Source organism: Primulina tabacum, chromosome 8, assembly GCF_025594145.1.
Source record: "Primulina tabacum isolate GXHZ01 chromosome 8, ASM2559414v2, whole genome shotgun sequence".
NCBI classification, from domain to species: domain Eukaryota; kingdom Viridiplantae; phylum Streptophyta; class Magnoliopsida; order Lamiales; family Gesneriaceae; genus Primulina; species Primulina tabacum.
Window position 1 is genome coordinate 9,375,316 of NC_134557.1, and position 69,082 is coordinate 9,444,397.

General features: G+C 33.8%; 8 protein-coding genes and 1 pseudogene across 31 annotated transcripts; 5 read left to right on the top strand and 4 right to left on the bottom strand.

Moving 5' to 3' along the window:
• Positions 1-3,832: 3,832 nt before the first annotated feature.
• LOC142553653 (histone-lysine N-methyltransferase ASHH3-like) lies at positions 3,833-11,980 on the top strand. Of its 9 annotated transcripts, XM_075664061.1 has the most exons (16): positions 3,833-4,012; positions 5,254-5,308; positions 5,937-6,063; positions 6,271-6,376; positions 6,913-7,012; positions 8,220-8,298; positions 8,391-8,562; positions 8,631-8,711; positions 8,805-8,955; positions 9,229-9,256; positions 9,373-9,463; positions 9,873-9,920; positions 9,997-10,114; positions 10,395-10,505; positions 10,618-10,706; positions 11,791-11,980. In XM_075664061.1, exons 2-13 carry the CDS (start codon positions 5,291-5,293, stop codon positions 10,067-10,069), a joined length of 1,074 nt encoding a protein of 357 aa, XP_075520176.1. In that variant the 5' UTR covers positions 3,833-4,012; positions 5,254-5,290; the 3' UTR covers positions 10,070-10,114; positions 10,395-10,505; positions 10,618-10,706; positions 11,791-11,980. The 9 variants fall into 9 exon arrangements, with proteins under 9 accessions (XP_075520176.1, XP_075520183.1, XP_075520175.1 ...); XM_075664068.1 differs by lacking the exon at positions 11,791-11,980 and having other exon boundaries at positions 9,873-9,921; positions 10,011-10,114; positions 10,618-10,821; XM_075664060.1 differs by lacking the exon at positions 11,791-11,980 and having other exon boundaries at positions 10,618-10,821.
• Positions 11,981-13,080: 1,100 nt separating this feature from the next.
• On the top strand, positions 13,081-15,865 carry LOC142553656 (uncharacterized; annotated as a pseudogene).
• A 1,231-nt stretch (positions 15,866-17,096) lies between these two features.
• On the top strand, positions 17,097-21,730 carry LOC142553657 (uncharacterized). Of its 3 annotated transcripts, none has more exons than XM_075664073.1 (5): positions 17,097-17,403; positions 17,487-17,590; positions 17,659-17,756; positions 19,441-19,626; positions 21,198-21,730. In XM_075664073.1, exons 1-4 carry the CDS (start codon positions 17,184-17,186, stop codon positions 19,589-19,591), a joined length of 573 nt encoding a protein of 190 aa, XP_075520188.1. In that variant the 5' UTR covers positions 17,097-17,183; the 3' UTR covers positions 19,592-19,626; positions 21,198-21,730. The 3 variants fall into 3 exon arrangements, with proteins under 3 accessions (XP_075520188.1, XP_075520189.1, XP_075520187.1); XM_075664074.1 differs by lacking the exon at positions 21,198-21,730 and adding an exon at positions 20,123-20,421; XM_075664072.1 differs by lacking the exon at positions 21,198-21,730 and adding an exon at positions 20,008-20,421 and having other exon boundaries at positions 17,098-17,403.
• Positions 21,731-21,983: 253 nt separating this feature from the next.
• LOC142553655 (cyclin-dependent kinase inhibitor 4-like) lies at positions 21,984-24,030 on the bottom strand. Of its 2 annotated transcripts, none has more exons than XM_075664070.1 (3): positions 23,588-24,030; positions 22,336-22,533; positions 21,984-22,246 (listed from the first exon to the last, which is right to left on the bottom strand). In XM_075664070.1, exons 1-3 carry the CDS (start codon positions 23,953-23,955, stop codon positions 22,177-22,179), a joined length of 636 nt encoding a protein of 211 aa, XP_075520185.1. In that variant the 5' UTR covers positions 23,956-24,030; the 3' UTR covers positions 21,984-22,176. The 2 variants fall into 2 exon arrangements, with proteins under 2 accessions (XP_075520185.1, XP_075520184.1); XM_075664069.1 differs by having other exon boundaries at positions 22,336-22,536.
• Positions 24,031-27,044: 3,014 nt separating this feature from the next.
• On the bottom strand, positions 27,045-30,526 carry LOC142553658 (E3 ubiquitin-protein ligase PRT1-like). 2 transcript variants are annotated; one of them, XM_075664076.1, is made up of 7 exons: positions 30,356-30,526; positions 29,738-29,766; positions 29,476-29,655; positions 28,989-29,375; positions 28,671-28,871; positions 28,157-28,275; positions 27,045-27,688 (listed from the first exon to the last, which is right to left on the bottom strand). In XM_075664076.1, exons 3-7 carry the CDS (start codon positions 29,612-29,614, stop codon positions 27,314-27,316), a joined length of 1,221 nt encoding a protein of 406 aa, XP_075520191.1. In that variant the 5' UTR covers positions 29,615-29,655; positions 29,738-29,766; positions 30,356-30,526; the 3' UTR covers positions 27,045-27,313. The 2 variants fall into 2 exon arrangements, with proteins under 2 accessions (XP_075520191.1, XP_075520190.1); XM_075664075.1 differs by having other exon boundaries at positions 30,368-30,523.
• Positions 30,527-35,069: 4,543 nt separating this feature from the next.
• LOC142553659 (uncharacterized) lies at positions 35,070-44,745 on the top strand. Of its 10 annotated transcripts, none has more exons than XM_075664080.1 (17): positions 35,087-35,336; positions 35,469-35,567; positions 35,653-35,751; positions 36,711-36,873; positions 36,945-37,089; positions 37,782-37,866; positions 38,664-38,801; positions 39,453-39,553; positions 39,665-39,778; positions 40,465-40,682; positions 41,805-41,863; positions 41,940-42,125; positions 42,215-42,305; positions 42,431-42,486; positions 43,430-43,575; positions 43,686-43,844; positions 44,127-44,745. In XM_075664080.1, exons 1-17 carry the CDS (start codon positions 35,270-35,272, stop codon positions 44,418-44,420), a joined length of 2,220 nt encoding a protein of 739 aa, XP_075520195.1. In that variant the 5' UTR covers positions 35,087-35,269; the 3' UTR covers positions 44,421-44,745. The 10 variants fall into 10 exon arrangements, with proteins under 10 accessions (XP_075520201.1, XP_075520195.1, XP_075520198.1 ...); XM_075664077.1 differs by having other exon boundaries at positions 35,096-35,336; positions 42,215-42,338; XM_075664079.1 differs by having other exon boundaries at positions 35,096-35,336; positions 36,945-37,080; positions 42,215-42,338.
• Positions 44,746-52,138: 7,393 nt separating this feature from the next.
• On the top strand, positions 52,139-54,874 carry LOC142553661 (vesicle-associated membrane protein 721-like). The gene is made up of 5 exons (XM_075664087.1): positions 52,139-52,508; positions 53,828-53,969; positions 54,067-54,187; positions 54,322-54,384; positions 54,460-54,874. Exons 1-5 carry the CDS (start codon positions 52,319-52,321, stop codon positions 54,604-54,606), a joined length of 663 nt encoding a protein of 220 aa, XP_075520202.1. The 5' UTR covers positions 52,139-52,318; the 3' UTR covers positions 54,607-54,874.
• Positions 54,875-60,136: 5,262 nt separating this feature from the next.
• On the bottom strand, positions 60,137-63,207 carry LOC142554511 (protein SULFUR DEFICIENCY-INDUCED 1-like). Of its 2 annotated transcripts, XR_012822204.1 has the most exons (5): positions 62,928-63,207; positions 62,266-62,478; positions 61,933-62,088; positions 61,299-61,838; positions 60,137-61,120 (listed from the first exon to the last, which is right to left on the bottom strand). XR_012822204.1 is itself a non-coding variant. In XM_075665180.1 (4 exons), exons 1-4 carry the CDS (start codon positions 63,042-63,044, stop codon positions 61,446-61,448), a joined length of 879 nt encoding a protein of 292 aa, XP_075521295.1. In that variant the 5' UTR covers positions 63,045-63,207; the 3' UTR covers positions 61,214-61,445. The 2 variants fall into 2 exon arrangements, 1 of the variants encoding a protein (XP_075521295.1); XM_075665180.1 differs by lacking the exon at positions 60,137-61,120 and having other exon boundaries at positions 61,214-61,838.
• Positions 63,208-64,656: 1,449 nt separating this feature from the next.
• Positions 64,657-67,252, bottom strand: LOC142553662 (uncharacterized). Of its 2 annotated transcripts, none has more exons than XM_075664088.1 (8): positions 66,978-67,252; positions 66,263-66,343; positions 66,081-66,169; positions 65,855-65,929; positions 65,420-65,529; positions 65,261-65,338; positions 65,121-65,180; positions 64,657-64,973 (listed from the first exon to the last, which is right to left on the bottom strand). In XM_075664088.1, exons 1-8 carry the CDS (start codon positions 67,098-67,100, stop codon positions 64,867-64,869), a joined length of 723 nt encoding a protein of 240 aa, XP_075520203.1. In that variant the 5' UTR covers positions 67,101-67,252; the 3' UTR covers positions 64,657-64,866. The 2 variants fall into 2 exon arrangements, with proteins under 2 accessions (XP_075520203.1, XP_075520204.1); XM_075664089.1 differs by having other exon boundaries at positions 64,657-64,968; positions 65,119-65,180.
• Positions 67,253-69,082: the final 1,830 nt, after the last annotated feature.

Genomic DNA, 69,082 nt, shown 5'->3' on the forward strand with positions numbered 1-69,082 from the left:
GAAATAAAGAAGGCATGCGAGATGTAACTCACTACCACAAAAAGATAGGTCCACTAATTAATGGAATATTTGACCATTAACTAGTAAAAGAATGGACCACTCAACTAACTACTACAAGACATTGTCGGCCACGACTAGCAGTAAGGGAAAGAAATAGTTCGAGATTGAATTTCGGATTTCAAATCCATCAAGACTTTTATATATAACAAGATAGAAATAAGATAAAAACATCATTCAAACTCTTCATTTTTTTTCAAATAAATTTGTAATATTTCTCTTTCTAGTTTATGTGTATGATATTTCCAGCTTGATAAGTAGCTAAACAAGTTTCGTATGTTTGAATAAAAGAACCAATGTTTATGACATTCTCATGTATTATTTTCAAACTTAAACTTATTTGTTGTACACTCTGATGTAGGAAACAATACATGGTTTTGCTAAGTATTGTTGAATGAATCTACTTCAACAAATATCTGTTGCGACTGTGCATGGCTAAGCTGTGAGGAGCAGTATGTAAAACATGATGTATACGACCCGACGACACTCCAGTCAAAGAGGAATAATATTTAATTTATTATACTGAAGTATGATGAGCCATAAAAAAGATATATGGTTTATAGACTATAAACCTTGCATAGCCTTATGCCTTTGGGCATACTTAATAGGTATAACAATGTTATGTACTCAGATAAAAAAAAGGAAAAACTAAATAAAAATAGAAAATAGAGGTAAATGGGAGTAAAGACTGAATAGGGAAAATTTCTAAACAAAAATGACTAAATAAAGACACTAAAATGAAAAGTGACTCAGTAGAGAATTAACTGAACATCAAGGACCAAATCGAGGATTACTTCTCATCGGCATAGTTTGGTACACATGATAGGATAAACATGTGATATATAATATAAGGATAAGTTAATGATAAATAAGATGTAGGATGTTATATTTAATGTTTGGTATGATTTTAATAAGAGTGATTAAATTTATATATCAGATTGTAATGACAAAATTAATGTAACGCCCTTGACTGATTTCATAATATAATAGCGGAATTTTAAAAAAATTTACTTAGAGTAAAGAAGGATTTAAAATTTACTTGACATAAATATATTTTCAATCAAAAGTATATACGAGATCAATAAAGTGTTGTATCAAAATACAAAATATCATTTTTAATCATGTCAAAATGCTAACAAAATATCTTTCTTCCTTCCATCTTTTTGTACATATGACCTCGGCTCCAATCAACGTTCCGGCTCGTCACTCTTATCTGCATCACATGAAATAACTGGAATGAGTATAAAACTCAGCAAGTGGAACTCTTACATAACAATCTATACATATCATACTCTGTAAAACATGACTTTGAAATCATTAAATACAATCTAACTCTTAAAACATGACTTTGAAATCATTAAATACCATCTAACTCTTAAAACATGAATAACATAGTATAACATGACCATAACGATGATATTTCTCTTTTCTCTGGTGGATTGATATCTAAATAGTATCTCTGTCTCTGTACCTATATACCATCGATATAAATCGATTACTCTGTTGGGATATAAGCCTATGGTCGTTGATCAACTAATTGCATGCAATCTCTGACTATCTATTTATCAATCCAATAAATCATTTGAACTCTCTCTTGGACATTAAAACAAACACTTTGAATACTCTTTTCATTTGCATTCCCTTTTATATAATTGAGACATATAAAAGCCTCTAATATACAACAAAGTGTATCCATACATAACATGAATCAAGTGAGAGGGAATATCATGTTAAAACCATCGAAATACAATACATATACTTCATGTGAGCACAAGAGATGAATTCCACTTACTACCAATGGAAAGCTTGATTCTAATCTCTTGGTATAAATCCTACAACAATAAACCATGTATTGAACCATCAACAACTTAATAATCAAATAACCATACCATAAAACTCATAAAACCAACACAAATACAAAATCATAAATTCCATAATTTCCCCCAACACTGTAATCCAAAAATAACTAAAACCACAATATTACCTTAGCTCTTTAAATCCAAAATGATCTTGCTCTCACTTCAATAACCCAACTAGAAGCTTGAATCAAAGGAACAAAAGAAAAAAATGAGAACCCTAGCTCTCCCTTGAACTGAAGAACCGAGAAGAATGGAGAAGAATGAGGGAAAAATGAGCAAACACTTGCATTTAATCACTTAAAACTTCAAAACACAACTACACTGTTCATGCACCGCAGGTGCGCTAGCTAGTCATTTCACCGCAGGTGCGCTACGTAGGTTGAACCACATCCAAAAATCCTAAAGAAACGACCGTGGGTGCGCTGAGTTTTCTACCGCGGGTGCGATAGCCATACTGTCCAATCGCCGCGGGTGCGGTAGCTTTTCTGGCGCGGGTGCAGTGTCCCCTGAAGCCAATAATATACTTTGCAACTAGAATCGAATCGCAACGTCGCTTCTCCTCATATTTTGGCAACACTTTCAACATGAAAGATGCACCTCTATATCTTATCTAACCACTCCGATTGGCCTCATACCAATTGGCTCAACATACAAATTATCATGAATTTAATCGTAACGTCGCTACAATAACTACACATCATCTAAAATCAACAATACTATAAATCATAAATCGAAATTCTTAACATCAAAACTATACTTAAACTTGACCAAGTAGTCCATAAACATAAGAAATCTTAAACCGTACCGTTCACCAAGCTTTGATATTACAATTAACCTTATCATAATAAATTTTATAATTTCAAAGTTGTTCCTTGAGTTCATATTTTTTATTTGTTCATACGCCGACAGTGCTTGCATGATTTATTTTTTTATACCTAATTTTATATATTATATAATACGATAATTGAGCCTTTAATTTTGTGAGTCGAGTCAAATATAAATTTTTTTAAGGTTAAATCGAGTAATACTAATAATTTTATTGAGATTTATACAAATCATTTATATAATTATATCGAGTTTATTTATATAATTATCATATTATATAATATATAAAAATAAATAAAAATATTTATTTGATTTTAATTTCTACCTACAAGTGAAATGAGAGATAATATGGTTTAAAATTTTTATATATTGAGAGCAATTAAGTCATTTGTAGTGTTTTTATTATTAGATTAAAATTATCACATCTCATAAAAGAGATATTTTATCCTTATATAAATTATTTATCACGGGGGTCCATGATATTATCATGGGCTTTCTAAAAATATATCAAACGTGGGATAAGGAGGATTATTTATCAATCACTCTCTTATCCCATGTACCAAACTATACCATCAGGTATAATAACTATCACGGAGTTGATAGTTTAAATGTTTAAAATATTATATTTGAGTCACGATAGAGATAATAATGTTTTGGTGTAATTTTTAGAATTTTCAACGTACTTTTCTTTCTTTTTTCATTCCACTATATCTTTAAAAATTAAATTTATGTAAAATAAATTGAATTTTAATTTCAATATAATTGACTGGACATCTACGTAATATGAACTAATATGCACAATATTCACCGACTAGATATTAGATTATTAATTAAAATTAGTGAACGACGCACACTGTGTAAAATGATTACAATTACGAACATGAATTAAGATCGTGATGATTAATAAATCGAGTTAATTTATAAAACTTTGTTAAATTTTTAATTATTATTTCGATAATAATAATATAATTATATTAAATATGTAATTTGTACAGATAATATATGGATTTTTGAAAATTTAAAATAAATTAAATATTATAATAATAAATAAATTATATGAAAAATATTATTTATTAAAAGCAGATACTCCGTTCCTTTTACAGTCCCAGACCGTTACTGAAAATCTCCCGTTACCGATTCAAATTGCCGTTCACTCTCTGCAGTCTCCCACCACTCTCCCACACACTCAGGAAGTCCCGGAAACTGGCCGCCGTCTCTCGCCCCGCCGCCGTTAGTTGGAAATTTTTCTTTCTATCTACTTCTCGCATTCGGTTATTCTCTCTTTTCCTATTTATTTGGGTTTCTTAATTCATTTACCGTGACGGCTTTCATTCAAGTTTAAACCCTAGAATTTTTACCGAAGCTTCAAGGGAAATTATTCCTTTTGGTACAAAATTAATTTGAGCGTGATCAAGAAGGTGTCTTTCTTTTAATTATTTATCGTATTTGATAGTAATTAGTCCATTCTCATTTCTGGGTTCTCTTTCAGCATTTTCTTCAATATCATTGGCAAATATTTGAACCTCCAGAGTCCGGAACCTAAATTTTATGTGAAGATTTTCAACTTAATTAGGATATATTAAGAATTTGGCGAAAGTTCGGAATTTGATTAATTTTTTCCCATATATTCTTAGCAGATAATTTGCCCTTTTGGAGTATATTAATTCGAAATGTGAGTGGAATAAATGTCATGTATTCTTCCATGAGAGTTGATATTTACGCTCTATTTCTTGTTGTTTGCATTTCATTTGTAAACAAATTCAACACATACTTTACACATGAATTAGAGTGTAGATAACATGACATGGAGTGTAAGTATCAACTATTTCTTTTATTTTTTCTTGATATTTGATCTTATGCCTTCTAAATTTTAGGGTTTCCGGTCTCTGTAGATAGAGATGAAAGAAACTTTGTTCATCAACGATAGGGTTTTTTTTTTTTTGTAAATTGTGCCATAATTAGTAGGGTGCCATCATTCTTTGTACAGGATTAAAAGAATAATCTGGATTAATTTTCCCTCGGTTTGTGGGATTGCTTGTTGCGTTGTTCACTGTCAAGATGGTATATGAATCTATTGATCTATTAGAATGTTTGTTAAACACTATATCTCCTTGATCCTGAATATAGTTATTAGAAGCCTACGAGGTGCGTACCTAGGATAAAGGCGGAACAAGGCCCAGCCCTTGGGCCAAGAAACATGCCAAGGTGCTGTACCTTGGGCGTAAAGCATGCGGTATAGTGTGCCTTAAAGGCCCAATGCATGTTAAAAATTGTGTATTCTACGTAAAATTCAATGTGATTTACATTTGCTTGGGCTAAAAATTATATGGTTTATTGTTGTTAAGCAGCTTATAAATTGTTATTCAAATATTATTACCGTCATTTTTGTAATGAAAAATGGTAATTGTAAAATGTTAAAGATACTCTTTTGTTTGATGTGCCATTTTGGCACTTGTTATTTCTTGACCTTCGTCTTCCCTTTTGACATTGAAATCCTTTCTAACTTTTGCAGAGAATAATCATCTGCTATTAAGATAGTTGCCAGGGCCATGCCTGCTATGAAAAAGGTCTGATTATATAGATCTTGATCTTCTCTCTTTACTGCAACTGTATTTTTGAAATTCAGTAGGCTGATTTACTTGCGTTTGCATCATGTTGTATTACTTTTGTAGTTTTCTTACACTGCAACATGGGAATCTATGGTGTAACTGATACTATAGAATCAAGATAGTGGGTCAGAAACGATTTTGATTATTAGGAGAACTTACATTTGCCCCTGACTATTTATGATTTTACTTAGAATTTATTCTCACATTTTCTGTACCATTAGTCATTATTAGGCGTGGCCGTATTACTTTAATTATAATTTGTTATGTGATAAGGAATGTTCTGTGATAAGGAACAGTAATTTAATCTGCGATGATTTTTTATATGCTTAAATTCTTATTTCCATTTCACTTCACATTTTGAACTCATTTAATGTCTTTTGGTGGAGTTATACTGAACCAGGATTTGTTTTCCTCCCATATCCATTATTTTAATCCATGGAACTCATGCAGGTGTGATTTATTTTTTTATATACTTGTAATTTAGATACATTACATTCAAATTTCTCCTATCTCGTACACGATCTCTCTATGTGATTGTTTGTGTGTGCCTTTATTTGTCCTTTTTAATTTTAATTTCTGTAATCAGAATGCTGAATGTGTCGGATGTGAGCAAGTGTTCAGTAAATTGGTGAAGGAGATTGGAAGTCCAGTTGATTTTGAACTTCCCGAATGGTTAAATAAATGGAAACCAACGTGCTCCTTTATCAGGCGTAGTATCCAAGAGAAGTTTCTAATTTATTTTCCTCGTGCATGTTTGGCCATAATATTTGATATTTAGAGTTCTTGCATAGTTTTGTATTTTTCTTCACCTATAAAGTTGATGTCTTTCATTTTTGTGGTTTGCTAAAACCTGTTAATTATTAATGTGATAACCCTCCTGCTATCATGGCTGTCATTTTGTTGATCTTAACTACAGTTAGATGTTTACCTGACTAAGAAGATAAAAAGGCGGGACGATGGCATCTTTTGCTCGTGCAGCTCAACACCTGGATCTTCTGGTGTTTGTGGTAGAGATTGCCTCTGTAGGTAAGGACTGGGAAATGGGAAATAGTCTCTTTGAATTTAAGATGGTGAAATGTGTTTAAGTAAGGGTGTGAGATTTTGGACTAAATGGATTCCGAGAATACCGTGCTCACACCTACCCGAGAATACCGTGCTCACATTGTCCCTTGAGCACTTGTTCATCCGTTTTTTTTGTTATTGTTTTATGTATATTGTGTGTGAAGGAGCAGCAGTCTTTAATTGTATTTATTATCTTTTCATGCATCATTTTTTATTTCGAACTTGAGAATGTCTCAAACTTTGAAAATTTTATTGGGTTTATTTTGAGGAATACTTTTTTTTATATATGTTCAAGGGATTTTCCTAATAATTCCTGTTTGTGCTCAGTGAATGGTCGTCCTTTGTTTTAGGAATTTTTTACTTATATTATCCTCGCTATGTGATTTAATATTGTTTGTAAGTTCTTCATGTATTGATTGATGCACAGAGTTTGCAAGTTCTCACATGGTAATTGGTTTCAAGGAGTATCTGTGTCTTGATCGGTATCTTTTTTCTCACAGCATGCTAAGGTCTAGCTGCTCTTCAGGATGTGATTGTGGGAGCTCGTGTCTTAATAAGCCCTTTCATCAAAGACCTGTGAAGAGGATGAAAAACGTTCAGGTCATACTTCTCTTTGATTATAACCGGAGAACCTGATGCATAGAAACATTTTAGAGAAACTGTGAATCCTACTTCGTTATTCATTCATTCTCTCATCACAATCTTCAGTGACTCACTAGCTTTACAGTTGCAGTGTTGAATAAAGCCAAGAATATGTGCCAATACGATTGAGCTAAAATGTTTATAACTTTTTGGAGCTCAATATTATTCTTCATGATTCTTGATACTTCCAAGAATAACTACTCTGAGAGGGAAATTTTTAAAAATGATTTCTCCACGTGTATTTTAAAAATGACCTCTATTTGCTAAAATAGCAGAACACAACGGAAAAAATGACATCTCCGCATATATTTAAATACATGTGGCGTGAAAGTTAGAAATTTAAATGGCCCACTCGGGGGGGGACCCACAGTTGCTTTTGCTTGTTATATTTTTTTATTCCTTTCCCAATATTATGGCGGAGACCAGGAGTGCAGCCAAGACCGGAGTTTGGGGGGGTCAAAATTTCAAATTACAATTTTGTCAGTTCAAAAACTTAATTGAATATTGAAAAACAAATTTTGATAGTTGAAGTGGGAGCACTCCAACCTTGCACAAGATGATTGCTTCCGACTGATGTTGATAACTCTATGAGCTGCAGGAGAAGTTTAGAGGTTTATTGCATTGTTGAGTTGGTAATACGACTTCGTGATTTTGGTAATACGACTCCACTTGCGACGCTTGTTCCTTTTGAACTCATCTCTTTATACACTTACTTTCTGCAGTCCCTTATCCTCTAGGAAAGAAACTCTTAGCCTTTTATTTTCAAACGGGATCTTTGCATCCTCACATGGTCTCTTCTTTTAGGTGGAATTCTATTTCAAATATAGGTGTTGAATGTCTCCAATTTATGCTTTTTCTAGTTATTTTTTATACAATCCACGGTGATTCATTTTTATGTTCACTTTGTCAAAAAGTCTTAGAACTTAATTTTTTTATTTTAAAAGAAACTACGTTACAAACTTGACTCTGATATGTTGTGTACCCCTTAAACAATAAATCTTAATTAAGTTCGAAATTAAGTCTTTAAAAATTTTCTTGCCTAATCTTATTCATACCTGGTTCAGTTGTTATTCTACTTTTTGATTTTTTTTTTCCATTATTCAGTAATCATATTTAGGTTTTGATGATTATATTCTGTTAGTGATTTAATGTGCTTTTGTAACAGACTGAGAAATGTGGAACGGGCATTGTGGCTGAAGAAGATATCAATCAAGGGGAGTTTGTGATAGAATATGTTGGAGAAGGTTAAAACATTTGTTATTCTTGTTTATCTTTTATAGAAATACTGAAATCTGAGATGTAGTTGATCTTTTCTGCAATAATTTCTGCATCGCAGTTATTGATGATAAAACATGTGAGGAAAGATTATGGAAAATGAAACACCGTGAAGAAACAAATTTTTATCTGTGTGAAATCAACCGAGACATGGTGATTGATGCCACATACAAGGGAAACAAGTCAAGATACATAAATCACAGTTGTTGTCCCAATACCGAAATGCAGAAATGGTTGGACTGATTCTTGTTTCAACTCTAATTTACACTTCTTTGTAACTTCTCACACAACTTTCTGTCAGGATGATCGATGGTGAGACAAGAATCGGTATATTTGCCACACGTGATATTAAAATGGGCGAGCACCTGACCTATGACTATCAGTATGAGCTTATACTCTATATTCCTGAAGCTTATTGGACTAGGAGTCTCTCAGAGCACCCTATATCGATAATCCAGTCTAACAAGTGTATCAGGTTTGTGCAGTTTGGTGCAGATCAAGATTGCCACTGTGGTGCTGCAGACTGCTGGCGAAAACTGGGGATCAAACCAAACAGAACAAAAATGCCTTCTTCAGATGCTGCATTGAAAATAGTGGCATGCCAAGTGGCTGGAAACTCAGCCGAGGTGCAATTAGTTGTATCATACAAACTTGCTTGTTTTCCTTGTTTTTATATTATACTCCTACATAACTAACATTTGTATTTTGGAAATGCTTGACCTGTATTTTTCCTGGTGCAATTAACAGAATGGGTATTGGTGTTAGATTTTGTGTTAAAAAAAAAACACAAGCACAGTGTTCGATATGCTCGATATTATTCTCTTCTTTGATTCTCTTATTTACTTTGTTCTGAAGAATTTATTAAGTGGGAACTTAGTTTTTATATCATATTTTTGTAGGTTTATTCAAATGGAGTTCCTGTTGTAAGTGGGCTGATCTACTCAGTTTCTTATCTCATCTTTTTAATGCATAGTTTTCAAGTATGATTAAGTTTTTTAGGCGTGTTTGGGTATAATGTTGGTTGCCATTTGCTTCTTTTTCAGAAGATTTACTTAATGCTTCCTCTCAGAGAAGGAAGAGGCACCATAATTGCATCGGTTCAGTTATTAAAATATTTAATTTTTCTGATAAAAGGTGTGAGTTATTATATTGTAGAATTGTATCAGGCATTTTATCCCCAGTCGTTGAATTCTGTTGTCTCTTCTGCTGAAGTATTTTTAATTTTCTTACATTGGTCTCCTTGTAGGTGCTTGATAACTTTGCATATCCCTCTTTTTTAATGGTCTCAAGTATATTTGTGATGCCCAACTTAATTCAGCATCCTAAGATTTTGATGTATATGGTGAAAAGAACTATTCGATATGTGTGGAGGAATAGTTATTTTTGGTGAGAGTACAAGTTAGCCAAAATAATTTCAGGCTAGTGCCCATGGAAAAACGGCTCTCATATACTCTCCATATGATAGCTTTTAGCTCTCCTTTGTTCTTCTCACTTCTCCTGTGTTCTGTTCTGAATGTTCTTTTGGACGTTTTCATTTTATCAGGTCATTTGGGCTAATAAGATATTTTGATAACACCACGAGAAAGCATCTGGTGAGGCAGGAATTTTATAATGTTGCAATATATTTTGACAAGAGTTCTCTGCAAATTAACTCGTTTTTATTGACCGATTGCTTTTGAAGATGGAAATTCAGAGTTCCTAGACTTATCCAAAGAAGAATGGGAATTTTGTAAATGCTGAATGTACTTTGTTTGGTTACTCAAAAATTCACACCTTGTGACAAAGGTACTCTAATGTTTTATGCTAGTCTTCTTCCATATCATGTTCATTTCTGGTGAACTTTAGTGATGTAGAACTGAAGTGAAAGGAGAAAGAAAGTAGACTGTCGTTGAGTGTTTTGAGCATGGTTTGAAATTTCAGCACTCTCTTCTCTAAAGAACCGATGTGTGTATTTTTAGTGACTTTGTTAAGAGTTTCTGCTGCATTTTCTTTTCCATTTTACTAAATTTCTATGATGTCACCAAACTAATGGAAATTTGTTTTGAAATAAATGTCATAATCCAAGTTACTTTACGCCATTCTACCATGGCTGATAGAAGATACAGTTGCAGCTGGAAGCACGAAGTTATTGTTGCGTCGTTTTGTGGGATCGTTGAAAGAATGAGTCATAGTTGAGGTCGGCATTTGTTTTCGTGCATTGCGTATCCAAGCTGCCTGTATTCTTTTGCAATGCATTTGTATTTTTTGCAGATAGAGTGAGGGTCTGATTTTTCTTGGTTTTTTTGCAGATGTGACAGAGCTGATACAATGTAAATGATCATGCCTTTGTTCAAAAAACACACAAGATACATACATTACAGAGTTGTAACTATGCTCAGTGTAAATTTGAGATGAAAATCTCGAATATTATTTCATCGGGATAATCTCATGTTGTATAAATTATACAATTTAACTACCTTAAAAAAGTCAGAAAAATATCATTCTATCCAATTTTACGAAATTTAAACATAACAAATATTATCTTATATTTATCTACACTCCTCCTCAAGCTTGACAGTATATGTTGATGAGGCCGAACTTGTTGACAAGAAACTCATGGTTGTGTTCTGGCAATCTCTTTGTAAGTAGATCAACAAGTTGATTGGATGTGGATACATATTCAATGCTAATAATCTCTTCATCAAATTTGTTCTTGATACTTCTACGTGTTTGGCTCTGTCATGATAAATTGGGTTATGAGTATACTGATAGTTGACTTGTTGTCACAATAGAGTTGTATAGGATCCTTGCATTCGATTTTAAGTTCCTTTAGTACTCTCTTAATCCAGAAAAGCTCACAGACTTCATGTGTCATGGCTCTATATTCGGTTTTTGCACTGCTCTTGGCAACAACTGAATATTTCTTGCTTTGCTATATCACTATATTTTCCCATACTGCATTACGATATCTTGATGTTGACTTCCTATCATAAATAGAACCAGCCTAATCAGCATTCGTAAACCTACTCATTCTTCGATCATCGTTATTTGTGAAGAACAAACCTCTGCCTGGAGATTGTTTCAAGTATCTGATAATTCTATAGACTGCATCCAGATGACCTTGACGTGATGAGTGCCTATATTGGCTTGTTAGACTTACTGCAAATGTAATGTCAGATTGAGTATGTGAGAGCTAGATAAGTTTCCAAATGAGATGTTGATATCTCATTACATCCCGCTACTTTACCTTCAAACAATTTTTGTTTGTTTGCCAACTTGATTGGTGTCTTACTTGGCTTACACCCAACATGCATGTCTTTTCTAATAGGTCCAAAGCATATTTTCTTTGTGAAATTAAAATACCCTTTTTCTCCTAGCCATCTCTATTCCCAAGAAATATCTCAAACTTCCAAGTTATTTAATCTCCAACTCTCTTGCCATCATACTCTTAACTTCTCTGATTTCTTGACTATCATCTCCAGTTAAAATGATGTCATCCACGTATGCAATTATAACAATGATCTTTCATTTCTCAGAATGTTTGATGACCAATGTATGGTCGGCTTGTCCTTGATTATATCCAAACTTTTTGATGACTCTAGAAAATCTATCAAACCATGCACGTAGGGACTGTTTCAGTCCATGAAGTGATTTGGCATACTAACTGTTTTCCCAAATTGTCTTCAAAACCAGGTGGTTTGCTAATGTAAACTTCCTTTTCGAGATTACCATTAAGAAATGCATTTTTTATATAAGCTGTTGTAAAGGCCAATAAAAGTAGCAGCTAATGACAAAAGAATCCTCGGAGTATTGAGCTTAGCAAATGGTGCAAAAGTTTCAGTGAAATCAACACCATAAGTTTGAGTGAAGTCTCTGGCAACCAAGTGTGCTTTGTGTCGTTCGATTATACTATCTGCTTTATGTTTTACAATGAATACCCACTTGCATTCTACCGTGTTCTTGTCATGCGGTAACTCTACCAAACTCCGAGTGTTGACTGTTTCAAAGCATGAATTTCCTCTAGCACCGCAACTTTCCACTCAGAAATTTCTAGAGCTTCATGAACTGACTTGAAAATAATCTCACTAGACATTTTTTAAGTAAAATTACAAAATAACTTATAAAGATTTGAATATGAGACATATTTGGAAATGAGATGTCGTGTGCACGTTCTATCATCTTTCCTAATTGTTATGGGAACATCAAGAATAATACCTTGACTGAGGATTTAATATCGGTTTGTCGTCTTGGTTGTGATTAGGAATCACAATGCCTTTAATAACTCGAGGTTTTGTACATTTTCTCATATTTTGATTTATTTTTTGTGGTTAGGTTGTAATTTAAAATGAGGACTTATTAACTCGAGTTTTATGAATAATAAGGTAACCGGATAATGTGCACAAATTTATATTCGAATTTGAGTTTTGAATTTAAATTTTCTACAAAACTTTAAAAATTATTATTTTTAATTATAAATATGGATTAAATCAATCCGTCTCATAGATATAAATTAATGAGATATTCTCATAAAAGCCCTGATCTTAAATTAACATCGAGTTTTATCAAACAAAAACTTTTATTGATGTGTAACATGGAAAAATCTTCATCCAAGTGTAATAAAAAAACTAACTAAATATTAAATCATAAGTTTGTGTTTTCGTTTGAAATTAAATATTATTTAAATATAATGACACGTGCACACCCATTTCCCCGCCAATTGCCTTGGAAGTTCCCTCTTGCTTTGAAAGACACAAATTTCCAAGTTAACCCAACATCTGCAAATAGAGCCGAGTAGAAATGTCGGCGCTCATCTGGAGACATCATACACTCGTACAAGCGCTGCTTTCGCATGGCCCCATCAAGGAGGATGATTTTCACTCTATCTTCTCTCACATCGCCGGGAAACCCTCAGGTTTGTATAATTGCTTCCATAAGTGGTAGTGTTGCTGAAGCTTGTTTTAATTGCCTTGATTTGGTGGGGATTTGTACGCTTGTGTGATTTCGTTGGTAAAAATATGATTTATCAAATGATTTTGCTGTTGTTATGTGTTCCATGTCGAGAATGCGCTGTGCATATCATCTGTTATTTTGCAGGTACACCGAAGCAGCTATTTAATGAATATCTTCGAAAAATAAATGCTGAATTAAACTATGTTCAGTTTGAGTTGTGAGCATGCAGAAACCGATATGATGGAAATGTTTATTATGGAGTAGTAATAATGTTTCGGATGATCAGTCCAAACTTGGAACAAAGTACACTGTGCCTGAGATTACTTTTTACAAACGCATTGTAAGCTTTTTTTCTATGCCTGCCTGCATTTCTTTTAAGGTTGTGCTTGATGATGTAAGGATTTGATTTGGGTAGAGATTTGAAGAGTGAAGTCAAAATGATTTCGATCTTGAGTTTATTTCAATTCCATCGTGGTTATCATTGCATCTATGTAAACTAACAAATGAGTGAATTTGAAATTTACTCAACATAAATTTGTCTCACATGTCAAATGAAATCAATCAAATCCCTCAATCTAAGCCCTCTATGAGGTGAAGGATTTAATAAATAAAATAATAATGATAGAAAATATGAGACTTGGTGTTTCTGTCTTATTTTATTGGTTCAAAGTGGTCGGTCATAAATTTTGTGTCAAATTAACCGAGGCAGAAATTTCCCCTTTGTTCCACACATTGGACGAAGTCGTTTGCTACAAATTTTGGGTAATTGGATTATGTGTGTCATTTAGGCTTCTAAATTAATAATCGGCATAGGTACTTTATAACCTTGTGATTTAAGGTTCAGAAACCAAAGAATGCTGCTCCTCTTTGATAGAAATAGGGCAAGGGTGAATGTATATGAATATTATTGCTTTTGTTTACAATGTAGCACACTGTATCTACAGAATGGTTCGAGTCTTTTTACATCGACGATTATTCTGTTTTTTTTAAGTTGATGTTTACTTTGTGATTGAAATTCATATTAGGTCGAAGCTATTATCCAAGATGCAGAAGCCACTGGCAGCATTTCCAACATTGATGCTCTAAGAACACAGGTTGGAGACACAGGTTGCTTGAAATCTTTGTAACCCACTATTTATCGCAGAGAGATATTTTATTTTGTGTAATTCATAACTTGTTTGGGCAAACCATTGGGATATATGCATGGCAGTCTAGGGGTGAGCATTCGGTCGGTTCGGTTACCGACCGAACCGAATTAACCATAACCGAACCGAACCGAAATATTTAGCCATAACCGATACCGACCGAATTAATTTTCATAACCGAAGAAAACCGAACCGAATTAAAATCGGTTAATTCGGTTTAACCGATTATTTTTAAAAAAAATTTGTGATTTAACTTTAATTATATATGTAATTTTTCTTAAACACTACAATCTATACAAGTGCATAAAAACATAAAATCACACACATCACAAATGTATAAGTTTTTGAACTACAATTAATACATATTGTATCGATTTTAAAATTTAAAATTAAAAATATATAAAATTTGATAAATAATAATATTTATTATATCGGTTAATTCGGTTAACCGATTTCAAAATTTTGAAAACCGTAACCGAATTAACCGATATAACCGAATTTTTTTTAATTTATAAACCGAATTTCAGAAATAACCGAACCGAATTTTCGAATTGGCTCGGTTCGATCGGTTAATTCGGTTTAACCGAAATTTTGCTCACCCCATGCCTGCATACTCACAGAACATGGTCCCTAGGTATCAGACATGAATTTGGGACTCTTGGTTTTCTTCTGCAATATGTGATGGAGAAAGGAAGCAATTAATCGTGGCCGATATTACTTTGTACTTCAGTAAAAAAGTTACTATTCTCTGTACTATTTGGAACTTATGTTCTTTGAATTGCTGTATTCTTGGAGTCACTGCCTTTAATTTTCACGCTCTTTAATCAGTTCTTGCACGAGTCTCTGTTTTATTTGGAACTTCTGTTTTTTGAATTGCCGGTTCATCCGGTCACTGATTCACAGTCACAGGTTGGTGCGGTCCAGATCCCTCCTGCCTTGAAGAGTTTCTCTGTCATGAAAGGAAAAAACTCTTGAACAATTGGTAAATGATCAGTGGCTTTGTTCCGCAACAGAAGGAAAAATCGGGTCTCTGAGTAAGATCCTTTCTCGATCTGCGAAGCTGGTTCCGGAGTAATGAGTTTCCCGCATGTGAAGTTTGTAATGAAGCTGCGGCTAAGGTGTGTATCATGCTGAACTTTATTATCATTTAATATGTGTCTTCATGCTGCTATTGACAAGGCTTCGAACCATAAAAACCACAAAATTAACTCCTCATGCTAAACTTCCGCAACAGTAGCAGTCCAGCTGATTTATTTTCTGTATTTACCTTGATCAAACTAGGAGTTGCCTATTACACTATCCACTAGAGGTCTTAACTCAATATTTGAACCCACTTTTATTAATTATTTTTACATAATTATTGTATGATTTTTATGATTTATATTCCCATTAGCCTGTGTGTTAGGCTTCTCAGATTCATTCTTTTGATAAGATACAATGATACATGATGCTACATCAGAAAATTATCTGTGTCATTAATTTTTTAGCAGGCTGAACTTTGCCTGAATGAAGATTGTAACTGCCTGCAAAAGAAATTCACAACAAAGGGTACTATTTCACCTCTGTCATGGTACCTTGAAATTCACCTTTTCACACAAGGGTGTGGATTTATATCATTGTCTATGAAATGCACATTGAAAAAGTATGCACCGGTTGTGGTACAAAATGGCCTGGCTTTATCTTCAAACCAGAATCTGTTGAAGAAGACGTTCTTCCTCATGTTCCCACTCAGAAAACACAGCATTCTGAAAGAGGTGAAAGATCCCACCTAGAAGCTAGTGCTGATGTCACAGGCTCCAATTCTGCTCAAACCCTCTCAGGTCTTCCTGACACAAGAGGATGACTCAAAGGTCTACCCGACTAAGTGCCAGTTAACATCTACACATCCAGCCTATTTTGTGATTCATGCCAACATTTTTTGAAGAAGTGATTTGAAATTAGCCTTGGTTGAAATTTGGGAGCTTGGTTTGAAAGGTTTTAGCAACCTTTCGCTGTAGATAACTGAGTTTTATTTAGGCAAATAGCACAGCACATATTTATGATATATATGGGTTACACAACGTCGAAAAGTATCATTCAGGTGGATATCTATGGATACCTAGAAAGCAGAAAGTGTGGGATCATTTGTTGAAATCATAAATCTGCTCATTTTCATCTAAGAATATAAAGTTCAAAGCATTGGATCATGTAAGATAACTAAACAAAAGGGAATTGGAGCAATCTGAACTTGTTGCAATATCTATTGACCACTCTCACACTCTGGATTTCACTATGTTTTTATCTGCATCCTTCAGAACACATTGGAGTTCCTAAACTGCTCGAAGAGAGCTGAATCAACTAGAACACCTAATTCCGAATTCATTACAGCAGTTAAGGAAGAACAGGCCGCACCAATACACTGCTTGAAGGACGCTAGCAACGAGGACAGAGCTGAACTTGAGGATTTTTTTTATTGTTAATTTTTTTCAAAATCTATTTATAAATTTCTTTAAAAATTATAAATTTAATCTTAAAAATTTGGAAACTAAGAGGTGGCATGTAGATGGGACCACATGGGTCTTGGCCTCTTGAGGACCTCAACTTGAGCAAGTGTGTGTGTGTGTGTGTTTTTTTTTTTTTTTTGCACAGTGCTAGTTTAGGTGCAATTTGATAGACTGGGCCTGTGAGAAAGTTGATATAAAATAGATTGGGCTGGAACCATCTGATTATACGAGCGCGTTGGGCCCAACAATTCCTTTGTCCTTGTCGCAGTTTTGCCTCCGAAGAGATGCTGGCTGGCCATGGATGTGAATTCATGGTTCAGACGCAGTTTTAACAAGCTTAAAATCACCTCCCAGTCCCATCCCTCTTCCGCCGCCCCCGCTTCCGACGTAGCGCCGTCATCCATCTCCAGAAACAAAAGCAAAGAAGAAGAGGAGCAGCTATACGGTGTAACCGATCGCTTGGTAGAATTCGTCAAATCCTTCTCAATTGAAACTTTCAGAAGCTTTTCTCTACCCGGTATTCACTCTTAATTACCGCCATTCATCACTATATGCGTATTATATATTTGTGGTAACTCCGCTGGGTTGGAGATTTTACAGATGGCGAGGGAAGTATTGCTGATGGTGGAAACTCTGGAAATGTACGGAAGGATCTTTCCGATTGGCAAGAAAATCACGCGATGCTTGTTCTTTCCAGAGTCAAGGTTTCTTTTTTCTCTCTTTTTTCAATGTTATTTGCAGTTAAACTTCCTAACTGGATTTGCATCTCTAGGAACTTTCACAGCTTAGGTTTAAGTTATGTCCTCGGTATTTGAAAGAAGAGCAGTTTTGGAGAATATATTTCGCCCTTGTGAGGAGTTATGTGACCGAGTGAGTTTCCTAACTCTACCTGTCATTTTTCTGTAGATTGTTTAATCTAGCTATTTATTCTTGAAACACTGTTAGTACATTGTTTATGTTGAATGCTGTTATGTGGTTAGCACCACTATATCAGAGGATTTGTTCTTACGGTCGTTGCATTGACTAGAGCAGTTGAGTTAACCATTGGATTGATGCCGGTTGTTTTCATCGGTTTTTTGGTAGCCTGTGATGCTAATAATCTAGCATGGAAACAAAACCATCTTAATTCTTTAGCATAGTTTTTAATTAGTGTGCTGCTATCTAAATCTAACATGTTGATGATAAAATGATTAACATCATACGCACTTTGTTATTTCAATTATTAAAATTGACTAAATCTCATCCATAATACAATATGAGCGGCAATTGTGTCTTTCTAATTACCCTTAGTTGTTGAAGGCCACGTTTAAAGGAACCTTGGTTGTTTAAACACTTTCATTTTACTCGGATAGTTTACTTCCTTAGCAGTTGCTTCATCTTCGACTTTATAGTTTATACTTTTCAACGACAAGTCTAGCGCACAGGCCAAGCCCCTTGCACATCCTAGATTAAGTGTTCTAAAACCAAATACATTTAGGTTGTGTTTGGATTGGGAGATTTGGATTTTGAGTATTTCAGAGGTGAATTTGAAATCAACCACTATGACTCAAAAACTAACTATTTTAGGATTTGAAGTCCATCGGTCAAGCGGGTTGTCCAAATAACCAATAAATTTATTATTATGCATTTGAAATCTCTAACTTCAAATACATTTATCCAAATGCAATCTTAAAGTTAAACAATTTGAATTGGTCTTATACCATTAATAGGAGAAAAAAGACTGTTAGTTAATTTCTGGGTTTGACATCGCACGCTCTTAACATTCTTCACTGATTTCCATTTTCCACCGAAAATACTTGTGGAAGTGTACTGGTTTCATTTATGTATTAATAAGATTAAAAAATAATAAATAATTAGTTATTTGAGAATTACTAGACCAATCTGAGTATCTTATTTCTATCAGTATTAATCGAGATCTGGGTTTTGATAGCTATCTTCTGTGTTAGAGAAAAACTGAGAATTTTCAAATCGAAATATTTTCTATTGACAGTTTTTTGATGTGCATCAAACAATCATTTGCAAGAATGAAAATGATAGTGGTTCAAGAAAATAGATATAGATTGAGATAAACTGCGTACTCCAGCATATGCAAAATGATCTGCAAGTGAAATTGTAACCATAGGGGCCCACATGTTTTAGATCCATTACAAGAAGTGATTTCTTCTTTTTATCTATTACAAGGAAAACAGTTGATTCGACCGTGAAACTTGATGAGAAGGCAAAAGCTTGGATAACAGTTTCATGGATAGAAGACATTAAGGAACCTTTCTTGTGTAAAGTCGAGAAATCAGAAATCAGAACCATTGGTCCTTTTGCTAAAACTTCATTCAAAAGACCTCTTTTAGTAACTACGACTCTAATTTTTTAAATGGGGCTTCAAAGTATGAAAAGTTCTGTAGAATGCTTTGATCAACCACTTTCACCTCACGGCATGCTCCATATTTCTCTCTGGCGTGTGCATGGATATTGACAAAACTTTTTATATTATGGGATGAAGTTGAAAATGACATGTTTGCAGCATGTAAGTAAATCCTTATATTTGTGCTAAGTTCAGATATGAGTTGCGTGCTGTACGACTAGCCAAGCTCAAACAGATTAGGGCAGAAAACGATAATGTCTCCAACAGCAGTACCTGTGAAGTTGAATTGTCTGACGTGAAATTCATATTGCCCCCGAACTCTGGGTCTTCTGTGGAACAAAAGTAACTTGACCACCCTTAAAAGTCATAACCCAGAGTGAGGTACTGATTTTTTCCCTTTTTGTTTGTGTGTATATGAATCTTATGCTTTAGTCTGAACTCTGAATTAATGTCATTGGACTAGAGTTCTTTTGTTTTGACTGTCAATTGGATCACTTCTGTTATGTGTTTAACAAGTTTCTTTCGCTGATTGAAAAACAGATATTGACTCACTTTTTTCTACTTGTTCTTTGACTAGGGAAGGTGGGTCTCTTCATATTTAAACCGATGGGTTTCTTGGTATAACTTGAAATAGAACTAACTTTTGCTAGGCTGATCTGTTTGCAAGTTGAGTTTCATTAGTGATAGTCAAGGAAACCATTAGCTGTAGTGAACAGTGAGATTTCTTTATGGCCTCTAATCCAACTGAACCCTACACCCCAGGTCCAATCTAATAAAGGCAAGAAATGATTTGGCTAGTGATACAAAACTGACTGCTGACCTTCGTCACTGGTGCATCTGACCCTTCTTTATTTCCCTCGCTGCTGCATTGTTCCAGTGTCAGTTATTACGGAGAATACAGTACAATGAGCAAGTCTTTTCGTGGAATTCAACAACCTAGTTAGTTATCATCTAATTGAGTGAGCAACATCAAGGACATTTTGATTGGAAAACATTATACTATAGAGGCATACTACCTAAAATTAGGTGGCCACGCGATAGTACGACATTTGGTTTCCTTTATCAAGTGTTAGACCCGAGTAACTCCAGATAAATAACTCAGTTCCAATCTTGCAAACTTGAATCTGAGTCTCTGACATCAAGAAATCATTGAGATCAAGAGAAAAAAAAAGGAAACTTAAGAATTCTATTTTCATTTTGTTCTCTTCATGTGTCCGGTTACCTAGTTTAAAATAATGAATCTTTTTTTTTATTGATATATTTGATTTGGGGAATGATTTGACTGATGGATTTCAAATTATATCAATCTTGAGTATATTTATACTCTACCATGATTAATATGAAATTACATGACTTGTTACGAAGTGGATTTGAAATTCACTTGGGTGTATTTGGATTGTGTAATTTGAAATCTATGGATTTGAAAAATGTATTTTCATTGTTTACGTAGCTAACTTAGACAAAATATATTCATATCTATCTTCCTACTTGTTTATAATATAATTATACTAACCGTAAAAGATTTCAAATCCTTAAAATATTTGAGTCATTTGAAATCTATTGTGATTGGTATAATTATAGTGTAAATAATGTGATAAATTTTAGTTTTCTTCTTTTTAAGTTATTTAACTATGAAAATAAATTAAAAATCATAGATTCAAATGATTAGATCCAAATGTAAGCTTAATTTTGTCGCAATGGATTTGAAATCCATTATTCCAAATACATCAATTCAAGAGAAATCTAATGGAATCTAAAAGATCCAAAGATCAAAAGTTTTGTTCCAGCTTGTAGTTGGATTTTCAAGCAAACAACACACTTTTCATATCTATATCGTGGATCGATTAAGTAGGACTTGTGACGCAATTTTGAAATAAGTAGTAGGAAAAAAATGCATGCACTTGAAATAAATGGCACCATAACCGAATCCAAAGATACGCGTTTGGACGCAGGAACAATGCAAGGGGGGCGGTGCGGTGCTCCATGTGAATGGAAACAAGATTTAACCTTACAACAGGATTCTTGTCTTCCATGAATTCTTTTAGATTTATTAAATATATATAGAGATGTATGTACGTATGTATTCGTTCAACCCTGCAGCCTTATCATCACAAGTTTCAGAGAAGCGGGACAACACACAGTAATAAATTGTAAAACAACAAATTTTCATTGAAGGATGGTCTCGCCTGACATGGGTCAGAAACACAGAACCTGAATCATCTCAGTTCGATTTTGCAACAATCCAAAAGACCTTTTCAAACACGGCTTGATTAAATTACATTCATGTTACATAATTTTTTACTTTATACTTTTTATAATCTTACATTAATAAACTGAGAAATTGAATACAATTATGAATGGGTGAAAGAGAGTAGATGTTAATTAGCCAGCTAATTTCTCCGTCCACACTTAGTTTTAAACATGACCCATTGCCCTGTTCAAGCGCGGAAACCGACGTGGTATTTGAATTGGTTTACTGATTCCATGATGTATGGTTTTTTTGGAAAAATTATTATTCATTTTTGAATAATGTGTTTGATGCTTGCTCATCTTTTAATTCTTGTCCTGGGATCGATACCCATGTGCCTTTTTCTGAGTATAGATTAGTTGGTGGGTTTATATGCCCAATTTCTTTCAACAGCAATCTGCTTGCTCTCTACGTAGACATATGTGGCTGACTATTGGTATGTTTCAACTTCATGGTGGCTTATTACTGAAGGTGACCCGTGCATAATATGTATTCATTCACTGCCAAAATATAAAAACCTAGCGAAGCTCCAAATACAAGATGTTACTGCTTGCTATATCCATTCACTGCCCAACCTCCTATTCTGAAAGGTTAGTAGCTAACAAACTACATGCCTAATATTCTACAGAACATTTAATTTATACATCTTCCGTGAGATCTCTGCCGGGAAATTGTATTTCTGCTCAAAGACTCTGTTTCACCCATTCATAACGTCCCGGGAGAGGTGAATCATTCACACAGTCGAAGTTGTATCTGTAAAAATTAAAGTAAGAACAAACGGGTCACTCCACTAAACCACACCCTAGGTTATAAAGTGTTTAAAAGAAGTTGAAGCAGCTTACTTTTCTATAAAATGGCGTTGCATGGCTTGCTCCTCAATAGCAAAGAAATCCTCCAACTCATGCAGTGCAGGCATGTTTACGAAAACAGCATTTAAGGGCAACCTTTGGCTAGGTATCCTCGAATGCGCCTTTCGAGTCGAAGAGCAGGGGGTCCCTGCGCCCCTAGTTGAATTACTGGGAGTGATTTGCTTAGTGCTCCTGCTGAAGATAATAGATAATTTTTTTTTTAGTTTTTCCACGATTCAAATAACATCATGCAACCATACCCTATCAAGTCAACACATGAAGGAACATTTGATAACAATGAGATGAGACTTGGATGCATGATTGGTACAAGAAGAGCCACCCAAAGTACTAGTTTTGATCTTGTTGTGGCCCCATCAAGAAGACATATGCTGCAGTCACGGATAAGGGTTGGACAAACAAAATTTATCAAGTAAATTTCTTCCTTTAATCCTACGAGAAGCGAATATTGCTTCTGGTTAATGTAAAATGTAATGTTAAAGTAACACAATGTAGCTGAGTGATGAGCAAAGGCTAGATGTTAGTGAACCCTCTCACATCCCAAGGGCCAAAATCCCAGCAAAGGGTGGTAATAATGTCTTCATTCACCTACTGCAACAGTACAGGAAAAATAACTAAAGTTTAAACATGGCAGCGTTGTGTAGGCGAAATGAAACAAAAAATGGAACTATAATTATTGTGGGGTACCCGCCTCTGTGCTTATGTGTTGTCATTTTTACAAGTGGGGCAATAAAAGATTCGCCATCCGAGATCGTTTATTTCATTAAAAATGAACGTACGATTGATTTTACTCAATTTCCACATTTGACATAAAATACTAACACAACGCAACTGAAAAGGAATGAAAAGGATATTTCAATTAATACGCAGCTTCTCGTATGAAAGGAAACATAATTTGAAACTGAAAACAGTTGCAGCAGTCAGCATCCGTTTCAGTGAAGAAAAAACTGGAGAGATTGAAGAAATCCAGTCACAATCAATCCAACTCAAAAAAAGAAAACTCTAATTAAAGATTTATAGAACTCAATTCAGAGCACAAATGTATATATAGATATGCTCTTTCTGAAGAACCAGAGATTTAGACAGCAAAACGAAGGAAAATGACGAACAATAATCTTGCCTGGAAAAAATAATTAGATATCTTTAATTCATCAAAATCATTCAGATCACAAGAATATGTGAGCCTGTAACTCTGACATGAGTAAAAAACTTGCATGCGTGAATGTACCTGTTAGCTTCAGTATCAAGATTATTTCCACCGAAAGAAGCCTCGATTTCCAAACCACCCGCCCCTACCGAACACGAAATCAAAGCTGCTTCAAAACACTCCTCGCGAGTTCTGTCCTCGGAGTGTTCCAGTCCTTGATCTTCTCGCGAATTAAGCTGAAGCGGTGGCGGCTGTTTCTCCAGCCGCCGCGAGCGAAGCTCAAGGTAGCACGAGTCGTCAGGCGGAGCAACAGTAGAAGCGGCGGTGGACTGGAGGCGCTGGAGAGCTAATGTTTTGGCGCGAGTACGTACGCCGAGTGATGATGAATGTGACATCTCCATGACCGCCGTGTCACCGGCAGTTTTAGCTTTCCTCATGTACTTCCCCATGTCAATAAATTTCACGAAGACATGGGAATGGGGCTTTATATGTCAAATTAGGTTAAATATCGAAGGAGGGAGGGGGCGCCGTTTATACAGTGCTTAATAATAATTATTCCCCCTACTTTATTTATATATAATTTTGGAAAAAAATTTGTGAGTCGATCTCATGGATCGTATTTTGTGAGACATATATCTTATTTGGGTCGTCGATGAAAAATTAATCATTTTTATGCTAAGAGTATTACTTTTTATTGTGAAGATTGGTAGGGTCGACTCATCTCACGTATAAAGATTCGTGAGATCGTCTTATAACAGACCTATTCATTTTATTTTGTAAATAACTCATCAAAATTATATTTATACTTATTATTTTCCAGGAGTGTGGTATAGTGTCTAATTAATCGTCCGTAGTTATTAGGTAGTGTGTCATTTGTTGGATAAATTTAAATTATAAAAATCTTGTTATAATTAGGTCTTGAATGCAATTTATCGTCTAAATTGGAAAATTTTGTTCATGAATTATTATTGTGTTTAATAATAGTGACTGTACTTAAAAGTGATAAAATTGATTTTTTTAACTGGAATAGATACCAATTAAGGTATGTACGAGCTCATCTATCAATATATCAATAATTTAGTGTACATATGAAGTATTTTTCTCACCGGTCGACTAACTATTACATTAGAGACATTTCTACGAGGTCATCCCATGATCGTCGCACGAATCAATTTGGTATTGTGACGTAGTTTTTTGAGTTAAAATCACTCTCAGAATGTCTACAAAGATTAAAAATCTCCTTCCAAATGTGTTCTAAGTTACATTTAAAGTTTGCAGGAACAAATTGTAAACATGTCCTGCCTAGTTCGTTAAGCTGACAATTCTAATTTTCTTAACTCCGAAAATCAAGATTTTCCTAGTTTTCATAAGAACATTTATAGTTTTTTCTTTTTTTAAAAAAACTTTCTTGAAATATTGTTCCTTTTATTATATTATATCATATTATTTTATTATTTTAAATTAAAAAAAGAAACAAGAAAGAAAAAGGAACGGCCATGCTCAATCATAAAAGAATTATATATTGACAAATCCCATTTGACATGACTAGGAATCTCAATCTTTTTTCACAAATATATAATAAAAAGAAAAGCAAAAATAAAGAAACTCATGTCTTTTCTTGAAATGCATGCTTTCTGTTGAAATTCCTAATTTGTTTTGTATTTTTCTTCTCTTAAATAATTATCTTAAAATCACGAGTTATTATGAGTTGTCCCAAGAATATACATATACATATATATATGGAAAGAAATAATCATGATTTATTTTAAAAATTCAAATTTTGTACTTATAATTTCAAATTTCTACTAAGTTAGCTAAGATTTTATTAATCTATCCTTCTTCTATAAACATATAGTGCACGTAAAATGACCGTTGTACCCCAAATGAACTTCAATTTTATGATTTAGAGGGGCCAATCTAGACAGTATACAATTGATAGCAACAACTAAGGGCTTTTAAGCACAAAAATCCAAATTAAATGTAATTATAAGATGAAATTATTGTTTTTTTAATGTGGAGTAGAGTTATATTAGGACATGAAATAGTGGCTTCTTTGAATAAAATAATATACTATTCTCTATACTAGTTTTTAAGCCTTAATCTATCTACATTCCTATATAATTATTTAAGTTGGAGTGGGCTAAAATTAAATTATCTTTTTTTAATAACGGATCATTTATTCATTGAAAACAATATTTGCTTTAAATTTATTTATATTATTAAATAGATACTTTAAATTATCGATGATTTATAGCTCATATGGCATCAAGATTCTAAATCTGGAACGAGTTATCGATTTGGATATCACCTCTCCCCCAACTATTAAAGAAGAATAATGACTTTAAACTTCAAGCAATATTCTATACAATTGAGTCTACTAATAAATCATTTTATCACAGCAAAAATTATTCAAATGCTGTCATTTTTTTCTATAAAAAAACAAAACAAAACAAAACAAAAGCTGGTGGAGATTTGGTAGATTTAATTTTATTTTTTGAAATTTTAGGGCGTAGAAGCTAAAAGTTTTGGGTGGAAGTTTGAAACAATTGGTGTAGCCATTAGGCCACTATTATTTCTTTTGTCCTAAAATTTGTGCTAAACGGTATTATTATTTTTGTAGCCCACATTCCGAATTAAAACGTAACAAATCTACAACGTTAACGTTGTTATCTAATTATTGACGGGGAAGGAATGAAACTGAACCAGGACACGTACAGCATTAGCAATTAATTAACGTTTTTGTCTTTTGTGTAATTATTAATAAAAATGGGCTTAAATTTGATAAGTATATCTTACAAAAAAAATTAGTAAACCGAAGCATCTTATATTTTCAAAAAATATTATGAAATTTTTGACAAGTTAAAAACATTAATTTGTTTGTTCAAATTATAGCTAACATTATATATATATATATATATCTGTGTGTGTGTGTGTAGTAGAAATAGATGTTAGGGTAGCATATTAAAAACTTCATATATTTGTCTATGCGTAATTTTTTTTTTGAAATCAAAAAAACTTGTCTATGCGTATTGAACCTCTTCAAAACATTAAATTTCTTGCTACAATTATATTACTTACAATTTATTTCAAATCCTTAGAATCTCGGAGTCATTTGAAATTCATCGTGATATGAAAAACTATAGTGTAAATAAGTAGAAGACGGATTAGATTTCCTCTGTTTAACTTGTTTAACAATGAAAATAAATTTGAAATAGTGAATTTTAATTAACTCAATCCAAATGCAACCTAATAATTTGCATTATAGTCTTCGGATTAGCTCGTTCAAAAATAAAAACAAGCTAATCAGCAACTCTTTTTTCAAAAGAGGCGGGACGATTTAATGTAGTGCATAAGATATTATCTGGTTTAATTTCCCAAATAGACGATGCAACATGGACTAAGTAATTTCCTGTTCTAAGAATTTTGTCCGAAAATACTAATATTAGATGGCTTAAAACAGATACAAGAACTCATTTTCTTTGAATCAGAAAAAAACAAGTAGTTTAAAAGAAAGAATATCTTTGCCCTTGTCGCAATCTTACAGAACTTTAAAATTGACAACTCTTATTATTGCTATGCAAAAAGCAGTAATTAAGTATAAAGAAAATTATGTTTAGTCAACCAATTTCACTTTGCATAATTTACAAGTACAAGAATAAATCAATTTGAGCCTGTATTCAGAAGGCAGCCTTCGGTCAGTTTGAACAAAGAAGTGGCGGCAACTATTTTGCAAGTCCGGAGATTTCAATAGCTATCGACTTTGAGAAGCGTTGATCACACCAGTGTAGGCTTCAAATGACATCGAAATCAGATATTCGCGGTGGAATGGTGCTGGCTATCGTTCTGATTTTCCTCTGTCTCGGAAGAGCTGATAAGAGTATCGTTCTCAGCATCTTCGTTGGTGTTAACTGATATTTGCGTGGTGTTTCCTGAATCTACCACATCATCACGCAGGGCATCAGAGAAGGCTGAAATGGCCTGCAATTGTCCTCTTAACAGCCTCAACATCATCTCGTGCATAGCACTAGATTTCATGACTTCAAACTTGTGATCTGAGGTGTGTTGCTGATTAAACCGGCCCTGAAGCTTGGAACTAGTGGAGTAACAAGCTTTACAGAGGTCGTAGCCTATTTCCTCTACGCAGTCCTTGCATTTGTATCTATCACCGATTATTGGATACATCTGCATGAAGGACAGTTTTGGAGGATGATAGAATACATAAAAGACCATGAATAACATGTAACAATAGAAAGTGTGCTAAGAAAAAGAAGAATCAATGAATTATAAACCTTGTAATGTTTTTTGGTAAACAAAATATAGAAGGGTTCCAGGTGAAAGTTCCCAATCATCTTGGCTCCTTTATTTTAGATTGTATCTCTCTTTAATGACTTTTCTTGGTTTGATAAGATTTTTACCATCTTAGAGGTTAGACCCTATCCTCCTCTATGTACATAAACAGATTGGGGTCTGCCTAAACCGCTTTTGATCGGTGGTTTTGTTAGGGCCTACCTTACTGCTATTACAATTTTAGCTGGTCGCAAAAAAAAGATAGCTAGCTGACAGCAGAAAAAGATTCACAGACTAACAAAGCGCAAATTACTAGAACCACAAATATTTTAATAACTGAATTGAGTTAGCAAATCAACATACCCCGCAAGCGTCACAACCAACCCCAATATGGAGCTTTGAGCTAGCATCCCACAACGGCAAAGGATCGTCTCCAGATGAAAGTGGAAAATGGATTTTCTTTTTGTCAGCTTCCGATGAGCCTGAAAACCACATGTTTATATCGGAAATATTAGTACTCGGATGCGCAGGGCTAGCATCAGGGTCTTACAGTATGTCCACAAACAATGAAATATTTTTCAATGGCGGTAACAAAAGATCTCAGAAAAATTTGCTGCCTAGAGACAAATTTAAACTTGTAAAGCAAAAATATAAACTGGAATATTTCTCTAATTAGACTTCCATAGAAATAGGAAAATTCTGTTGCTAATGATGATTTTATCCACTTTCATTCTACAGATTAAAATTTTCTTTTTTGTATGCATATAGTTATAATAAAAGACACATGCAAAAGAAAAGTGCAAATTAAACAAAACATTTCTACCATAAGATACCTAGGAACACAACCAAAAATACCAAAAAGGCAATGAATTCATACAAGCACTTGGAGTCTCAGAAGGAAATTGCTCTTGTTTCATCTGTAGACCTTTCCGCAGCCCATATTCTCTAGGGAATTGTTCCTCCAGAAAATGATCAAACTCCAAGCAGACTTTTGGAATGTCACCCGGATGCGGATTTTGACAAACTTCACACATGAGTATCTTATTTGTTCGTGGGAAAATGCAGCATTTACAAAATACTGAAAATATTACGGGTGATGGGGTTTAGACTTTAGAGGTCATCTCAATTATAAGGTTGACAATAAATTTTTTTTCCCCAAAAAAGATCCGAATGAAATGGTGTCAACAAATCATACCGTGACCACAATTAAGAACTGCAGGTCGGAAGAGCACACGCTTACAGGAACCACACAATACTTCATCGGCTGAAACCGGCTTCCGAGTTCTAAGATTACTATTTCCGGGATTCATATTTATATCTCTGACACTGATAACATTAGTTGTCAAAGTATCTTCTTTGTGAGGTTGTAAGTTAGGCATGCCAGTCTCCGGACGAACTGGATCAGGTCCAACCTGCTCCATCCTCCCTGGAATCTCTTCTTTTCCTATAGAACACGGATTGGATGATAAATCAGCTCGAGATATGCATGGTTGCAAAGAATCAGGGGACTGGATCACTGGTTGTAATTTGCCAGTGGGAACAACAAGTTGCGGCGAGAAGTAGCCCATTAACTTCTCATCTTCTGTATATGTGAAAAAGCATCAAATTGTTTAGGCAACTGGCTGAACTTGCATCAATTATTATCAACAAGTACTAAAGAACTATAATACAGTAAAGCTGACCTAAAATTTGGTTTCCTCTTCTCTCACATGCAACAGGATACATTTTCAAGAGCATCAAATGAAGTGTCTGACAAATTGAAGGAAAATGATAATACCGGTTCCTACATATCGGACAACGAGACTTGTGCAGACCACTCATGGACTTATGAATACACCAGAAACAGGAGATATGACCACATGCTGTGACATATTATAGGAAATAATTAGTTACAAGCTAATATACCTGGGGGTTCTTTATATGTATAACAGAACAAAACTTTACCTAACACAACTGGCTTGTACAGAACATCTCTGCAGAAGAACATGAAAAAAAGTTTAATTGCCAACAGAACACACTTGAGAAATTTCTGAAGCAAACAGGGATGCATACAGGTGTAAGATCTGAACATGCACTGTAAAAGCAATATGAAATGTCATAGGAGATTATTGGAAACTTCAAAGACTACATAAAGACTTAAGCGTGATATACAAACCAAGATGGTTTCTATCCATTCATAGTAATAAAACTAGAAAGAATAAACGGAAATAAGTTCACAACAAAGCAAATAGAAGACCCCAATAGCAAAAATCAAAAAGCGCAAATCTACAAATGAAGCAAGATAAAAGCACCAGAGTAGTTCTCTCCTGATTTCACACCATGACAAAGTACGCATCACTAAAAACATAGAAACACAAGGTGCCGTCTTCAAAATTGTGCACCAATTCTTAGACCTTTTTCCTCTCAAATTCAGATAAATGGCAAACCGACTATGATTACATCAATAAATCGGAGCAATGAATCTCAAATAAAACAAAACCGCCGCTTGACCAGAAAAACAAACTGGCTCTTCGTGCAAACAAATTGGCAAATGAATGTTGGAAAAAACAAACAACGAAATACCGTCGAAATTACCGGCAAACACAGCAAATAAATGCTTCGTGTATCAGCTCCGATCCATCATCATCGGATTCATTCGCCATCTCTGTAAATTTGTCCGAGAATTCCATATCGGGCCTGCGTGACAGAGAGGTGAATCCAGAAGACCGAAAGATGATGGAAGAAAGTCAAATTAAGTTAGGAAATATATATATATACAAGTTACTTTGCACACGCACGATGCATGTGTGCACAATTTTTTTTATTATTATCGATTGATTAAAGTTAATTTGATAAATTATGGAGAGACTAAATTGATATTTGAATGATTGAAATAAAAAAAATAAAAATAAAATGTGTGTTGAAATTAAAAAAAAACAAAAAATAGAAGTGTAATATAGTATAGATAGTATAGATATAATAGCACACCGACGCACGCATTGCGTACTTATATAATATTTTTTATAATTTATTTTATTACATTTAAATGAGGATCAAAATATAATTATAAAAAATAGTGAAGGACTACACTGTGATTTTGATATATAACTTAAAAAATAAAATAAAAAATAAAAGAATAAAAAAAATGACTTCAATGAGAATTGAATCTATAACTTAAACCCAAAGTAACAATGTCTTTATCCACTAAACCACAGTATAACTTTTCTTAAAATTTTAACATTTTATTAATATATATAATTATTAAAACAGACCATAACACTATAGTTACTTTAAATGTCTCAAACTTTATATATATTTATATATATATGACGTAATTTAGAGTTTTTACATATCTAACTAATTATCCCCGGTTCAAGTTTCATTTCAGCCGGCCTTCGTTAAAAACTAGTTTATATATTTGTATTAATAATTAAAAATTTATACAGTAGTATTTATATATATTTATTAATACGAAATTGTAGATAATGATAAAAATATTATAATAATTTTAAGAAACTGGATCGATATTGTAATTATAAGTGAATTATGAATTTATTGAAAAATAGGGGTTTGTGTAATTTTTTATTAGATAAAAAAATACTTTTGATTGTGTGTGTGTGTGTGTTTTTTTTTTTTTAAATTAAAACATGTTATACAACGTATTATAATAACAAACCATCACGTGAGTTATTATTCAAGAACATATATTTTTCAATTTAATTAGTAATCACACATCAGTTCAAGGATCGTGTTTCGATTGTTCTGTCATGTTATAATCATTATCTCAATAATTATAATTATTGCAATTAATAAGAATCAAACTATTGATATTCACTCTGAAACTAATTGTAGATTGACTGTTTACATCTTTTTCAATAGTTAAATCTGATGGAAATTATGCGAATCAAAACTTCTGAACCGTACATTAACTCAAACAACATATTTCAAATATTCTACCAATTAGACATAATTATTGTATTCAACGGAATAAAAAAATATTTTAGTAGTTTTAAATTTTTTTAAAAAATGAACACATAAGGGATGATACTTATAGGTAAGTGGCAGATTTTTTGCAACAATTTTTTTAATTTTTTTGTCAAATGAAAATAATATTTTTGTGATTCTTATATTCAATATTTTTGTAATTTGAAATGTATATATATATATATATATTTTTTGTAAAGTTAAAACCGGACCATACTCTACCAATAAGAGTCTCAAGAATTGTAACACATATATATAATATATAATAGATATATCAATTTGAAAAAAATTAGATGGATTAATTCTTAAAAATAATTAAATATTATGATATTGATCACTATGTCTCAAATGTTCGAATGTACAATGTCTATTTTATCTAATATCTTAGATCTGGCATCAATATAATATAAAGTTTATTTGGTACAATGTTGACAGTTGGATTCAGAGATATACCCCTCATCCATCGATAATATATAAAGCTTATTTGGCACAATTTCAATCGTTGGATTTAGAGGACGCCCTCACCCATCCAAATGGCCGTCATCGTGAAGGAGCCAACGAATTTTGATAAAGGCTGACCAAGGCAAGGGTACGTTGAGGTTTTACCCAGAAGTTAGAAAGTTCAATGTTGATGTCTAAAATAAGACCAGATTCCAAGTTGTTCTTGAGAAACTGAGTAGAGCTCGAACATCATCAGTTAGTCAGGGTTCATGTCAGTTTCCAAGTTGTTCTCGAGAAACTGAGTAGAGCCCGAGCATCATCAGTTAGTCAGGGTTCATGTCACCCGACCGGGATTTATCTAGTTCGGCCAGGATTTATCTAGTCCGACCAGGGTCCTCTCGTCCGACCAGGGTTTAGGTCACCCGACCAATATGGGTCACCATATATAATTAGCATGATAATTAGTACCCATGACAATATCAGACCAGTATGGGTCACCATGCATCATTCAACATGAGAATCAGTGTTCATCACAAGACCAGACCAATATGGGTCACCTTGCATAATTAGTATGACAATCAGTGTCCATGACAAGACTAGAATAGTATGGGTCGCCAAACCTACTGATAGAGGACATCGCATGGGCAGCCGTCAAAGGACATGGTTTGAGCATATGTCTAATCAGGAACAATGTACATGCACTATAATTGAGGTCATCTTCTCCTATAAATATACATGTTTGCTCGTTTGGGAAAAAGATATTGTATTCTACTGCATTCAATAAATTTTTTCTCTACTTAGTGAACCTTGTACCGACTTAGACCTCGGAGTGGCCACGTCGAAAACTCTTCCGGCGCCTCACTGACATTTTCTTGTTGAGTGTGCGCAGATCGTCTGACTCAAGCTCATCTTACACTGTCACCACCTAGGCTTATTATGTCAAAGCATGTTAGGCCACTCGAGATCATCCATCAGGCAGGTCAGACCACCCGAGAGACCAGGTCAGACCACACGGGGTCATCCCATCAAATCAGCCAAGACCACCCGAACTCATCCCATAAGGTTAGGCCAAACTCATCCCATCAGGTCAAAATTTTCCCATGAAAATTACACATCTATGCTCGGTAGATTGCTCACTCATGTCACCCAATCTACCCGGGCATCATCAAATGTCTCATTGTCTTTACCATCCCAACTTTGAGCAGGACTTGTCAAATTTATATATATATATATATATATGATTATTTAATCATCTAAAAAAATATTTATCTCATAAATTAATTTACTTGATGGATAGGGACAAATACGACAACATTTTAAAAAATAATAGGAAGGTCAAGCCTGACAATTTCTTCAATATTATCGACCAATATGTGCTACCAGTATGAGTACACTTATAATTTTTAAATTTTCATAGGAAAAAATAAAAGTAAAATGTTATAAATAACTTGTAGTTATAATAATCAAGCAAGATAAAGTTTAAATATAATTTTGACTTAATAATTTTTGAAAATGCACTTTTGAAAATTGGACGCTTTTTTATTTATTATGAGTGGAATATAAAAGTATTCTTTTTTAATCGAAACATCATCGCGTCATAATTTGTGATCACAAATCTTTCTTCTCTTTTGGAAACTTCTATTTTTCTTATTTATTTTTAATTATATTCTTTCAATTTGTCAACTTATTGGTGCTGTAAAGAGTAAAGTTACCCGAATGGAGTGGTTTCAGGTGATCAGTCAATTTGGGTGGACAAATGATCCTCTGATTGTTGGATCATAGAGACACTAGTAATATTGTTGTAGTTCGTTTAATCGCAAAATATTTTAAATTGTTTATTCAACTCTTCTAAACATATTTTCGATCTCCAAAAATGGTATCAGAACTAATTGTTATTGAAAAAGCATTTGAAACTTATTTTGTTCTTTAAAATTCAAATTTTAAGATTCTTCTCATCACATATACGTATTGTTGATAATTTTAGAAGCTTGCGGCAACTTTGGAAAAAATAGCACAAATCTTTGATCAATTGTAAAAATGACAAAACGCTTTTTGAATTGCAAACTAGACTCGTAGATGATCACAGTGGCATAAAATTTGCAACCCGATCATGCTCGAGAAAAAACATTTTATTTGTTGAATTAGCATCTTTGAGCATTTTAATTAGCACTCCCATTCTTCACAAAGGACTAATCACCCAAAACAGAGTACTCATTTCATATTACCGAAAGGCATTGATTATACATAATCATAACATAATTAGAAACTGCAAACAATGATTCTTACTAAAGATAACACGTGAAATATCAAAATCTCCATCAAAGTCGTATAGAAACCAAGATTAGAGATCCAATGTAGTTTACGTCTCTAGATTCAGGCTTTCTCAAATCTCGTCAATTTTTTTATAAACTGCAGATAATGATTATTACCAAACACAAAAAATATAAAAGTCTCTATCAAATTCACATATAAACCAAAATCAGGATCCAATGTATTTCGAGGAGTTAGATATTGCAATGCTACGTATTGAGATTAATTTTATCATATTTTTTTTGGAGAGATTAAGAAATATATCCATCAAACTACATCCATTAAAAATTGAGATCAGAAATAGCTAGCCATTTCATTTGTAGCTACCAAAAAACGCAAGGTTGGAAGAACACCGAGCTCCAGATTCGATTATAAAACAATATGAGTTCTATTGGGTCCATGATGAATTATCGATCGATATGCAAGCTACGAAGTCTGCAGAGAACTTCAAAAAAATTGATGCACTTAGATAAATTGGCTTCCAAAGCTTTCGATTTTCAAAACGAAGAAGGCTTCAAGGTTTCGTGATTCTCGGAGGGTAAATGAGTCAATTGGTCCAAAAGTTATACACAAAACACGGTTGGGTCGGGAGGAACTGTCCCCAACACAAATCGGATCCTTTTCTCGTGCCGGTTCTTTCTCCATCCCAATTACCACAAAACCCTAAAAAGATTTCTTCTTTGAAAAAAATCAACCTAATTGTGATTCCTCTGAACTTTGTTCACTAAGAACGCCGACAAAATTATCAACGGAGAAAGCGAAATGATACTCAGATTTGGACGTCTAAGACGTATTTTTCGAGTTTCGCCGTCTCCCCTAACTTATTCCGGTAAAGAAATGCAACTCATTAAGAACTGTACATTAATATGCCCTCCTTTTTTTTATGTTATTTGATTTTCTTTTTTTCGCGTATTGAATTTTGGACACTGGTATCTGTTTTTTCCTCCATTCTTGGCTAAAGGTTATCCATTTCGGTTAACTGCAATCGGCAACAATCTTTCGGCTTTTCATTCGGTTGAAGTGAAATCTGGCTTACACGGGAGGACGGAATTGGCGGGCTGTAAGGAGTTGGACTTCTTGAAATTTTCTTTACCTATCGCGATCTTTATGTGTGATTCTGGAAGTGAAATACGAAGCCCGGACAGCTTATTGCAGGTATTCATCTGTAGCAGAAACAAAACATGAGCTGCTTTCGGCCGTAGATGTTTTGTCCTTTGTCCAATCATCTCTTCACAAGCCTAAAGGTGAGTGCGACTGCATTTTTCTTTTTGTATTTTAAACTCTTTTAAAGGTTTTTTAGTGCTCACGTTGGTAGTATATATATTTTTTAATGTGGCTCATTTAATCAGACTTTGATGGCTTGATTCAGTTGTTCTTACATTTTGCGCTCTATATGATTCTTTTTCTCACGGCAATCAATTATCGACAAGAAAAATTACAGGTTATGGTCCACAACCATGACAGCTTTTGGTTGACTCTGAATTGTCTTATTCGCGTAATTTGACTTTGTCATGAAAGACTAAAACCTCGTTTATTGGACATCAGGACTTGTGTTATAGTCAAGTTTGGATTCAGCTTGACCTTTATACTTATAATATATGCATATAACTTATATTTGCCTCCACACTTAGATTTTTTTGATACCGACATAAGAGTACTCATGCAATTATTATGTAATTTGAGGACATGGATAATTGCACTAATTAGGAGATAAAGCTTGAGAAAGCATTTGGCAGAAGGGTACAGTAAAATTATATTAATATGAAAAAAGTGTTGGATGAAAGAATAGGTTCTAGTGCTGGTTGGATTCTGAATGGTGTTGTGGTGTTTGGAATTTACTTAGTGAGTTGAGAGCCAGATTTGTTTTTCCTTCTCCCTTTGATGTGTTTTTCCTTCTCCCTTTGAACTCACTCTTTACATGCCCGTGTTAACCTTGAATTAAGTTACTTGTTGATTGGAAATAACTCTTTTTTGGATTTTTTTTTGCGATTGCGGTGCATGTAGGAAAATATATAATTTATATGGTACATTTGCAATAGTTCTGTTCTACTTATCATTGACGGTTTATGGCAATGGCAATGTGACTGGCTAAGACTGCTGCTGACATTTATGACTTTTATGACATCTTCAACTTTATTGGTGTTTCATGCAATAATCCTTTATGAATTATGTGCAAAATGACCCTCCAATATAAATGATTTAGCAGGTTCTTTGCACTACTGGCTGAATGCCGTTTCGGATTGCAAAAATGTGTTCAAGGAAGATGGAATTTTACTTGTTCTTGTTAGTGATTATGTCAGCGATGATTTTACTTCAAATCCAAATACTTTCAAAATGTTTGAGAATGTAAAATCACTTCACCAGAGGTAATGGAAATTTTATGTTAGATAAATTTGTTATGTGGCAAACATGCTATATTTAATCTTTGATAGTGCAGGTACCCCTTCCTTCAGGTTCTGGCTGTGCAATATGGCAGGTCAATAAGCTTCAATGATATTTCTACAAGCTTGGTTCAGATCATCTTCAAAGAATATATTAATTTCCCTATTCTGCTGTCCAAGTACAGCCTTGAGGTTTGTGATGTACACTTGTAGTTGATCTGATTGAATCGCCGGTCCTGGCGACCTGGCCTTGCTATTTGACATTTCACATGGATTTCTTAGATTTTTTTGTGATTGGTGCAATCCCCCAGAATTTAAAATTAGTTTGGAGATATAGTTTCCTATCAAAAAAAAAATTAGTTTGGAGATGAAAATTCTAAGAAAGATTTTCCAAATGCAAAGCATTAATAAATTCCTTTGAAATAATGTTGTCATTTATTTTTGTAATAATCTACGGATGGAAAGATCAGTCCATGTGCCCTTGCTTGATTAGAGAAATTAAAGAAATTGAAAAATTATGTGTGCCGGCTTTGTGTAAGGTCCACATCATCATCCTCAACGAGCAAGTTGCACTTTACTTTTCTAGACTTTCTTTATTTTCTGCTCTGTCAGTTTTTTATTATTAGTTGCAAATGAATTTTTTAAAGCATGTTTATATATATACGTACATTCAAAAATATAACGAGTCTTTTATGTGGCTGACTTCAAAGGATATTAGCATGCAGATGCAATATATATAGTCTATTTTGTATTCTAATTAGGGAAATCTTCTTAATTCATTTTGTAACATATTATCTTTTATATATTTCAAATTGATGCATGAATTTCCCTTTGTTTATACAGTTTTCTTTCCAAGTCCTTTACTCTTGCTTTGGTATATTTTGATCGTAAAGGGGCCATGCTACATTATATCTAAAGGCTTTCGGAATCCTTTGGTCTACCCTGCGAAGAATGTGGATCTTGAAGCACTTGATCAAGGTGATAGTACTTTTTTTATTCATTTCTTTACTCTTTGGCAAAAAAACATAAATCAAATGAATCGTTTCATAAGTCTTAAATATGTTTCATTCACATGGTTTTTATGGATTTTATAGACACAGTTGGGTGATTTCTTTAGATATTAACTCATAGGAAGCTCAGCTAACCTAAATGGAGTAAAAAGGTGTTTCATTGTGAGCTAGATCATTGAACATGAAGATTGCTTTCTTCATTTTGATGTGATAGTTTCATTTGTTAGTTGTTGCAATTTCTTTACTGCTCCTGCAAGTGCAGTAACTTGCATTAAAACACGACTTGAAAGAGCAAATATGAAGACTTTTTTTGTCGGGCTTTTTATCAAATTGTTTTCTGTAGCTGATGATCTTTGCTTGTATTCAACTACTAATTAAACGAGGTTCATTTTCCAATGCATCTTTTCTCATTCAAAATGCAATGGAAAGGGTAAACAAAGTTGGACAAAGGATTTATGCAGTTGTCTCTTTCAATTTGCTTGCATGAATTTGATTTGATGATTTTCAAGCAATAGTACTTGTTAAATTTTGAATGTGGCAATTGATTAGTTTTTTATTAGTATTTTCTTCTCGTAGCGTGTTTTTGGTTTAAAATAGTTGGCTGACCACGGGGTAGGGAAGGGGGTTGGATAACAGTCAATTTGTTTGGTTCATTGTTTTTTTCTTGTTTTCTGTCTTTGATGATTTTTTTTGTGAAATTGAAAATATGCTCGAGTTTTCCATGTTGGGAATCATCTCATACTTCCAATTTGTCATGTTTGGCAGCTATTCAAGAGTTGAATGAACAATGTATTCAGGGAGCTATTATCCATGATACAAAAAGTACTTGGGTAAAGCCTGTTGAAGTTGTTAAGGAACTAGATGTTTGTTCCTTGTCACAAAATTTACTTTGGTCTTTCCCAGGTAGAGGCTTCTTCTGCTTTCTGCGATTTATCCCTTATAAGAGGTTGGAGGTCTGGGAAATCAATAAATGATAGAGTTCGTGATTGTTATGCGAGTAGAGACCTTGAAGATATTCATTCGTTTATTGTTCAAGTGTGTATTTGTCGAAGGGGTCTCTTTATATGTTGCTTCTTTTCTTTCCTTTGTTTTTGTTTTGTTTCCTTTTTGCGCTTTTCGGGAGCGGGATGTTTGGGTGTTTCCTTTTTGCGCTTTTCGGGAGCGGGATGTTTGGGGGGAGGTGAGGGAGAGAGGTTGTTTACTGAAGGTTAAGTTTGTTGGTGATACCAGGTTCTTGGTTATTTCATTACCATGCTAGGATGCTAGTTTGTATGCTAGAATTGACAGTGGAGGTTAAATTGTTGGACATTGTTCCTAATTGGGTTCTATAACTGGAAACAGAGACTGTGATTCAGCGCTGAGGTAGTGTGTATAAAAAGAGAGAACTCTCAGTGTTTAGCATCTCACTGGATGGGATAGTATTCTGCCCATTCCCTGGCAGCAACAGTGCTTGTGGAATTTAGACATATTAACCATTTTATCTTCTTTTATATCTGTATGACTTTTAATTAACACATGGTTGCTAAAAGTGTAACTTTTTTTCCATTTGTCCAGGTTGCATTTCTGTTGATGAGTGTGGCGATCGCTTGTTCCTTTCTGATGTCAATCACCATAGGATTATTGTGTTTAATGGCAGTGGGAAACTTCTGGATGCTGTATGTGCTAGATTTGGGTTTGATAATTTTCGACTTGTGAACTAGTTTTGTTGACATTTAAATATTTGGTATGAGTAAAAGAAATGCATAACTGAAATGATAAACTCTTAGATTGGTTCTTCCCCTGGATTTGAGGATGGAGTGTTTGAGAGTGCCAAGTTACTACGCCCCGCAGCTTCCTTTTATCATGCTTTTGAGGATTCCATATATTTTGTGGATTCTGAGGTATTACCCCACAACTGCTCATAATGATCCATGCATGAATTCTTTTATAATCTCATATGTTCCGCTAGGTTATCGGGTGCTTTTTGAAAATTGTATATCATTAAATCTGATTAATGCGCTGCTATGTATCAGAAATTTTTCTTTTAATCTTTTTTAAAAGGGTTTGAGCATAAGTGAAGAATAACCTATTTTATAAAAGCACAAATAAGACTGAGTTGTGTATAATGCTTTCTATTATGCAAAAACTGAGTCTAATAAAGAGAAGTAGCAAAAGAAGTTTCAAATGAAAAAAAAAAGTTTCAAATGAAGAATGCAAAAAATTTTGTTATCTGTATCTTGGAAGATCTCATTGCAAAAGAAACCACTATCTATTCTAGATAATATTATTTTTTTTTTGCCACCATGAGCATAGATGATTGTGGAGATGCACCTGTTAAATTAGGTACAGTTCATCTTTTTTCTACATTGCCTAGACTACATTGTGTTAATTCGATTTAATTTTTCTCCGAATGAATCCTAGTTCATTCTCTGGGAAAAAAATGGGAGAACTCCTGTGCAGCACCCACGTCTACCTTTGTTTGTGACACCTTATTTTGTACTTTTTTCGTTACCTGCTCTAATGATTTAGTCTTTTGGTTGGTATTTCTGTTTTTTTGTCAGTCAATTATCTTTTGCTTTCATATCAGAACCATGCTATCAGGAGAGCTGATTTGGAGAGGAGGGTCGTGGAGACGGTTTTTCCGGCGACGACTGATGGTAACAAGAATAAAAGTTTTTGGAAATGGATTCTGGACAAGGTATGGCCTGGAAAGTTGAAGTCCGAAGCATTGAATTCCGAATCATTTTTGTTTCCCTGGCATATGCTGAAGGCATCAGATAATGATCTCTTTGTCTTTAATCAAAGGTAGAACACATTTATTGCTTTCATCAGTCAAATTGTAGCTTTTGTTTCTTTATTCACTTAATGTTAATCGGATGTCTTTGGAAGTATGTAATTACTTCAGCATTTTAGAATTGACACCTTCTTTAGTCAACTATTTTCTTGGGTCTTTGTGGGATTTGATTCTTTACACTTTAAATGCACAAGTGGGACAACGCATGGAGGATAGAGCATGATACTACCATAATTACAATAACAACACGCAAGCCTTCATCCAACTAAGTGGGGTTGCTATATGGATCTTTCTACGCCATTGTGCGCTCTATCTCATATTATATTCTCATCCTTAGATAGTATGTAACTACGTATCATGCTTAATCATTAATAACTTATTATCTGAGTCTTTTTTAGTCTCCCACTTTGTCCATTAATGGAGATACTAGTCATGTTCTCGCATCTTCTTAGTGGATCCTTTGTTGGTCGTTTTTGTACGTGTTCATACCATCTTGGGCGTGTCTCCCTCGAACTTTTCTTCATCGGGCGTAGCCCCAACCTTTTCACTAACATACTCGTTTCAAAGCATATTCATTTTATATGTCCGGACATCCACCTTATCTCTGTTACTCTAATATTTTGTTCATGTGACCGCTTTACTACTTAACATTCTAATCTATATAATATAGCAGACCTAACCATTGTTCTGTAGAACTTCTCTTTTGAGTTTCAGGGGTACCTTACAATCACATAGAATACTAGATGCAACATATTAGTTTGCAGAAAATTTAATGAAGTAACTCAAGCCTTCTTTTGCTAACAAGTGTTGGAAGGGAGGATTGCTCAAAGCACAATAAATACTTGGTTGAAAGTTTCTACCGTAGAAGCTCTAAAATGGACATGAACGAGGTTAGATATGATCATGGGATATTTTTCACTGGCAACTGTGGTGTCTGTAATTTAAAGAATGCATAATAGTGACTTGGAGGAATGCACCAAAGCACGCCAATGGTTCGCAGTACAACCTACTCTGTTAGAAGGGTTTTACTTTTCTCTAGTTGATTGGTCTATCTTTGATTCACCCCACAACATTATTAACTGAAAGAAACAAACAAAATTAACCTTTCATGACTTGTACCACTTCGTGAACAGTTTTGGAACTCTTTGGGTTGTAGACTTGGAATCAAGCTCTATCAGGGAAACTGTTAAAGGTATCGACTTATTGTTCCCTCTCAATTTGCGTGCTCAGAATAATTTCGATTTATTGACTTCTCAGTGAACTGGCAGAATCTTCAAAGATTTTGGAGATCTGTGGGCAGATGATGATGGATAAATCTATTTCTGCGAGGCATGTGCCATCTGATTGGTTAGAGCAGCAACTTGCTGCTAGTTGTTCATTCGATGGAATTCCATATGCTGGGCTTATGTCTTCTACAGCAACTTTCCAGGACCATATTGTATTCTGTGATACAGGTACCCAATCTTGTTAATTCTCATAAACTTTTATCTTTTTTATCTCAAGTTAAATTTTGGGTCTGTGCTAATGAGTTTATATACTGAAGTTGGTCAGACGGTTGTTAAGTTCAATAGAGGAACTGGATCAGCAATAAGCTTTCCGTTCTCAAATTTCGGAGTCCTTGGGCTTCCTTATTGGTTTGTTCCCCCTTTAGAACAAGTTTATTCTGAGTAAGTATGAGAAATTTGCTGCAACCTTTGAATTGCTTTCCTCTGTTATGGTTTTGTTTTTAGCTTAATTTATATTTTATTCATATTATCAGTGATGGAGTGCCAGGGCTGGAACTTGATCATGTACAAGAGTTTAATTTATTGCCAGGTATGCTGAATATACTTCTTTCCATGATGAACAGGCACTATTTCCTTCCATTGTCAAGTGATTTTCATTCTTAATACTCATTTGTTGGTTACTTCCTATTGATCAGCAGTGTTAACTTTCGCCCTTTCCCATTAAGTATTTCAGTTGTCAGTTATGCAGCTGTGTTTCAAAGCCCTTTTGTTGTTGGGAATCTGAAAGTAAAAATAAAATGAAAGGTCACGAGGATGTTTGCTGAAACTGTTAATTTTTCTTGCTGTTCACCATGTTGGGAAAAATTACTTTGATGTTTCGGAAACCGTCTCGCAAATTCAGGTCTGAAATGCCTATCGTGATAAAGAACATTCCATGTTTAGCAATTTTGTATGTGAAGTACTATATCAAATCTTGTGCTTTTTTACCGTCGATCTCACTCTTCTTTTAAATTTTGAGGATTTTCTAAAGTGGTCACATAATAGGAGAGTAATCATATGGCAATTTTTTAATGTTCGAAACAGACATCTCTTTCGAATATTGGTTCTGATTGGACCTAAAAACTAAAACAAATTTTTTTCTTTTAATTCACGACAGTATTTATTGTCTATTTGGAAATTTTGTGTTACCCCAGAAGAATTTTTTTGGTCTTTTAATTAATTAATTTATTTATTTTTATCATGGTTTAAGTATGAGAAAACCAGGATTTAACTGCTGGCAAGTTTGATGTGCAGCCACGGAGATAACTGGCCTTTGGCACCAAAAAGGCCATATGATTTGTTTAAGTTGATTGTTTGAACTCTTCGTCAATGTCTATTTAAGTGCCATTTTTACATTTCCTCTACATTTGATCTTTTAACTCAAAATCTCTCTCGTAACTAACCTTTCATCATGATCATGAAATTTGTTAGTATGTGCCTTGTTTACTATTTCTGGTGGTTAGGTAAATGAATCTCATGCCTGTATTCCTCAGGCAGAGTTGACATAGAGTTATATATCAGTGTGCCACAACAAACTGAACTAGTAGAACAACCACGAGAAGGATGTATATGGCGTCTAGCCAGAGGAGCAGCTGCTGAAGTCTCTGAATTAGAGAACAAGGCATTATCAACAGAAAAGGTGTACAAGTTGCTAAATTCTGGCACATTTTATATTTTATTATTAATCACTAAGTTAACCTTTTTTGGAATTCTAGTTGCTGTGAAATTTATGCAATTGGGTTTTTTCAGGTTGGCATTGCTCAGCAATGGTACGATGAACTCGACAATCTTTGCTATTCAACATCAATAGAAGAAGAGTCGAGCACAGAAGAAGAAAGCAAGCCTGTCGTGCAAGAAGGGGTTGCCCGCATTGGTTGCACAATCAACTCTAGTCCTGGAACAAGTGAGGTAAGCATTCTCCAGTTTCTTTCTACAACTAGAAATCGATCTAGGTTTTATTTAACTCTACTAAAAGCGAAAAGGAAAAACCACGGTTAATGCATTCACCCACCACAAACAAGGCCCTATTAGGTTGAATATTTTATAGAAATGAAAGATGTATCCTCTAAATCGATTGAGTCACCTCTCTCATCCTGTCTCGCAACATTTTTCTGAATCCCAGCACCCACAGATAAGAGCTCAACACTTTATAAAACCTTTTTTCTTTTTAAAATTTTCCGATATATCCAGGTTATCATTTTAGCTGCACTTTACTTGAGGCTGAAAAAGAGCACAATTTCAACCATTGAAAGTTGCGAAGACACTGTGACAAAAATGGTCTCTATTATGGACCCGAGTAAACGGTTCAAAAGAGATCTACTTGTTAAGGTCCTAACAGCATCAAAGAGAGACTTGGAAGAACTCATTTTCTTGAGACATCTGCACGTGAGGCTCAAGATCGATTCATTCGACCACCCCAAAGCAGATAATTTAAGAGATATAATTGTGTCCGAATCCTCGGTGAAACTTCAGGTTACCTTGTAAGATATTCTTTCCCTGCAAACTTGTTTGACGTGAGCCATGGAGGTGGATTCATTCCAAAGTTCATGTGGCAAATGGAATCTTCTGTCATTTCATTTGTGAGTTTTGTTTCATCATTCGCTCTAGAATTACACTTATGCTTTTACAAGTACCATTATTTGTTGGACTTTTACAGAACATTGGGATGATTTTTGTTATTAAAAAAAAACATCAGTAGAAGTTTCATTCAAGAATATCATTATTTGTTGGACTTCTAGAGAACATTGGGATGATTTTTGTAAAAAAAACATCAGTAGAAGACCATTTTGATCATATGCATACAATGATGTATAATGCCTTGTCCTGTTTAAACATGTAAAACAAAAAACAAAATGAAAAAAAGGGAAATATGGAACCGAACTTGGGAATGAATTGTGTGGGATCCATTTTTATAAAATTAAGTCAAATTGGGTAGGCAGGTTAGCTGACACCATTGGACCACAAACTTTATTCTACACAAGATTCCACAATTTTCACTGCCTGGTATTGTTTGGAAGCCTTTATGGTGTATACATGTTTCGATGTGTTTTTTTTTTTTAATTATATATATTTTATGCATGTTTAGGTTTTAAAATTTTAAAATAACAGTACAAGAATATTACAATAAAATCAACTTAACTCAAATATAATTAATCAATTGATACACTCAAATTTTTTCCCCAAAATTTTAAATCAGATCCTTATATAAACTTCACATCAATTATTCAAAAACGATAGTAATTACACAATTTTACATTTTTTTAACTTGTCATTATATTGCATCACATCAATTCTCAAAATATTTCATCCAAACAACTGAAATTAGGTATATAAATCCAAGATATGTGACGTACAGATTGGCCCAGCCAAAGCAAATCATTAATCTTTAGCCCACTTGAATTTCTGACACCCTTCATTTAACTATATATATAAATATTATCGATTTCCTAAATTTATAATATAAAAAGATATCTATAATTTTTATGAAAATTAATAATATTTTGATATAAAAAAATAATAACATTCTATATTAGCTGTTCACTCAGCCCTAAATATATATGGTAATCAAAGAATTAAAGAAGCTACTGGAAGATCATTCACAGAAATATTTATGGGTTTAAAATATATGAATTTTTATGCACAATATTAAAAATTATAGTATACATGTAAATTGAACCAACTTCATGTCCTTAATTCTTTCCTCAAAAAACACCAAGATTCATCATTTAAACGTACATATAAATGACAGACTCCATAACATCCAGAAAAGAAGAAGCATATAGATATGTATATGCAATAAAATCATTAACAAAAAATTAAGAAACCCGTAATTTTTGGATCGTCTTCTTCGCGTACGGCAGCTGCATCATCATGGGCTAGGTAGGTAGCAAGCGTAGTGTTTTAATTTTACCTGTTGGAAATAGGGTTTGGTCCACTGGGAACTTCGTGATCGCTTGCTTCAAACCGGTTATGGCCTCTTCCTTTGGGATTCGAATATGTGCCCCCTTTTCTTGTGTGGAAATCCTTCATTGTTTTTGCAGATGAATGATCCGAGAAAAGGTTTCAGAGTCAGCACTTGAGGAGCTCACAAGTGCAAGAAAGATGAAGAAAATGTACAAAAGCACGAGGAAAAAATGGTGGGATTTGGTGGAGATGTCAAGAATTGATGATGATGAGTTGATTCTCAGAGTTGTTGCCATGCAATTTGGAAATAAAAATTATAATTCACCCAAGTAGATCACTCCCAAGAAGTCCAATATCCATTAAACAAAATGAGGATTTGTTGACGAATTTCTTTTTTTTCCCCGAAACCAGTCAACAATATTTAAATTTGATTACAGAAGCACATTTATGTATATGCGCGGGCATGTGTGTCTACATGTATAATGTAAGGAAAATTTATATTTGTTGTCTTGTTTATATATATATATATACAGTTTTGATATGCTGCACATCTAAGTGAGCACCGATGAGGTGTCACTCATCCATTGGATGCACAATTTTTTCTATATTTCATCACATCTAATGGGTGACTGACACCTCATCGGTGCTCACGTAGATGTGCACGGTAGGTATGCAGCATCAGAAAACTATATATATATATATATATATATATATTTATTTATTTATTTTATCATCTCGTCAATATCTTTGTTTTTTTAGTTTTATTTAATTTTCTGATATGATGCGCAACATTAATATTTCTGAAAAAGAGGTTAAAATTGCTTTGAATTAAAAATACATGATCAAAATTGAAAACTAACAATATACATTATCAAAATCGTAAAAAATTAAATATATTAGCCAAAAAATACATTTTCCCTATAATTACATTATGTAGATCGTGTATGTCAGTATATGAGATCTCTTAACTCAAATTAACACTTCCGAAAACAAAATTTTGAGCCTAGGTATCTAAATTGCAATAGTTTCAGAAAACCGATCTTTTAATTTTTCCAAAACAAAATTGAAGCCATAACGTAAAAGTTATATTTTGTGATTTCATAATGTTGAATTTTAATTTTTTTTTTTAAAAATTTCAAACATCTAATTTGTATGTAAATATACTTCTTTTGCAAAAAAAATTAATCGTTATAATTAAAATATATATTTCTTATTTTAATTGTATTTTCAAGATTTCAGACCTCTTGATTAGTTCAATCTATTCATACAACTGCATTAGAAGATAAAGTAGTTTGATCAAGAAGGCAAGCTGCGTAATGTTTGAACTCTAGTTGCAAGATGCATCTGTCAAACTAACTGGCAGTGCATGTGTTCAAACCCATTGAACATCTAACTGCAATGCCACCGGTCAGAAATGAGTTTGTTTCTCACGAAAACTTGCAGGGCGTGCCAGGCACGTGATCGTGCCAAATGTCAAATGATCTGACTTCTTTTATTAAGCGTTGTGTGTCCCGATTGAACCGTTAATTCTAATCCCTCGATATGACTTCAAAACTAAAAATATAAATTGAGGAATATGATAAAATTATATAGAGAATCCATGAATAATATCAAATTTAATTACGTTGTTATGAACTCGAACAACATTTTTTACAAGAAAGTTGGAGGAATATGCCAAAATCTGAAGAAATTAGAACGCTGAAAATTAAAAAATATACATATAAACTATTGAGAGAAATTGAAGAAGCTTTGCTGCTGCTTTTGTTGAATGTTTGTCGAGAGAGTTTTTCTGATTCTTCACATAGCAGTTCCAGCCACATTCCACAATCATCCATAATGGGTCATGGATCAACTTCTCCCATCATGCTCACCAACTGTCTTTTTACTGGATTGTGAAATAGGGTTCTCACATTTAATGGACTTCCATTGCCGGTGAGCTTTACACAATTTGGCTTTGTAGAATTTCGGCTCAACAAAGTTATTCAAATAGGATACTGGAAGTCAAGTCATTCAACTTCTGGCCTATTTAGAAAGATTACACAAATATCCTACCAATTCTCAAATAACAGAAATTTACCTATTTCAGACATTATGTGTCAGCTTTATGAGCTTAAAATCGCAAAAGCACAAGGAACGTTAAATGATAATTTAATGATACATACTATGACTGAAAGCGACATGTCCATTTTGTCCGATGAAGTACATATGATTGTTGGAAAACAAATCAGACCGTTAGAGCCTTTCAAGTACAAAAATACAGAACTTTTAAAAAGAGTGATTGCAATCGTTCTCACATAAACTAAACTATTCTCAAGCCTAAGTTCTTTAAGATCTCCAAACATATATAAAAATATTTGTGTTATTTCTTTACACACTTTACATTTTTGTGAATCATATTTCTAATTGTTTCTTGCTTAAACTCTTAAAATTTAGTTCATCATCAGCGAAGTCGGACCGTTCCACGTTTATTCACATTTTAGTGGTTCAACTAATCTAGTTATTCAAAAAATAGTTTTTAATATCCTAAAAACTTTTAAGAACGATAAAAAGTTTAGATATTTTCTAAGATCCCCTATAAACTCTAATATGATCCTAATAATATCTTCTCACTTCTGGTCACCAATGTATATCCAACAAGGGACAAACAATATGATATGTTATTTCTGCTAAAAAAATGAATCAACTCAAATATTATATATTTTCGAACGTTTTAAATATAATTAAAATATATTACATTGTCTATTACTTATAGAGACAGACTCCTCAAATTATCTATTAGTATCGTTTATGTAAGAAAAAGAAATATGTGTACATGTTGAGATAAAGCAAGAAAGAGAGACCATACATGTGCCCATATTTTAATTTCCATGGATTGACTTGTAAAAACGACATTATAAATCACCAAAATTTCGGAATGATTTTGAAATTATGAGGAAAGGACATCCTCAATCAAAGTGTTTGCTACTCATAGAATGTCAACAAATTGAGGTAAGCCACGGGCATTCCCTTCGACTCAATTGTCGTTTATTGTATTTTCAATTCATATTGCTTATATAATTGCACAAAGATAAGGACTCACGAAGAAATTAAATACTTCCAATTAACTATTTGGAAAGATATATATATATATATATATATATATATATATATATATATATATATATATATTAACTGCCAGCTGTAATTTTTCTTTTTTTTAAAAAAAAATTAAAAAAGATGATACCTATTACACGCTCATATTTCAGAAAGGAATTGGGTTTGTTTGGGTCGACCAAAAAATAGTGGTCTACACAAGTTTGGGTCGACCAATGTTTTGGTCTACTAAAAAACTTGGGTCTACCCAAGTTTGGCTAGACCCAAGTTTTGGGTCGACCAAAAAACAGTGTGGGTTAAAAACTGATCGACCAAAAAAAAGATGGTCTACCCAAGCTCACGGGCCGACCAATATTTTGGTCTACTAAGCTTGGGTAGACCCAAGTTTTGGGTCGACCAACGCCCAAGCGTGGGTCGACCAAAAAACAATGTTGGTCAAAAACTGATCAAGCAACCCAATTCTTTTATTAAATATGAGCGTGTAATGAGTCTCATCTTTTTAAATTTTTTTTAAAAAAAAGAAAAAGAAAAAGAAAAATTACAGCTGGCAGCTGACGACCATGATCGCTCATTAAAGGGTGAGCAGGGTATCACTGCTCTATATATATATATATATACATATATATATATATATTATATGTCTCTTCTAATTCTTTTTTTTTTTTTTTGGGTGGGGTTTGAAATTTATAATATAAGAAAATAATGAAAAAATATCTCTAAATTAATAGATTTAATATAATATCTTTGATCATAAATATTTAATAAGAACAAAGAGACAATATTACATGATTATTAAATATTATGGCCCATATGGACTCAATTCCCAAATACCGGAACGGATAGAATTGCATGCATCGGTCAATTCCACACACCAAATTCGTACATGGCTGATACTTATTTTTTTCTTGGAAACTCACTATCGTCGTCTTTCTATGCATGCTGAATAAATTTTGAACTAACACGATGACTTAAAAACCACGTTAGTAAGATAAAACAGAACTATCATTTAAAATTTAGAATCAGAGTTGATCTATTTAGTATTATAAATCTTATTGACTATATTAAATTCATAACAAACAAATGAAATGTGAATAACTTTCTTTTCAAGTCAATTCTTAAATTCGATGTAATTCTTCTTCACATGTCCCTTGTTTTTAAGAAGCAAACTTGGGCTTTCTTTGTGCAGTCACCACAATAATATCACTCATCTTCATCAGGAAACTTCCTTCTACTTGAACACATTGTCATCAAGTTGTTGATTGATTAATTTTCCTTATCTGCATTATATAAATTTTGAAGGGCTCGTATCGTTGTGGAAGAATAATGCATAGAACCAGTGTTTTTAAAATCTGACTTGACCGGCCAGTCCGATCGAGAACCTGTTTCGAACTGATTGGACCGACCGATTCAGCATTTTTTAATATTTTTTTAGAATTTTATTATTTTCTTCCAAAAATTATCTTCTGGCCAGCGGTAATTGGTGGTCGTCATGATGTGGACTTTTAGCCAATATCCATAATCTTTGGATCGGAGTTCCATACAACTACCAATTTTGTTGCTTTCAAATCTAGGCTTTTTTGTCCATTTTTTTCACTTGATTAGAGATTAGAGATGTAAGTATCAAATACAATAACAAAAAAATTATTTTTCTTTAAAAATATCATTTGTTTTTAATTATCTTATGAAGAAATATTGTGCAATATATGCAGGTTTGAGTGAAAAATATTACTTTTAATATCAAACATACATTGTATAACAAACGATGATTTGAGCGAAAAGTATTACGATTTTATGTCAAAAGCATTAATTTTTCATTGCAAATGTGAATCAGATCGATCAGTTTCATTGATAGATCCGTGTGATCATTGAATGTGAAACCTACTTATACAATAAATAAAGGATATGCGAATGCAAAAATCCCGATATTAAAATAACAAAAAAAAATAGACAATTAAAATTTCCTTTAAATCATATCTATATCAATTAACATTAAAAAGAAAGAAAAGGAAATACCTCAAGAACTTCATCCTCTTGTCAAACAAAACTTAAAATTCATGCCAATCTCCCTGGATTGTAGACATTCATCACTTCTATATCAGCAAAAACAATGTATCATTTTATAAACCATCATTTTGACATTTTCTCTACCATTTTTAGTTTGAATCACCTCAAATTAGGACTTTGCAGGATCAAAATGATGAAAAATAACTGGGTTGGGCCGTAAAATATGCAGGAAGCCTCAAATTACTTGGCCCAAATTCCCTTCGGGCTGTTGACTTTAAGTATCGGATCCAATTGAAAAATGGTCCGATCCAAATTTTTGGTTCACATGGACCAGCAGCCACTTAGCACTTTGATTATTCTAGAATATTGATTTGGACCAAGTCTATTAGAATACTTTTTTCATTACGCGAGTTTATATTTAATATTATCCAAAGATAATTTCTCTTACATTCAACTTAAAAGAGGGCAGCCAATATTGCGATTTATACGAGGTTCGTTTTCGTTTTGATAACCTAAATAAGATATTCGCCTCATGAAATACGATCCGTGAGACCGTCTCACACAATTTTTTTGTCAATTTTATAACCTCAACAATGTAATTGAAATATGTTCTTAAAAGATGTGTTTATCCATGAAAATTGTTCGTTTCAAATTTAATTTGGAGAGATTGATAATATATTATGTTATTGGATAACTAATTAACCCAATAATTAGTGGATATTATATACCTTAACAATAATGCCATGTTGTAAGTTTATATATATTAGTAACTCACATACTTTATAATTCGCAGACACATATTTTTAAGGTAATTATTTTTTTAAAAATTTTAAATTACTGATTAAGATTAACAAATTATTTATTTATTTCTAAAATTTATTAAAATAAGTTGTTATAATAACTTTTATTGATTAAAAAAATATTTTTCTCTATCTATTAAACTCATCATACCAAATTTTTTCTTCCAAAATACTTTTATAAAAATGATTTTTTAAAATAAAAAAAACATAATAAATTAGAAATTTAAGCATTAATTTTAAATAAAAAATTACTCAAACCTTATTATATTAAAAATATTATTTTATATATAATATTATTTTATATATTTTGAAATAATATTTATTTTTTTATGACTCGAGAATTCAAACATCCTGTGGGAAAGTGTACTTTTATATATTTGATTTGAAGTGCAGGACAGCGACGCTTTCTTCGCACTCTCTCGGATTCCTCTCTCTTTCTAGACTCGACTCTTTGTAGAAGCAAACCCACTTTGAATTTTGATTATCTTCTCTCTCTCTCTCTACAGTTTTCTCGTCTACGTTTCAAACACGAAATTATACCAAGACAAAGAGGGTAGGGCCTAGGGTTTTGCGCGGAGAGAAATGGGGCAGCAGTCGTTGATCTACAGCTTCGTAGCTCGTGGAACGGTGATCCTGGCGGAGTACACCGAGTTCACGGGGAATTTCACCGGTATAGCGGCGCAGTGCCTTCAGAAACTTCCTTCTTCTAACAATAAGTTCACCTACAACTGCGATGGTCACACCTTCAATTATCTCGTTGAGGATGGATTCAGTAAGCTTCCGCGTATCTGATCTGTTTGTTCTTTTATTTGTTTTGTTTTCGAATGTTATTCTTTGGTTTTTAGTTCTCTCTTTGCTTGGGTATTAGGAGTGTTCATGATTCAGGGTGGTTTTCTAATATTCGGTTGTGTATTCACTGTGAGTTAGTAATTAGGAGCTCAAATCTTTGTGGAATTTAATATTGAGATATTTTCTAATTAGTTTCTTACATCGATGCTTTTAAATTTGACTTTTTAATGTTTAAAATTTGTAATTTAGTTTCAGTGGATGTTTTTTTTTTTTTTGAAATTTGTAATTTAGTTTCAGTGGATGTTTTTTTTTTTTTTTTGTTTTTGTTTTTTAAAAAATTGAGTCTATTTACGTATTTACGTACTTAGTTTAGGCAAACAGGTTGCATGAGCAGGAAGGGTCTTCGGTAAGCGAAACAAAATATTCTTGATTTATCTTACCGAATTAATGATCACTTGATTTGATGTTTGGTAAAGAAACTGACTCTTGTTGATTATCTTGATCGGGGATTGGGTGTTTGATGGTTTAGTCATTCAACAGTCACATTGTGTCTAGTCGTGGATTTGTAATGATCATGCATAGTACTTCTTGGTTTAGGACTTTGGGCCTGCACTTTTAGTTCAATCCCTTGCTTGTGACTTTTTTTTACTCTATGCAAACTTTTGTACCTCTTAGGTTAGAATCTTATAACGTTGATTATGAGAGCATTACATCACCGATCTTCTGTTTCACATTTTCGAGTTATGGTGGTATACTGGACCTGTAATCTGGGTGATGTAATGGACCCCTTTTTTTTATATGACAGGTTACATGAACTATAGATTAATGCAATGCTGCCCAATGTTTTAATCCGAAAACATTGTTTGTTGCAGCGAGCCAGTAATGCTGCATGGCACATGCTAATGGACTCCTCCATGTTATATTTTTTTAGCTAATTAAGCAATAATACATGTTTGTTCCTCTTTGATTTTGAGTTTTTTGCTTTCGGGGGACTATAAATCTGACTGTATGTGTGATATAATTGAGAAGATCTTTTTGCACTAGTTTGCAGTTTGCATCAACTTAATGGATGCTTCCGGTGCAATGGTGGAAACTTTTAATTAGTTTGATTTAAGTTTTCATAGAATCAATTTATCCAAGGTTGTTTGGTACCTTTTACTTTTATCAGGAACTCTCATTCATGTGTACCGTCCAATATGTTCGTGGTGTATGCAGCCTAGCTTGTTTGGGCATGCTCTTTACTTTTCTTGTTTATCTTTACTTTGTTTTGTTGAACTAACAGTTCGTGGTTTTGAATAACAGCATATTGTGCTGTGGCTGTTGAATCCATTGGGAGACAGATTCCTATTGCATTTTTAGAGAGATTAAGGGAGGATTTTACCAAGAAATATAGTGGAGGGAAGGCTGCTACAGCTGTGGCCAACAGTCTGAACAGAGAGTTTGGGTATTATTTTTTGTTTACCACTTTACTTCGTCTTTAATTCATTAGATTCATTCTTTTGTCAACCAGTATTTTTTTTAATTCAATGTTCACAACGTAGGCCCAAAATGAAGGAGCAAATGCAGTACTGTGTGGATCATCCAGAGGAGATCAGCAAGCTGGCAAAAGTTAAAGCTCAGGTTTCAGAAGTCAAAGGGGTGATGATGGAGAACATTGAAAAGGTGAAGCATTTTCAACATATCTGATTATTATGTTTTTTTTTCCAGAAAAGTTTTAACTCGTTATCAGATAATCGGAGATTATTCCGGGTCTTGATTAATCGCGTGACTTAACTTGAAGCTTTCCATGTCTGCAGGTTCTTGACCGTGGAGAGAAAATCGAGCTTCTGGTTGATAAAACTGAGAATCTTCGCTCTCAGGTATTTGAAATTGCCATCTGCCATTAATATCATCACTCTCAGGTGTGGAAAATAGTATTCTGATCTGTGTGACAGGCGCAAGACTTTAGATCCCAAGGAACCCAGATGAGGAGAAAGATGTGGCTGCAGAATATGAAGATAAAGCTGATTGTTCTGGGAATTATCATTGCCTTGATCCTCATAATAGTTTTATCGGTTTGCGGTGGATTCAAATGTCACTAGTATGTGTTTCATAAGCTGGTCATGCATGGCCGATGGTGTTGCCTCATAGCTTGTTTCCTACAAAAAATTTTGGTGACCTGTTTTGCCCTTATGGTATTACTTAAATTTCGTCGGACGATGTTGGTATAGTGTGTACTTCAGAATCCTCTGAATATATTACTATTGGTGCCAGTGATGAGATCTCAAAAAAAAAAAAAAAAAGGAAAAGAAAAGAAACGGTGCCTGTGATGGATTGAAATGTTCCGATTTGTTGCTCGGTTAAAATTTACTGCAGATCGTGTGTGGGGCTTGAGAGAGATTAGATTTGAATTGAGGAACCCCTAGAATATTATAGATAATAAAATGTGGCGATCTCTTCCGCACATCTCATTTCCAATATCACAAAGAAAATAAGAGAAGATGAAGATAATGTTGAACGCCATGGTACGCGCGCATGCAATTGGCAAATCTCAATTAGGACAGTGTGGATGATCATTGCACTCCACGTCATGAAATAGAGGAAGAAACATGAGCAAAAATCCATCAATACAGGAAACTAATGAAAAGACACCACTGGTTCAAACTGATGAGATTATAAATCCAAGTACGTAACAAAAGGCTTACGAGGAACCACCAACCCGAGCACATGCTACTGCTAACGCTCCAAGGGCTACTAGTTACCCTCATCCATTGCATATTGCACCAGTTGTTGTAGATCACCGCTCCTCTTCCGTTGGATCGCCTGTCGTGGGCTCTTATTTCTTTTATTTTAATAATATTTTATAATTTATTAATTTTGACATTTATTTTACTTGTATACTTATACAAGTTGCATATATAAAGATTTAAAAAATACTACAATATAATAAATATGAGATTGCACGTATGATGACGATCATGAAGTACATATCTTAGTTACGATTTATTCTAAAAACGGTCATACTCGATTCAGCCTTCTAAAAGAAGGTTAAATATTGCTAAAGATCGAGAATAACATCTATGATGTTGTGAACTACGCTTCATCGGTAGGGCCATAGAGATGTTCAAGCATACAGATGATTGCTCATATGATGAGTTCACCCTCGAACTTTTGAAGTAATTATCATTTATCGAGACAGTTATGGTTGTACACCATTATTCCATACAACTCGAGACAATACTAAAGTTCTACCTGCTAGTGCTATACTTTGACTTGTTTAATGGATCCATCAGTCATAAAGTGGCGAGATTGAGTATAGTGACAACACACATCCAATGCAATGTTGGGGATTCACTGCTCGTCTACGTGTATAGATATCCTATGTGATCTGATGAGTTAATAGTGCATGAAATCTCAGGGTAGAGTATGAAATATATTTTAAGGTAAAGTGGTTCCTGGTTGCATATGCAATGCCACTATGATCACTCAAAGATACATCACATCATTATCAAATTCATGAACAATCTTTGATATACCAATGGTTGTAGATCTGATCAAGATATATGAAATGAAAGGGTTGTACTATACGTTAACCATAATCTACTGGTTGTTGCAAGCATTATAGTGATACCTAGGAAATCATGAGACAATTCTACTATAAGCTCTTACCATGATTTGATGGGTGCCATAAAAACCGAGTTTGACATTCTTATTATCAATGAGTTGATCCATAAAACGAGGGTAATTAAGGTAAGTAAGGATAAACGATAAATGTTATCCTAAATCATAATGAATTGTCAACCCACAGATAAGTTGGGATATTGATTTATTTGTTCCTACTAAGATAGTCAAATTCAAAGAGCGGAATTGACTACTGGAGTTTGATATGATCAAACACCATTTACTTATGAAAGAGTTTATTATTGTATTCCATTGGTTGACTATGGAGAGAAATACCAAAACTGGTAGAAGCAGTTTTGAAAGTACAAATGTCTAATTGGTGTGGAAGGGCTCTAAAATTGGCAATCACCCTGAAAATGTTTAGTAGCTCGAAAATCAAATCACATATCATAATAATGAGCTATTTATAGTCGTCACAACAGTGACATCTGTTAGAGTAGGTTCCTAACAATCCAATTTGTGGCTTGAACTTTATTGACTCTTATGTTACTTTGTTTTAATAATATTTTACGTTTTATACATAATTACATTTACTTGATCTGTATATAAATACAAGTTATATAGATAAATATCTTGAATATACTATGCTACAATGAGGTCGTACATATGATGATGATCATGACACGCATTTAAAAGTTAATTTATATTCTAAACATATTTCTAGTCGATTTAGCAGCCTAAAATAAGGATAAATGTCATTCGAGTTTTATGTATCACACTTCATAGACAGGGATATGAAGATGTGCAATCATACGTAATGAATGCTTATATGATGAGTTCACTGAACAAATATATCATACGCAGGACAATAACTAAAGGAGACTTGAAAATACCGATGACTGATGATAGATTGCTGTTTGATTTCTTAGCTTTTGCCCTTACAACAGCTGCTGAGATTGAAGGGGGAGATGAACCACTGACTTTTAAAGAAACTATCAATGGAAACAACTCTGAAAGATGGTGGAGAGCAATGCAAGATGAATGAGGTCACTTGGAAAGAACCAAACATGAGAATTGGTGGAAAAACCAAGTGGACAAAGAATTGTTGGTTGCAAGTGGGTTTACAAGGTGAAGGAAGCTATTCCAGAAGTTGAGGCTGCAAGGTTTAAAGGCAGGCTAGTGGCAAAAGGATTCACACAACTTGAATGAATAGATTACAATGAAGTGTTCTCCCCAGTGATTCCATTCAGATGCTAATGTCATTGGTAGCCAAAGAAGACATGGAACTAGAACTTGATGTAAAAACGACATTCTTGCATGGTGAGTGTTAGAGTAGATGTCCTGCAAGCCAACGGTTGGCTAGGGAATTTATTGACTCAAGTGAAATAAACAATCTTTATTTTAATATAATTTAACTTTTTATGGTCTTGTTATACTTTATCTGTATACCCATGCAAACAGCATATATAAAGTCCTTGATTATGCTTTAATACAAATGAATCGTAATTCGATGTTGAAACTCATTTGTAAACACCGCATATTCTAAATTCGTCCCTAGTCGATTCAGCCGCCTAAAATAGGGATAAAGGCCGCTTGAGCTCGAGACTAGCATCTGTGATATTGTGTACTGCGTTTCTTAGTAAGGGCATAGAGATGTCCAAACATGCAGATGGGTAGTCATATGATGATTATACCGAACAACCCTCCCTCGGACTTTCCAAGTGGTTATCATTCATCGAGAGGATAATTCTGTGGTTATGATTGTACATCATTAGCCCTTACGACCCGGGACAACACTGAGGCTCTATATGCTAGGGCTGTGCTTTGACTCGTTTACCGGCTCCAGGAGAGTCATCAGGTGGCGAGGTTGGGTACAGTTGCGACACATATAGGAGCCAGTGCATTGTAGTCGGGGATTCACCGCTCACATACGGGTGTGGATATCCTATGTGATCTGATGAAATAATAGTGCAAGGAATCTCTGGCCAGAGTACGAGATGTACGTTGGAGAAAGAGTTCTCCAAATAGTACACGTGATGCCACTATTATAGTTATCACATAGTTATCGAATTAATATGCAACCCTCGATGAATCAATGGTTGCAGATTCAATCGGGATATATGAGATGAAGGGACCGTACTGTACGTTAATCATAATCGACTGGTTCTTGCAGGCACTATCAGTGATACCTAGGGGATCATGGGGCGATGCTACTAGACGCTCTTACCATGATCCGATGGGTGCAATCAGAAATGAGTTCTGACATTCTTGATCAAGGTGTTGATGAAAAGAATGGGGCTAACTAGGGTAAGCCCGAATAAAGGATTATGTCATGAATCACAAAGAGTTGTGAACCCACGGCTAGCTGTATCCCTGAACCATTGAAGGTCACACAAGTACTAGATTATTTTGTCCCCGTTGAGATAATAAATTCAAGGAGTTGAATTTATTGAAAACATTGAGAGAATAAATTCAAGAAGTTGAATTTATATTATGATATAGTAAATTCAAAGAGTTGAATTTATGGTAATTAAATTTTGAGATAATAAATTCAAGGAGTTGAATTTATAAGATAGTAAATTCAAGAAGTTGAATTATGAATTTATAAAATTTGGAGAGAATAAATTCAAGGAGTTGAATTTATAGAATTTGAGAATTTAATTTAATAAACTCAAAAGTTGGGTTTATTAAATATTAAATTATTGGAGGTGATAAATTCAAGAAGTTGAATTTATAATTTAAATATTAAATTCAAATGTTGAATTTAATATTGATTTAATTTATTAAGCTCAAAAGTTGAGTTTATTAAATATTAAATTAAATATATTGGGAGTATGTTTAATGGGCTTGTAGGAATACAAGTCCAACATATTAAATAATTAAAGTTATTAATGGACTTTGATTAATTAATTAAACTAGTTGGACTAGTCCAATTAATCAAGCCCATTAATGTTAATTATGGAATTTAGGTCAAGACTATTGTTTTTAAAGAAATAAAAGAAAATTGACCTAGCCTCCACTAATATTCCATGTGTGATTCACGTGAACAATCTCTCCAATTCCTACAAATATTTAGTTTACTTAATTAATTAATTTAATTAAGTAAATGATGATTAAAGGAAATATTAAGATTTTCTTTATTCTTATAATGATGATTCCTTCGTGAGTTTAATGAAAAAAAAAAAGGAAAATTCTCTCTCAAATTCTCTCAATAAGGTTCGGCCACTCAAAAGGGTTTTAGGGTGGTGCCGGGTTTCAGGGTGTTTTATCTCTGCGCAAAACATCTTCTAATTTTCTAGTGCAAATTAGAAGAGGAACAAATAATCTGGTCGTGGACCTGATTCGGAGATCGAATAAGGAGGCTCGAAGAAAGTTCGTAGGGATTTACAACAAGAGCTACGTCCGCTGATACCGGAGTAGTTGGAGCCAAGTTATTTAATCACCAAAGGTATAATATTCTAACGTCCTATGAATGTTTATGTTAAAATCATACGAGCGCCCAAAGCAAACATATTTTGATTGTCAAAATAAATAAAAAATTTAAAACTTCCGCTGCGTTTGGGCGTGTAGAAAACCGGGATCCAACAGTGAGTTGGAGGAGAAGATTTTTCTGGCACAACCTGTAGGTTTCATTGAAGCAGGAGAGGAAAACAAGGTGTGTGTCTTGAAAAAATCTTTATATGTTTTAAAACATTCCCCATGACAATGGTATCAAAGGTTTGATTCATTTGTGCTCAAGACTGGTTTCATCAGGAATGTATTGGCTAATTGTGCATACGATAACAGAAGTGAAGATGAAATTGGTATCTATTTATTACTTTATGTTGATGACATGTTGGTTGCGTCTGAAAGCAAATCTGATAATGAGTTGGTAAAGGAACTACTAAGAGGTGAGTTTGAAATGAAGGATATGGGGAAGGCAAGTAAGATTCCTGCGGTTCAAATTAAAAGAAATCGAAGTGCTGGTTTGCTTTCTATTTCTCAGGGAAAAGAAATCGAAGTGCTGGTTTGCTTTCTATTTCTCAGGGAAGTTACATCCATAAAGTGTTGAAGAGGTTCATCATGGAAGAATCAAAACCAGTACTAACTCCTTTAGCACAACACTTCAAACTATCACTTGAAGATTCACCAAAAGCAGATGAAGCGACTGCATATATAGAGAGGATTCCTTATGCAAATATTGTGGGTAGCCTAATGTACACTATGGTCTGTATTCGTCTTGATCTAGCTCATGATGTGAGCCTAGTAAGTCTATATATGAGTAGACCAGGAAAGCGTACTTGGGAGGTTATGAGGTGGATTTTTCGATATATCAGAGGAACATTCAATGTAGGACTGGTGTATGAGAGGAATGACGAGAATGCAAGGGCTGTAAATGGTTCTGTAGATGCTGATTTAGATGGGTGTCTTGACTCAAGGAAGTCATTGACATGATATGTGTTTAAGTGTCATAGAAACATAGTAAGTTGGAAGTGCAATCTGCAACATGTGGTGACTTTATCCACAACAGAGACCGAGTTTATTGCCTCGACAGAGGTCATAAAAGAAGTCACTTGGATGAGTGGATGGCTGGAAAGTGGAAACGAAACAGGTGAAATCTTAGGTGTTTTGTGACAACCAAAGTGGAATACATCTAGCTAAGAACCAAGTACACCATGAAAGGACAAAACACATCCATGTCAAACTCTATTTTGTTAGGAACGTAATTGCAAGAGGGGAAGTGTGTGGAAAAAATTGGCACAGAGGAAAATCCGGCAGATATGATGACTAAGGTGCTTCCTGGTCCTAAGTTCAAATACTGTCTGAAGTTGTTACATCTGGTTGCAGGGAAAATGTAGCCAATTCGGTGGCTTAGATTTGCAAGTGTCTTGGGCAGTTAGAGTAGTTTGGATAGATACAATGTAGATACAATTAGTAGTTAAAACAAATTGTCTTGTTTAAATAGGCATGAATCGAGAATAGCATAACGTTTTGTATACACAGATAATATACATTCTGCTCTCTGAATAATAATTCTGTCAAGTTTTCTCCTTTGAATTCTTTTGTATTGTTGCTGTGATTTTTCAATCTTTCAGTCTTGTGTTCTTAAACATCACAGTAGGAATCGATATTCGACTATCAGAAGTCCTATGGAATAAGCATTTCTCCAAATTTAAGTCCCCAAACTCAATACAATATATACACACACCTTAACTTCATTTGGACCACTATTATTCAACATAATCTACATTATATTCAATGATTCTTTAATCTCCCAACCTCTATCTATCCACTTACAAAGTACACAAATTTTTCAACGAAATCAACAACATAGATGATCTCAAAACTGAGAAATCTCTTCAAAAATGGGCAGCCTCCTTGATCTAGTCGGCGCCCATTCGTTCATCATTCGTTCGAGGGCCTCGACGAAATCGTCTTCGAAATTCAATTCAGGTGAACTTGACAATGAAGGAAGAGAAGGCTGCATGGATTCCAGTTCATGCAGTAATTCTACGGCTCTATTTCTTGATTTGAAATCATCGGATCCTGGAAGTCTGCACTGCAACACCTCTTGAAGGAATAAGTAGGCTTCTTCATATCGGGCCTGTTTGATGAGGCAATAGCCTAAGTTTAAGGCCTTGTTGGTGTCCGGGTCTATCATTTGGGCCTTGCGGTACACAACCTCCGCTGCCATGTAATTGGGCTTTTTCATGTAGGCCCATCCAAGATTTCCCTGTCACAATTACATATCAATAATAAATATATTAATTTTTTATTTTTTATTTTTTAAAAAAAGATTAGCATATATATATGTATATATATTTTACCAGCAGTCTTGATGTTTCCTGTCTGATAGAAACCTGAATCTTCTTGCCATGAGAACGAGCACTTTTTGTGGGCTTCCCATTGAAAGCCTCACCTAAGTATATTGATTTCAGTTTGCGCTTTAGCAACACTATTTGTTCATCATATTTCCCACATTTCTGAAAATCAATACACAAATCATATACATTTATAACCACAAATTATATATCCGATACCCCGGAAAAGAAAGAATCTAGCTAGCTAGTTAAATATCATGATGACAAGTGTCTTCCAAATCATGAGATGCAAATTTAACAGAAAACAAAGGAAGCCATTCATTGTATATACATGTATACCTTGTACAAGTCGATGAGCACGTTGTCGAGTGATTCTTGGGCATTTTGGGGGCAGAATCCTCGAAAAGATTTGATGGCTTCGATAGCTTGTTCACTTCTGTCGAGCTGTTTCAAAACCACAGCCATGTCTTTGAGCGCACTGCACACTCTATCCCCACAATTTATGGCTTTCCAAAACCACACCACCGCTGCCTCCGGATCTCTGTCAACTAGCTGCATGCATAAACCCACGATTACATCACGCTAGCTAGCCTTCAACAAAGTGTAAATTATCAGACATGGGACAATTATTCACTTTTCTGGAAGTATCTGCTAGGATTACTTCCAACCATACACAACTAATAATTTAATATTATATGTATTTAATTTGCATACATATATAAAAAAAAAGAAAAAAAAGAAAAGAAAAGAAAACCATCTTGACACTAAGCAACAGTATTTACTGAGGAGATCGGGTCACAATTAATAACCAACCTGAGCAGTAAACTAAACAAAAACGAAAACAAAGATGTTTCTTGAAAACAACCAAGTCAGCTGAAAAAAATATGTAAAATCACTGAAAGAAACGCTATTGTTTAAAGAAATCATAACCAAGTACTGTTTGAGCATAGATTAATCAACTTGCGGACATTTATATTTCAGTAAATGGAAACTTAACAGACCTGAGCATGTTTGGCTCGGACATAAGGGCCATCACCAGAAGGAACCTTGTACACAACATGAAACAGATCCTTCTCTAATTTCTCCTGTAAATTGTTCTTCGTGTCACCACTTTCCATTTATTTTTTCAATTTTTTTTTTCTGAGTTCTGAATCTGCTGGTGCCAAGAATCTTACCGCAGGTAGATGCAGATGGAGAAAATTGTTTCGTGTCCGTTCTATATAAATGTACGGCGCGAACCAATTATTACGAAAATATAAATGAACATGGACGACGGGTTGTCTAAGTTCAGTCTATTGAACCTATTTTAACAATAATAATATATATAGATAACTTGGAAGCATGAATATCTTCTTGTTGAAACAAATGTATTTTCACTGAAGTAAAAACTTGCGTGAGATTGTCTCACGGGTCGTATTTTGTGAGACATATATCTTATTTGAGTTATTCCATAAAAAAATATTACTTTTTATGCTAAGAATATTATTTTTTATTGTAAATATCGGTAGGGTTAACTCATCTCACTGATAAAAATTTGTGAGATCGTCTCACAAGAGACCTGTTTTTTACTTTCTCGACTCACTTCAACCAAACTAATTGTTTTCATGATCACAATAGGTATTTATTAAGTTTTTAATATTTTAAAATAATTTTGGCCAAAGAAACACGTTTACCTAGCTAGTTTCTTTTTTTTTTTGCCTAAAAAAAAAGGAAACGAAATTTGCATTTTAATTACAAATTTTTAAAATATCACTTAAGGAAGTTCACCGGCTAATGCAATGAATATACATATTAGTTAGTCTACCTTTCTCTTTCAAAAAATTTTTTTTTACCTTTAAAATTTGTAATTTTTATTAATGATATCGTTCATTACAAGATTAACCAGTCAAAAAAGAAAAATATCAAGCTCCCAATCAAATGGTGCGGGGAATAACAAGCTTTTTGTTAAATAAAATATACTTAAAAGAGAGATTAATAAAGATTGTTCAAACTAGCTAATGATAATAATCTTTAATTTTCTAATTCAATTTAAATTTCCATCTAATATATAATTTTTTAGTAATAAATTTAAAGCATTAGAAATCAAGATTTATCCACTAATTTATACACAACAACGTGTGCATACAATATATAAGCAAATAGTCGCATTCAAAGATTCGACATCAAACGGTTGAACCTGGACTTGAACCCTGGCAAATACATATTTTATCCTCATAATCGTTAACATTTTCTACAAAATTTTGTTCTCATGCGAAATACGAATCTAGACGTGATTATTGAATTTATTCGTGGGGTGTTAAATTAATAGTACCCGCCTAGCAGAGGCGAATGGATAAAGGGCAGAGAAAGAACAGAAAATAATAATAATTTCAACAAAGAAAATTATATTTTAAAAGTGAGAAATCAAACTATTGTTGATATCTGATTAAAAATTCGATCCACAGATATTCAAGAATTTCAACGACAAAACGAGAACTCGTTTATGATTTTGTTCAAGGCACACAACTCTTGGTTGAGAAAAATCATTCACGAATGCTAAAATTGAAATTCAATGGCGAGTCTGTTTCGAGCCTTAAAAATCAAGAAACAGATAAATTAATTATTCACAAGTATTTTCTTTTAAAGATTTAAAAGTAATATAAAATGAAAGAATATTTTCCTAGAATTACAATAAATGGTCTAAAAAGAGATATCTAGGGGGAAAAAGGCTTAACCCAAGAAAGCAAACACTTGCTAAAAATGGTTGATTCTGGCTCATTATAACACACATTGTCTAAACAAAGCTTGCTCACATACATAAACAAACATTTATCTCAGCTGCTGACATTTTTATGCAAAGAAGCCACACTTTTATGAAATGCAAAACAAGCTTTCAACATAGCACCAACTGAAGCCAAACCAAGCATTTGTCTTGAGCAAAACAGAAAACCAACATTCCAACTATGCTTGGTTGCCACCACCCCTTGGGCGGCCATCCATTCTGCCACGGCCCCGGCCATAGCTTCGTCCACCAACTCCACCTCTTCCTCTTCCATATCCACCACCACCTGTCGGAAAAAGGGTAAAATTACATATAAGAGAATCTGAAGAGCATTTGACCAACAAAAGTACAGACAAACAGGAAGAATGAAAAAACTATTAGTTTTCAGAACATCGTCACCATTTTGAAGTCAAGAAAGGAAAAATATACTGACCTTGATAACCCCAACCACCACGTCCACCACCTCGACCCCAGTTAGAATATCCGTCATTATCTGTAAAAAAGAATGTGCAGTATATGCATGATGAATACTGACAATTGGGTTGCTCAAATCATAAGACATGAAAGAAATACCTTGGTAGTTGGTGTATCCACCTCTGTTCCAACCACGGCCCCTCCCCCTACCACGACCTCTTCCTCGTTCATAAGTATCTAAACATAAAAAAGCACCAAACTAATGCTTTGAGATGTCAACGATATATCGAACAGGTCAAATTGCAGTTACTTTTCTACCTCTGTTACTCATGTTGTACACTATGTGCGCTTGTTGTCTTGGTGGTTGTTGCTGTGGCTGATAACTGTTCCACTGTCTAGATTGATCCACATGAGATGGAGCTTGATACCTAAATAAAAAACAATCTAGAGAAGGTTACTTTTGCATCAAGGAATAAACATCTGCAGAAAGTATTCAGATGCTAGCACCCCCCGCCAATGAGAAAATATACTTATTTATTCATGCTTACAAATCAAAATAGCTGCCGAAATGATAAAAGAGTGAAAAGCACAAAATAATGCTTGCACGTTAACATAGCGAAGAGAAAAACAACAGGTCGCTAAAAAAATAAATTACCAACTTTTTTGCATCATATAGAAATATTGCCATATTATTGCGCATGCCTTTCTACCATGATAGATGTTTTACTAAGACATACGGAGCAGAACAATTACCCAGGAGAATTCTTGTTAAGCTCCTTCAAAGACAGAGTGATTGAAATCATGGAGACATGGCGGGTCTGCTCCACACTGTACTAGACATTAAATCAAATTAGAGACTCAGAAGCCCACTCTATACATGGACAATGGTATAAGATGTATCGACTAGAACATAATAACAGGTGAGTGTATGATAGCAAAGGACAATCATAGGGTGAATCCGGGAATAGGAGAAACTAACATCTGAAGGCCCTCTTCAATGGGTTCGAAAGTGTCAGTTATGCTCACTGAACTGATGGCAGTGTCCTGGTGTATTCGAGGAATCCTTCTCTATTTCCAAAGATATGCAATAAATTTTTAACATTGCATTGAAAAGAAAAGGGAGAAAAGAAAGCAGCATGAAAACATTATCGGCATAGCAACCTTAATGATCTCTGCAATAGCTACTGTCTTGCTAATAGCTTGACCCATTGCTTTCAAGACGATCTCTTTCACTCGCCTCTCCTGAGAAATAGATTAAAAATAGAATCACATTAGCAGTACCATTTCAGGAAATTGCAGGAAATTCTAGAGGTTCAAAGCAGTCAGAGTTAAACTTGGCATATAAAGAGTAACTATTGTTTTTTCCCATTGCAATCAAATGATTTACAAAGGCATACACCCTGTCCTCTATCCACATAATGTAAGGCTGTGCTTTGATTTTTGTCTTCCAGAAACATTTTCCATTTTTAAAAGGGAAAAAAAACTCTAATATCTAGTTTTCACCGCTTTCCCAAAACCTTAATCTAACATCTCCTAATATAATCATTACTTCTAATTATTTTAATCTTTATCATAATACAATGTCATATCTATCTACTAATATGTGTATGCGTTCTAAATAAATAAAATACATGTGAAACATGTTAATCCAAATATCCAATTACATATGACCTTCCTCTCCCCCAAAAGGGAATAGCACATAATAATCCGCTTGGGACCAATGCAGCTGCCCGAAAATGAAACAGATGCATCCAAACAGATCGGAAGAAACAAAATGTTAAAACAAAAACAGATTTTTCTAAAATAATACCGTAAAAATAACAATTTTTTCCAAAAAACTAAACAAGAAGAAATCAAAGAACAGAAAACCAAGTACCTGAAGAAGGGTTGTGGCATAGGTGATATAGTTACGAACCAAACCCTGGGAAGTGATTCGGATCTCATTCTCGTTAACAGGAGATTCAGGCTTCGGCTTCTCCACCTTGTGGTACCGATCCATTGCAGATTTGGTGGAAATGGAAACCCTGGATGTATGGAGAATTTATCACTATTTTATTAAGATTTTTAATTTATTTTTTTAATATATAGATATAGATTTTGTGTGTATGAAGCAAGTTTTGGGAGAGTGGAGAACCACAGAAGTGAACGGTGAATCTTTCGGAAAAAAGAACAATACGACTTCCCTCTTAAATGTGATTTGGGCTTCGATTGACCTATTCTGGTATATAGAGGCCCAACATCTTATTGGGCTTTCGAGACTATAAATAATTCTCGGACAGATTTTTCTTTGGGTTAACAAATAAATTTTTCCTATAATTTTTTAACTTTTGGAATAGGAAAATATTTAGTGATTTCTCAAAAATTATTTAAAATAGTCTATGGTTTTAAATTAAATTATATTTATTTCTCATAATATATATGCTTATTAATAATAATTTTGGATTGTAAAATATTAAATAATTTCGTATAATTATATACTTGATCTACTATTTTACGCATACAATTAATAAGATCTAGTAAAACTAATATCTTACATTATTATTTCACTTTTATGATATTTAATTCAACAGAGAATGGACAAATTTGTTACTAATTTCCCAAAAACACAATATTTTTCACCATCTGTTAAGGCAGATGGTGATCGGAATTTATTGTTAACAATCCCCATCTGCTGCTGATCAGAATTTTGAAGACCTCATTGCATATACCAAAATTCTTCCCGATCATGAGATTGTTATCTTCTCAGGACAGCCTGGTTCGGGCAAAAGTTGCCGATCCACGGTCCGAAGAATTTGATATTCCATCCACTTACTCAACTGTGGATCCTCAAATCGACAGCTCATCCATTCCACTCCTCCACCGACTTACTTTTTAATCGGGCTCTCCAATTCTTGAAAAAGAATCTCCTTCTGGTCTAACTTTAAATGTCTTCATAATTCGACGACAATTCTTCAAAAGTTTTGCTCGATCAAGTCTACTAGCAAATCAAGGACCTCTCCAAAACGACTAGCAATGTTGAAATGAAGCAGTTCGCTCACTCTATTGCTTTTGACAATTTTCGGAAAGATATTATTTGTGATCTTGGCTCTCTAGAAAAGAGTACAAGCTTTTCACCAGTGATCTAGCTCTTATCAAACGCCTGTCTGTATCTTTGTGTCTAACATTACAGGTCAAATTAACAGATCCCAACTAGTGTTAGAGTCCTGGTTAAATCATATTCAGATCATTATTGATAGCCAGTTGCAAGAAAACTTGGAGTATACGCAAAAAAGGGGAAGTAGAAGACTACAAAATTCCTAAAGAGCAGAAAACACATGTTGAAAGGGCTAAATTTGAAGAAGATAAGAGGTGGTCAGAAGAAAAAAGAAAAATAAGAGGAGGTGGAAGTGTCAGTGGTTCAAACAGTAGAAAATATGATTTTGTTTTGACTTTGTAGGTGTAATAGGTTTTCAAATTTATGCACTTCTAACATTTTCATTTTATTGTCTCAGTAAAATACAATCCGTTCTTAAATTTTTCGATCTTAAATATTTTGTAACTGATATTGTATTTTTGCATCTTGGTTTTTGTTACCACTGAAAAAAGGATAATTTTTTTGAATATTTTTAGTATCTTTAAGTTTTGGTGGTTGACAAAATAAACATTTTGTTTTCGGATCCATCCGCTCAATTTATTGTAAAACAGGTTTTTAGACTGTTGTATCGATTCTAGCATTTGTAAGGCCCAGTTACTCGCACAAATGATAATAATGTGTTTATGTAGTTTATTATGTAGTTATTTAGCTCATTAGATTTCACGTGATGATTGAGGTATCAATATTGAGATTGAACATGATTATTATATTGTTCATGGTATATTGAGAATGAATATATGTCTAAATAGTAATAGCAAGATGTGTAGGTAGAAATAGTGTAATGAAGTTGATAGGAAATGAGATGAAAATATGACAGTTTTTACAGGTTTTAGCATAATGATTTGAAT

Excerpts from the sequence above, each read along its gene's own strand:
- LOC142553662 (XM_075664088.1), bottom strand. The coding sequence starts at position 67,100 with ATGGATCGGTACCACAAGGTGGAGAAGCCGAAGCCTGAATCTCCTGTT. Across the intron at positions 66,170-66,262 it reads CTATTGCAGAGATCATTAAG|AGAAGGATTCCTCGAATACA; the intron begins GTTGCTATGCCG and ends CTTTGGAAATAG. Across the intron at positions 65,530-65,854 it reads CTTAACAAGAATTCTCCTGG|GTATCAAGCTCCATCTCATG; the intron begins GTAATTGTTCTG and ends TTTTTTATTTAG.
- LOC142553655 (XM_075664069.1), bottom strand. The coding sequence starts at position 23,955 with ATGGGGAAGTACATGAGGAAAGCTAAAACTGCCGGTGACACGGCGGTC. Across the intron at positions 22,537-23,587 it reads CTTGATACTGAAGCTAACAG|CAGGAGCACTAAGCAAATCA; the intron begins GTACATTCACGC and ends TATTATCTTCAG. Across the intron at positions 22,247-22,335 it reads CAACGCCATTTTATAGAAAA|ATACAACTTCGACTGTGTGA; the intron begins GTAAGCTGCTTC and ends TAATTTTTACAG.
- LOC142553653 (XM_075664061.1), top strand. Across the intron at positions 7,013-8,219 it reads AGAGGATGAAAAACGTTCAG|ACTGAGAAATGTGGAACGGG; the intron begins GTCATACTTCTC and ends CTTTTGTAACAG. Across the intron at positions 8,563-8,630 it reads AATACCGAAATGCAGAAATG|GATGATCGATGGTGAGACAA; the intron begins GTTGGACTGATT and ends ACTTTCTGTCAG.
- LOC142553658 (XM_075664075.1), bottom strand. The coding sequence starts at position 30,462 with ATGGAATTCTCGGACAAATTTACAGAGATGGCGAATGAATCCGATGAT. Across the intron at positions 29,656-29,737 it reads GTACAAGCCAGTTGTGTTAG|CATGTGGTCATATCTCCTGT; the intron begins GTAAAGTTTTGT and ends AATATGTCACAG. Across the intron at positions 27,689-28,156 it reads TTGGTTGTGACGCTTGCGGG|ATGTATCCAATAATCGGTGA; the intron begins GTATGTTGATTT and ends TCCTTCATGCAG.
- LOC142553661 (XM_075664087.1), top strand. The coding sequence starts at position 52,319 with ATGGGGCAGCAGTCGTTGATCTACAGCTTCGTAGCTCGTGGAACGGTG. Across the intron at positions 54,188-54,321 it reads TGATGGAGAACATTGAAAAG|GTTCTTGACCGTGGAGAGAA; the intron begins GTGAAGCATTTT and ends CCATGTCTGCAG. Across the intron at positions 54,385-54,459 it reads CTGAGAATCTTCGCTCTCAG|GCGCAAGACTTTAGATCCCA; the intron begins GTATTTGAAATT and ends TCTGTGTGACAG.
- LOC142554511 (XM_075665180.1), bottom strand. The coding sequence starts at position 63,044 with ATGGAAAGTGGTGACACGAAGAACAATTTACAGGAGAAATTAGAGAAG. Across the intron at positions 62,479-62,927 it reads TCCGAGCCAAACATGCTCAG|CTAGTTGACAGAGATCCGGA; the intron begins GTCTGTTAAGTT and ends TTATGCATGCAG. Across the intron at positions 61,839-61,932 it reads AGGAAACATCAAGACTGCTG|GGAAATCTTGGATGGGCCTA; the intron begins GTAAAATATATA and ends TAATTGTGACAG.
- LOC142553657 (XM_075664073.1), top strand. The coding sequence starts at position 17,184 with ATGGATGTGAATTCATGGTTCAGACGCAGTTTTAACAAGCTTAAAATC. Across the intron at positions 17,591-17,658 it reads TTGTTCTTTCCAGAGTCAAG|GAACTTTCACAGCTTAGGTT; the intron begins GTTTCTTTTTTC and ends TTGCATCTCTAG. Across the intron at positions 17,757-19,440 it reads GTGAGGAGTTATGTGACCGA|ATATGAGTTGCGTGCTGTAC; the intron begins GTGAGTTTCCTA and ends TGCTAAGTTCAG.
- LOC142553659 (XM_075664077.1), top strand. The coding sequence starts at position 35,270 with ATGATACTCAGATTTGGACGTCTAAGACGTATTTTTCGAGTTTCGCCG. Across the intron at positions 37,867-38,663 it reads TCTTGAAGCACTTGATCAAG|CTATTCAAGAGTTGAATGAA; the intron begins GTGATAGTACTT and ends CATGTTTGGCAG. Across the intron at positions 39,779-40,464 it reads TATATTTTGTGGATTCTGAG|AACCATGCTATCAGGAGAGC; the intron begins GTATTACCCCAC and ends CTTTCATATCAG.